This window comes from Myotis daubentonii, chromosome 5 (assembly GCF_963259705.1).
Source record: "Myotis daubentonii chromosome 5, mMyoDau2.1, whole genome shotgun sequence".
NCBI classification, from domain to species: Eukaryota; Metazoa; Chordata; class Mammalia; order Chiroptera; family Vespertilionidae; genus Myotis; species Myotis daubentonii.
The window spans coordinates 113,563-168,688 of NC_081844.1; the positions used below are offsets into that span (position 1 = coordinate 113,563).

At 50.5% G+C, this 55,126-nt stretch overlaps 2 pseudogenes; both read right to left on the reverse strand.

The window, feature by feature from the left end:
• Window positions 1-19,146: 19,146 nt before the first annotated feature.
• LOC132236182 (WD repeat-containing protein 70-like) lies at window positions 19,147-21,193 on the reverse strand (annotated as a pseudogene).
• On the reverse strand, window positions 20,883-24,753 carry LOC132234539 (UDP-N-acetylglucosamine--peptide N-acetylglucosaminyltransferase 110 kDa subunit-like; annotated as a pseudogene).
• Window positions 24,754-55,126: the final 30,373 nt, after the last annotated feature.

Here is a 55,126-nt window from a genome sequence, read left to right on the forward strand (position 1 = left end):
AGTGATCATGATACAGCCACTATAAAGGCCTCTGACCAACCTCACAAGCACTTTTCTGCTGACCTCGGAGGCTGAAACCAGCTGGCAGGCTGCAAACTAGAAAGCACTGGAATAGGGCTTCTCAGCGGCTTATACTTTTCTTGTCAGCCCCAAGAAACTAATCACATTGGTCCAACCTGCCACCCCCACATTCCTTCACACACACCCCGCCCCCCTTCCTAGGCAGGAGCGCAGCCAGGCCCCAGGGCCACCACCAGCCACACGCACACAGGTACCTCCAGAGGCGATGTAGAATCCGCTGGGCACGTACTTGGCCACCACCACCTGATGGGCATGCTCCGTATAGATGTCAGCAAGGGCTGGGTTCTGTAGGGAGGAGACCTGAGTGAACACAAGGCAAGTAGAAGCAGTCAAACTACTTTCTGCTCTCCCAATTAATGGATGTGGGGGGAAATGACACACCCACAAAACTTACTAGCAAGTCAAAAGCATCACAAAGAAAATCCCAGAAGTATACACACCTACTGCCTGCCTCTGGGTGATAGAATTCTAGGTCATTTTACCTCTTTCTGTTTTGTCTACGGTTATGGAAGTCAAGGTAATGTTCTCTCCTATGTATCTGTGAAATATGCACATGAAATTGGAGATTCATTTTTAAAAAATCGGATCCTAATTGTCCCCTATTTGTGCAGGCTGCAGCTGCATTCTTCAAGTCAAGTTGGTCTCACCTGCTCAGAGCCAGCCCTGCCCCGGCTGGCAGGCAGGGCAGGACCCAAAACAGAGCCTCTGGCTTTGAGGAAGGAGAACAGAGTGGGCACATGGCTGGAGGCTCTCCTTATCAAAGCCCTTGGGCAGGAAATGCGGATTCCTACCCCCACCCCTTGCATAGCACAGAGTGAAGGCTGGCTGGGCTCTGCAGCAAGAAGACAGCCAGCACCTGGGACTAGGAGCAGCTTTACTACTCACAGTGAGGTCTTATCATATGATTTACTCAAAGTAGATCCCCTCCCCTCCCCTCAACACTCACCCACATCCAGGAGGCCTCAGAAAACCTGGACCACGCTGAGATGCTCCCAGTTTTCCCTACAGCCGTCCTTGCTTTCAGGAGGAATAGAGACTCGGCCACTGAATCCCTGACACCTGCTGTCAGCTTTCTATGAACCACGTGCTCTTTGAAGAGGCAGCTTCCCTCAGACAAGGCTGTGGATGCAGGTTCTACCCAGAAGCAGCTGCTGCAGGTGCAATTAACTTGACCCCCAACTGTCCCCCCACCTGCTCCAACCACCTGGTAATCTCCCTTCCCTCATCTCCTTGCAGGATCAGAGGCCTGTAACCTGCTCAGCCTCCTGGCCACAGGATCCCTGCACACCCCACCCTATCCAACGAGAGGCCAGAGAAGAACACCCTCAATTCTAGCCCCATCAACCACTGGCCCCTTTCCACTAATCTTGTAAATGCTGTTCCCTCGACCAGCAACATTTCTTCCTGGCTGCTAACACTACTTATGCATCAGACCTAATTGAAGAGTCACCTCCTCCATGAAGCCTCCTGTGATGGCCTGCCCTCTCTCTTCTGTGCTTCCCAAGCATTCCACATGTCCCGGAGGCAGCTATGACATGCAACACGGTCCTCACATCCACAAGCCATCACATCTCGTTAGCCATCACAGCAGTCAGCAAATAGCTGGTCCTCAATAAATGCGTTCTGAGGGAAAGGAACTCTCAGCAGCCCTCACACGTATCCCATGTCTTCCCCTAAGACTTAATACTTATTATTATGTGATGAAGTAGGCACTTGATATATGTGGCTCATAAGTTAATGAGTCTTGGAATAAACATTTGCTAATGAAATTAGAAGATATCAGGTCTCCAATAAAGATATCATGAATGGCAGAAAAGCAAATGAAAAGGCGCTCAGCATCACACTAGTCCTTTGGGAAATGCAAATTAAAACCACCATGAGATACTCCTATGTACCCGTGAGAACCAATAAAATTAAAAGATGTTAGCAGGCATGCGGGGGCAGGGGAGGGGAGCACGGGAATTATTGCTGGTGGGGATCCTGTCTAATAATAGACAAACATGGTAATTAACCGTAACTTCGATACCCTTCCCATTGGCTAATCAGGGCGCTATGCAAATTAACTGCCAACTAAGATGGTGGCTAATTTGCATACTGCAGGCAGGGCGGGACAGCGCTATCCCGCCTGCTCCGCTGCCATCCGGGCCTGCTATTTGCGACCCGGTCTGCAGGCAGCCAGTATGAAAACAGACCCAGGGCTGGCAGCGGGACCACAGCGATCGGCCACTGGCCACACCCACAAATGGCCCTCCCGCAGGGATCCCCGGCTGACAGGTGCTAATGCACCCCATCTGCCACTGGCCATGCCCACAAACGGCCCTCCCAGGGCAATCCGGGCTGGCAGGTGCTAACACACTGATCTGCCACCAGCCACACCCGCAAACATCCATCCCGAGGGGATTCAAGGCTGGCGGGTGCTAATGCACCAATCTGCCACTGGCCATGCCCACAACGGCCCTCCAGCAGGGATCCCTAGCTGACCGGTGCTAATGCATCGATCCGCCACTGGCCATGCCCAAAATCAGCCGGGGGGTGGGGGGAATCCCCGCCTGACAGGTGCTAATGCACCAATCTGCCAAAACGCACACCCCACCGCCTTTGCCCTGCACGAACTATGCAGCCGGGAGAGGGGAGTGGGGCCGCTGGGAGCAGGGTGGAAACTTCCCGGGGTTTGCGTCAGGCAGCCAATAGCAGAGTGCGAACTATCCCCACTGGTAGCTGCTTGCTCATTCACTTACGTGCTCATTCATTCACTCATTCACTCACTCATTATTCACTCACTCAGCAAACCCTCTCAAGTCCCTGGCACCAGGCCAGGCACTGAAGTTCAAGCAGGATAAGACAGAGCTATGTCCTCAAGATGTTAGTAATTCAGGATACAACCAGGAGAGGGGCCCCAGGCTGTTGGGAACAGGGGGGAACTTTCCCAGGGTGGGCTTCAGGGAGCCGGGAGTGAGGCCGGAACTTCTGCATTGTTGCCATGGCAATGCGTTCCCGCCCCTTAGCTGCTTGCTCATTCACTTACTTGCTCATTCATTCACTCATTCACTCACTCATTCACTCACTCAGCAAACCCTCTCAGGTCCCTGGCACCAGGGCAGGCACTGAAGTTGAAGCAGGATAAGACGGAGCTATGTCCTCAAGATGTTAGAAATTCAGTATACGGCCAGAAGAGGGGCTCAGGGTCACTGGGAGCAGGGCAGGAACTTTCCTAGGGTGGGCTTCAGGCAGCCGGGAGTGGGACGGGAACTTCTGCTGTGTTGTCATGGCAACTCGGCAGAAGTTCCCGCCTGGTAGCTGTTTGCTCATTCACTTACTCACTCATTCATTCACTCACTCACTCACTCACTCACTCACTCACTCAGCAAACCCTCTCAGGTCCCAGGCACCAGGGCAGGCACTGAAGTTGAAGCAGGATAAGATGGAGCTATGTCCTCAAGATGTCCCACTCCTCACCCTCACCCCCGAGTGCACAAATTTTTGTGCACCAGGCTACTGGGTTTTTTTTTACCTAATAATAGACAAACATGTAAATTGACCGTACCTTCACTATGCTAACCAGCCAATCAGGAGTGTGCAAATTAACCCAACAAAGATCACGGTAAATTTGCATACGTAGGTGTGAAGCGGAGGAGCGAAGACTGAAGGAGGCTCTGGCTGGAGCGAAGGCCTGGGTCCCAGGTGCCAGAGGAAAACTGGTACCGGCAGCCATGGGAAGGGAAAGCCTGTTGCATGAACCTCTTCATGCAACAGGCCTCTAGTTTAAAATAAATAGCCTGGCTGGTAATTTATAATTAAACATAGACTCACCAAACAAAAACCCAGCAATCTACTTCCAAGAGAAAGAGACGCACACGTCCACAAAAACTCCTGTGCATGCAGTCAGAGGTGGAAACCAGAAACCACTCAAAGGTCTCCCAGAGAAACGAACTGATCGGCCATCAAGAGGAACTGCTACCTCTCCCAACTGCGAGGATGCACCCCAAATACAACCAGGGCTGCTTTCTGTGAAATTCTAGAAAAGGAAAACTAAAGTGTCAGGAAGCAGACCAATCCCTGCTAGGGGCTGGGGGCGGAGGGAGCCAAGTGACTGCCCGGGGCAGAAGGGGCTTTGTGGAACGACTGGAATGTTCCATGTTATGATTATGGATTCTGGGGGTGATCATAAGACTATGTATAGTTGACAAAAGTCAAGTTATACATACTTAAAATGGAGGGATGTCTCTCGCATCTAAATTGCCCCTCAACAAAACTAAGATGCCTGGTATCTATTAAATGTCTGACTATTCCAACCCACTCCTGCCTGAGCATCCCTCACTCATGCCTGTCAGCCCTCACTCACTCCTGGACACTGGCAGGCTCCCTCACAAAGAAGCCGCCACGCTGTGTGCACAGCCATCATCACCACCATCACCATACCATCACCAGCACAATCACTCCCCCCACTACTCCACCCCCACCCCCACCCCCACCGAGGGCCTGCTTCAGGTGTCTGCTGTTAGGATGACTGAGGTCTTACACCCACACAGTGGGCACTACCAGCCCACTTCACAGATGACAGAGCCACCTGAAGGACAACTACCCACTCACGCCGGCAGCCACAGCCTGGAGACCTGGTCACCACCCTGCACTGCCTTTAAAGGGTGGGCTCCTCAGAGGCCTCTGGGGAGGGAGGGACAACCCTAGGAGGAGGCTCTGTCCTAAGAATTCCTTCCCCTAAATGGGCAGGGCGTCTGCACTCCCAAGGTTGTCCCGGGCAGGCTCAGCACCGGAATCCTGGGCTGGACCAGCCACTGGACAAGACATCACTCTCCCAAATAACACGGGGGTGGGGAGGGGGACAGCAGGTGTCACCAGGCTGAATATGACTGCCTGAGTCAGCGGCTACTGCTCTGCAACAGGGAAGCTGACCACCGGAGGCAGAAATGACTGTCCTCAGCGTGTCCTGCCACAGGCCAGCCTCATTCCACATCAGCAGTGCCCACTCACACCTCCAGGGGCAGCCTCCCTCCCACGCCCCCTCATCCTCCTATTGTCTGGAGGAACAAAAGCAGGATTTGGGATGAGTAGTGATTTGAGGACAGCTCTGAACCACAGAAAATGAGTTGGGGAGAGGTAAGCCGAGTCTGGGAGCAGCTTGAGCACTCTGCTGGGGCAGTCTCCCTCCCCCATCCTCAGGAGGCCTCCAGAACAGGGCTCCAGTGTCCACCAAGGGGCGCAGAGGCTGGGCACCCTCCTCTGGGACTTCCTTCCTGTGCTCTCGCAGTCAGAAGCCCTGGCACTAGAGGCCCTGACACGTGGATGTGGGCAGAGGCTGACAGAGCCATTAGAATCTGTTGCCTTGCGTGCTACCCCAGCCCTGCCCCTCACTGCAGCCCTGCCCAGTCTTCTAACAGCTCTGAAGCCCACCTCCTCTTTGTATCTGACCCAGATTCTGTCTATTTCTTCCCATTCCCCATGGAACCATGAAAATATGTTTTAAACCGATCTTCCCTTCCATCAATCCACCGTGGTCTCTGGGTCCCAACTCTAATCACCTCATACTCTCCTTAGAATCCCTCCTTCAGGGGCTGCAGGACCTGAGCCCATAGCCTCCACTATTTTCAGATCCCCCGAGGCCCCTTCTTGCCCAGGCCCACCTCAGGGCGTCATGGCACAGGAGCCGCCCTGGCCCCACACCCCGTCCCACAACCCACAGGTTTCCCCCTGAACTCAGGGCCCAGCTCAGGGCCTGCCTGATGCTCAGCCACTTCCCGAAAACTCTGGACTGGAGCCACAATGCTGAAGCCTGCGAGAGCAGTCACAAACGTGATGAGACGCAGGACCACAGCCGCCTGTGGTCCACCCCATATCACCAACAAGGTGAGGGTGCTCCCACCAGGTGGTAGGAGGGCAGTTCAGGCTCTCACCTCAGAGCCTGTCCCTGCCTTGAACCTGAGCAGGGGGCCTTCCCAGAAGCAGCACACCATGCAAACTCTGCCCCACCCCGCCCCAGGAGAGTGGCTATGCTGCATCCTGAGCCACCCCTTTCAAATTCCGTCTTGGTGCTGAGCTAGGGAACAGAGGTCACCACAGCATTTTACAGGTAAGACTGAGTAACAGCCCAGTCCCAGAGCAGGGCAGCCTTTCCCTCAGCTCCTGGCTGGTGAACCAGACGAGCTGTCAGAGGTGGGGAAGGCCAATGGACCATTCACTGCTGAAGGAGTGTCAGAGCTTCTGCAGCAGAAGGTCCCCTGGAGCAGCTAGAGAAAGCCTGGGCGCCCTCCTCACTCTGGCCAGGCAAGGTGAGCATGAGTCCAGGAGGCTGAGTTCCCAGAGTCCTGGCTCTCTAAACACTCTCAGCTCCTGAGAGCAGTTTCCAATAGCTGGACCTGCAAGTTAATAATCTGCAGGGCCCTCTGTCCACGGGTGACTAAGGCCAAGTTCAAATTACTGCCCAATACCTAGCTCCAAAGCAGCTACACACAAACCTGTGCTTCCAGAACCATAGGCCTGAACCCAGAGGCTAAGCCCCTACCACGAGGCCTCAAAGGACAACAAGAGTGCATTCCTACCCTCCCGGATCAAGTCTGGGCTGGTGCAGGGACCTGGTGAGCACTGCCCTTCCACCCCTGAAAGCCTTCTCCTTCCTGCCTCCCAGCTCAGTCCCCTCCCAATGAAGCAAACCAAGCCTCAGGCATGACCCTGGGCATGGCAGCAGCCCACTGGACATAAGACTGCCACCTCCTTACCTGTCTTCCCATCCCTCTGCCTGCTCTGGGCCTTGTGAGTCAGGAGGAAAACTGGGAGTGGCTGCTCTGATTCAAATCTCAACACCTCCTGGGCCTCAGTGCACTGTCTCTAACACAGTAGAGTCACCCAATAGGGGGCTGTGAAGACCAAGGCAGACAGTGCACCATCACAGCCCAGGCAACCTTCCAGAGATGCTTGTGAACTAGCTCAGTTAAATCTCACACTAATGCTATAACAACACTAGAGGCCCAATGCACGAAATACGTGCAAGGGGCTCGGCTCTTGCAGCCCCAGCTTTGTCTGGAAGGTTGTCCAGCTGTCTGGTCTAATTAGTATATTATGCTTTTATTATTATAGACTAGTGGCCCAGTGCATGAAATTCATGCACAGGGGTGAGGTGAGGGGTTGGGGGTGTCCCTCAGCACAGCCTGCACCCTCTCCAATTTGGGACCCTTTGGGGGATGTCCGACTGCTGGTTTAGGCCCGATCCCTGTCGGGCCTAAACCGGCAGTTGGACATTCCTCTCGCAATTTGGGACTGCTGGTTCCTAACCACTCATCTGCCAGGCTGATTGCTCCAACTGCCCCCCACCCCCTCTTCTGGCCTGACCACCTGCAATTCCTCCCCCCACCCCCGCCGGCCTGATCATCTTAATTGTCTCTGCCTCGGTCCTGCCACCATGGCTTTGTCCGGAAGGATATCTGGAAGGTCTCCCAGTCTAATTAGCATATTACTCTTTTATTAGTATAGACTAGTGGCCCGGTGCCCAAAAATTTGTACACTTGGGGGGGAAGGGGGGTCCCTCAACCTGGCCTGTGCCCTCTCGCAGTCTGGGACCCCTCCGGAGATAATGACCTGCTGGCTTAGGCCTGCTCCCAGGGGGCAGAGAGCAGGCCCAATCCTTAGGTGTGGCCCCTGGTAGGGCTCAGAGCAGGGCCAATTGGGGAGTTGGGGCGCCGCCCCGTCATTCACAGAGCAGGGCGAATTAGGAGGTTGCAATTCCACCCTCAGTCACGATCAGGGTGGGGCTGATAGGGGGGGTTGGGGCACCGCACCCTGTCACACTCAAGGCAGGGTCGATGGGGAGGTTGCAGCGCCACCCCCTGTCACACACAGAGCAGCACCCATCATGGGGGTTGGGACTCCATACCCTGTCACGCACAGAGCAGGGCCGATCAGGGGGTTGGGGCACCGCGCCCTGTCACACACAGAGCTGCAGGGCGATCAGGGGGTTGGGGAGCTCCCCCCATCAGGCTGATCAGGGGGTTGGGGCGCCTTCCCCTGTCACAAACAAAGCAGGGAGGATAGGGAGGTTGTGGCCCCGCCCCCTGTCACACACAGAGCCACAGGGCGATCAGGGGGTTTGGGTGCTGCCCCTGGTCATGCTGATCCCAGTGCTGGGAGGCCTCTCGGCTCCGCTGATCCCAGTGCTGGGAGGCACATTACCCTTTTACTATATAGAATAGAGGCCTGGTGCATGGGTGGGGCTGGCTGGTTTGTCCTGAAGAGTGTCCTGGACGAGGGTGGGGGTCCCCACTGGGGTGCCTGGCCAGCCTGGGTGAGGGGATGATGGCTGTTTGCAGCTGGTCACACACCCTTCAGGGTGGGGGTCCCCACTGGGGAGCTTGACCAGCCTGAATGAGGGGATGATGGCTGTTTGCAGCTGGTCACACACCCTTCATGGTGGGGGTCCCCACTGGGGTGCCTGGCCAGTCTGGATGAGGGGCTGAGGGCTGAAGCTCCCAACCACTCCTTTTTTTCTTCTTTTTTTTTTATTTTTTATTCTGGGCCAGCTTTAGCTCTGAGGCTCCAGCTCTTCTTAGGCCTCCGCTGCTGAAAACAGGTACCTGGTTTGTTTCGGTTCTATAATCAGAACAATGTATAACTCCAGCTCTGAGATCCCAGCTAGTTGAAAGCAGGTTTCTGGGGTTTTCTTTAGCTACTATATTTATTACAATGTTTCAAACTGCAGGCTCAGAGGCCGGCAAGGCAGGCGGGGAACGTTGGTTTCCTCCGTCACTGAAGCAAGCAAGCCTCACGTTAGTTTCAAGCAGCCTGGCTGCCGGCCGCCATCTTGGCTGGCAGTTAATTTGCATATCGCCCTGATTAGCCAATGGGAAGAGTAGCAGTCATATGCTAATTACCATGTTTCTCTTTTATTAGATAGGACTAGAGGCCCGGTGCACAAAAATTTGTGCACTCGGGAGGGGGAGGGAGATGGGGTCCCTCAGCCCGGCCTATGCCCTCTCGCAGTCTGGGACCCCTCGGGAGATAACGACCTGCTGGCTTAGGCCTGCTCCCGGGTGGCAGAGGGCAGGCCCAATCCCTAGGTGCAGCCCCTGGTCGGGCTCAGAGCAGGGCCGATTGGGGAGTTGGGGCGCCATCCCCTGTCATGCACAGATCAGGGCGGATTGGGAGGTTGTGATGCCACCCTCAGTCACACTCAGGGTAGGGCTGATTGGGGAGTTGGGGCACCACCCCCTGTCATACTCAAGGCAGGGTCGATGGGGAGGTTGTGGTGCCACCCCCTGTCACGCACAGAGCAGGGCTGATCAGGGGGTTGAGGAGCTCCCCCCTGTCACTCACAGAGTAGGGCCGATAGGGGAGTTGGCGCACTGCCCCCTGTCACACACAGAGCAGGGCGGATCAGGGGGTTGGGGCGCTGCCCTCTATCACCCACAGAGCAGGGCCGATCAGGGGGTTGGGGCGCCGCCACTCTCACACTCAGGTCAGGGCTGATAGGAAGGTTATGGCTCTACCCCATCACACATACAGCAGGGCCTGTGGGGTGGGGGGGTTGGGGCGCCACACCCTGTCACACACAGAGACGCAGGGTGATCAGGGGGTTGGGGATCTCCCCCCTATCAGGCACAGAGCAGGGCCGATCAGGGGGTTGGGGCGCCTTCCCCTGTCAGGAACAGAGCAGGGCCAATAGGGAGGTTGTGCCCCACCCCCTGTCACACACAGAGCCACAGGGCGATCAGGGAGTTTGGGCGCTGCCCCCTGTCACTCTGATCCCAGTGCCAGGAGGCCTCTCAGCTCCGCTGATCCCAATGCTGGGAGGCTTATTACCCTTTTACTATATAGAATAGAGGCCTGGTGCATGAGTGGGTGCCGGCTGGTTTTCCCTGAAGGGTGTCCTGGATCAGGGTGGGGATCCCCACTGGGGTGCCTGGCCAGCCTGGATGAGGGGATGATGGCTGTTTGCAGCTGGTCACATACCCTTCAGGGTGGGGGTCCCCACTGGCCAGTCTAGGTGAGGGGCTGAGGGCTGTTTCCAGGCTGGAACTGAAGCTCCCAACTGCTCCTTTTATTCTTTTTTCGTTTTTTATTCTGGGCCAGCTTTAGCTCTGAGGCTTGGCTCCAGCTCTGAGGCCTCAGCTGCTGAACACAGGTATCTGGTTTGTTTCGGTTCTATAATCGAAACTCTGTATCAACTCCAGCTCTGAGATCCCAGCGCTCTGAAAGCTGGTTTCTGGGGTTTTGTTTAGCTTCTATATTTGTTACAATGTTTTTTAAACTGCAAGCTCAGAGGCCGGCAAGGCAGGCAGAGAACGTTGCAGTCTTCCGTCACTGAAGCAAGCAAGCCTCATGTTCAGTTTAAGCTGCCTGGCTGCCGGCCGCCATCTTGGCTGGCAGTTAATTTGCATATCGCCCTGATTAGCCAATGGGAAGGATAGAGGTAGTACACCAATTACCATGTTTCTCTTTTATTAGATAGGATGATTCTTACTGATATGGAAACTGCTATAAGTGTTTGGCCACTGCCAGGCACAAAATGTGCCCATCAAAATCCAGCTCGATGCCAGAGGTAGTGCTCGGGGCTGTGTGCTGGACTGGAATCAGCCAGTGCTCACGGAGAACTGGACAGGCCTAGAATGTGTGCGACATTCACATCCAGTCTATGGCAGAGGGATGCCCCTTTTCTGGGTGAGGCTCGGGAAAGTGGAAGTATGAAGCCACAATCCAGGTAACAAAAGCTTGAAATCCAGGTCTTTCTAATGGCTGCACCACTATGAAGCTGTGGAGACTCCAACACTGAGACTTTGCAAGTAAACAGGGGCCTTTGCACTTCATGCACGCCATCTGTAGTAAGGCCCTGCATGGGGAAGGGGGTGGGGGCAGCTGGGTGGCGGGGAAGGGCATTTTCCAAGGCTGGGACTGGATGGGCATTTGAGTGAGCATCTCCAACCATTCCCAGGAAGACTGAACTTCCACAACACAGCCAGAAATATGACCAGCTCTCCACTGGCCTCAAGTGTGAGGCTGCAACCTTTCTTTTTATCTCAAAGAAGGGCTTTGATGTATCTCTCCACACCTCCATCAGCAGAGTAAGAAATGTACAAAACCACTCTGCAGGAGTCCATAATAGTGCTAAGAGGATGCAGTCAAACTTCTTCCAACCTCAGTGTAAATGTAATCCCGTATAATTTCTCCCCATCTCTGCTGTCTCAATCTTCTTCCTGGAGAACTCTTACTCATCTCCAAAACCCAACTCAAATAGGCCCTTGCTCTAGAAGTCTTCCTTGCTGCTGGGGCACAGATGGTTCTTTCCTCTTGTTCCCAAATCAGTATGGACACTGTTCTTTCCAAGTGCTTAACCTAGTGTATTAGAATGTTCTCTACCAGGGTTCTTCAATGGCCACTGCTGACACTTTGGGCCAGATTAGTCTTTGTTGTAGGGCAGTCCTGTGCATTACAGGATGTTAGGCAACATCCCTTGACTCTACCCTCTAAATACCAGTAGCACAAAAATGCCTTCAGATATTGCCAAATATCCAGGAGGGGGGTGGGGGCAAAACTGCCTGAGAACCACTGATTGCAATCTTGGGCACTGTGGCCATGGGCAGGGCTCAGCAAGTATGTGGGAACCATCAGGAAGCAAAGGCTGGCTGTATCAGCTGAGGAGCACTTGCTGAGAGATGCCTTAATCTGTGACCAGCCTCCTCATTGGTCACCCTGCCTCAAATCTCAGACTCAGGATAATCGTCTACTACAGAACCTTCTGTACCCTCTGGACCACAGCCTGGCTTGGTAGGGCTGCTTGACATCCACCACCAGAGCCCTGCACACCTGTCCTGCACGCTCCCCTCATACCCAGTGCTCCAGCCAAACGGTCTATCCAGGCCCCGAAACTGTCGGACCCTCTCACCACCCACACTCCACCTGACTGGCACCACTGATCCTCCAGGCACTCGGAGCCTCCTGTGCTGAGTATCCCACAGCGCCTCTGCTACTTCCTTGTCAGTCGGAACTCAAATTCCTGAGAGTTGGTTCTCCCTGCAAGACTGTGAGCACTGAGAACAGGCTCATAGGGCCTTTGCCTGGAGCAGTGTGACGGCCTCATCATCTAGCCTCTCATCACACCTCTCAGCCACAGCGGGGAGAGCACAGGAGCAACTTTCTCTAAGGTCACCAGCCCAGTGCAGTGCTGAGAGCAGCCTGGAGAAGCCAGGGGCCAGCAGGGACCCAGGCCGGGCTGGCTGTTTCTGTACTCCAGGAGAGAAGATGCTGGCCTGCATGAGGGTGGCAGCTGAGGAAGTACTGAAACTTGTCAGATTCTGAAGTTCCTCTCAGAGTCCTCGGACTTGGCTGAGAAAGTAGCTTCCACTTCTTGCTTTTCTACCATCTGTTGGGCCTCAGTTGTTAACTTCTTCAGCTGACCCCATGTTGGCACCTGGTCCCTTGCATAGCCTTCCTTTTCTTCTTTTTTTCCGCTTTTCTGTCATAAGGGCAACTCTAAGTCCTTGGAACAATGGGACAAGGAGCTTCTCTGGGTCCATTGTGGTGATACACGTAATGCTCTGGTACCCAAATTGGCTGCACTGCTCCTTCTGGAAAAATACAAACACAACCTCTTCCCCACATCATTACTAGATCTGGTAAAACTCTTGTCTGGTTTGTGTATCCTTCTACCAGGCTGAGCCGGCAGAGGCTATTGTACAGGAGGCCCGATGCTTTTTGGCTGCTGTACTGAAAGGGCGAGGACTACGCCCTCCATCTTGCCCTGGGTCCTCCATTTTTGGGCAGAGCCATGTGCTCGGCAGAGGCTTCTTCCCGGAAGAAGCCTCTGCTAGCCACACCCAGGATTTCTCTGGACTAACCAATGATAATCAAGGGAAGTGCACGCCATCACTATGACCACATCCTGTGTAATGAGACACCGACTGGCGCCTGGCCAATCGGCGTGGCCCACAGACCTCTCTCCCGCCCTTACTATAAAACACCTTGTTCCATCAGGCTTCGCTCTCTCGGCCACTTGGCTTGCCATTGTGTCGGTGAGTGTGGTGGATGGGGAGCTCAAGCTAGCTTGAAATGACGGACTCTTTGGTTTTGCATTGGACTCGCTGGCTCCCTGGTGGGCCTTTGGGAATCTTGAAATCTGGGCACAACAGTACAACCCTCTGCATTGTATTTCCAAAAAACATAACATATAACATTATTCTCCCCCTTTTTTTCTTAAATCAGACCAATGAGTAACATATTTTGAATTCCTGATTATTTCAGAGAAAACACATTTTATTTTTTCAAAAACAAGTTATACATTAGATATTTAATTAATTTCTACCGATTCAATTTGCACTTTAAACTTTCAGAGCTTACAAGTCAAATATTAGCAGTTCTTTGATTAACTACACTTTTATATTTTTAAGAATAAATTTTAAAATCTAATAATTAACTTTAAACCATGTTTTTTCTGCCCGGGGAAACTGAGAAGCAAACTTGTAGGTATTAAAAAATGACTACTGGCAGAAAGCTGATTTCAAAGGAGCCACCTTCTGGCCGCTTGTCCTTTTCTGGGAAGGTCAGCTAGCAAAAGGTGTAGCCATTGAAATGCAAATTAACATTGCTAAAGATGGCTTCTGGTGGGAATTGGATTACCTGCCTGCTAGGGGAAGGGCGTGTCTACCCCTCTCTCCATTAAAAAAGGGTGTAGCTTTAAACTTTTTAATGGCAAGAAAAGAGACCTTAAACTTTCAGAGCTTTAAATCTTAGGAAGCAAATTAAATACTTAGCATTTTTCAAATCAATACTTTTACATTTAAGGATACATTTCAAATAAAATATAAGGCATTTTCAATTAATAGATTAACTTCTATCATCTAGACTTTATACTAAGCATACTCAGATCAACATTTCAGTATTATAAATCTCAATACTTTTAGATGATTTGAACTTAAAAGTTTTAAGTTTCCAGCCAATAAGCCTGGCATAGCTGCTAAATTTCAAAATGGTCACAATTTTCCTGCTGGGGAAGTCAAGAAGCAGACCCATAGCTATTCACATGTGCTATCAACTTCCTGGTGGTACTTGCCTCAGGGCGGGAAATTTTAAAAGAGCTACTTTAAATCGCCTTGGGAAACCAGCCTGTATTTCTTTCTCAGGTTCATCTGTGCCATTTTTAAGGCCAAAACAGTCTCGGGCTTTTATTCTGTACACAGCAAAAGGTCAAGTTCAGCTCAAAACTATGCGCACTCGTTTTTAAACTGTGCCTTTTCCTTTGACATGTGCACAGAAATCCCGGATGCATTTCTAAATTTTGTAAAACGTTTCAATTACAAGAAGGACTTTAAATTAGAATATTTGGGGAGGGGGCGTCCACACTGGATGGCCACATAAGCTTCTTTCTTCCCTTCCCCCACATCCTGCATTGGGGGAAGTTTCAGCAAATGACTCAGATAGCGTATTTTTCCCAAAGTCATGCTTACTAGAAAAAGACATTTTAAATTTTTTCCTATTTCACTTTCTAAAGTCATGGCTGGCACCCAAGGTAATCTTAGCCAAAGTTTGGTTGTCATAAGATGTTCTCCGGTAATTTTTAAATAAAACATTAAGTAATCTCATTGTAGGAGAGCTCACAGCTCTGCCCTCTCTTGCCACCTTTGAATCTCTCCACACCAGAGGTGGATTCTGCAGCAGATTTTCATTTCTTATTACAGATTTTAGATTCCAAACACAAATTAAGATATTAATTTGAACAAGAAACCACATTGAGGTGACCATGGCACTCTTTTTTTTCAGCCTGATTTAAAAGAGTACCTTTTAATATTCCAATTTATTTATAATTTGGCCTTTTTTACACAGGTGATTCTATTCAAGATTAGGACATGGAGGGGGCCATGAAGGCCATTCCTCCCATTTTTCCTTTTCTTTCTGCTCCTCTTAAGGCACCTTTCCTTCCTCAGAAAAGCATGGACACACTTCTTGTATAAAACATTCCGTCTGACTGGGCATAACCTTAACTCCTCTGCTAGCAAGCGTATGTGTTAAAAGATCAATACAGAGTCTTCTTTCTTCTAGACTCAGTATGTCACATCTTCTCAATCTAAGTTCTGTACTATCCACCCACTTACCCTACTTATCCTCTATAGGGGGGTCTTCAGCACCCTACGGTGGAGTCCTATCCGTCCCGAGTACAGGGGGCTTACCTAGGGGAATCCTGTTCCAGGGGTTCCCAAAGGTGTGGATGGAGTCGGAGGAGAAGGAATGACATGGAGTCAGTGTTTGGGTGATCATCATAGCCAGATTCTTCCTTTTTATTGTCCTCTTACTTTTGTATTTATACTATTTGGTCCTCACCTGGGGAAACAACCTTTCTTCTCCTAGCCAGGTTCCTCCCCCTATTGTCCTCTTACATCTGCATTTATCCTATTTGATCTTAACCCCATCCATTCCATTCCAAAGGCTAGGGCGTTTCTCATCTCCATTTCAAGGTCCCTTGAAACATCCCTGCAGAGACTGCCTCAAGCAGCCAGGGTAGATGGGCTTCCAACACTGCTCTCAGAAGCTTCGGGGAGGAACAGAGAGTAAGGAGGGATGGGACAAGAGTTCTGAACTTAAACCTACTTGCTCACTTGCAACCCTCACATTTTCATGTCCAGGCTTCCTGTTGGTTTGACTTCCTCCTTCCTGTTGGTTTGTGTGTCTGGCAAAGGGCTCTGCCAGGAGCAGCAGGAAGCATGGCAGGTGAGCTGCTCCCTCGAGCAGCTCCCGTCTGGACTACTCCATGTCCTGGAGGGACAGAGCCCTTCCTCCTCTAGGAGTCTTTGTCTCTCTCCTGGGTCCTTCCCTGGAGTTTGTAAACAAGCTTAGATAAGCCACACTCAAGGACTACCTGCAAAGTGTCCCTGGAATAGATCCCTTCCACCTCTACTTCCTTACACCCACCTCATACCCATCACCTCCAGCTTTCACCAGGAGTGTCCCCTCACTTCTGTTAACGTAAATTGAAACCTGTAAAGAATTTTTGTGAGTTTATTTGAGCCAAACTGTCAACATATGCCGGGAAGCAGAACCTCAACGAATTGAGATAGTGCTCCGGAGAATGGCAGTGTTACATCCATATTTATACATGAAATTCATTGGTGACAGATTTAAGGAGGTGGATTAAGCGAAGGGGGGGAAACCTCTGTAATAGGATAAAAAGTAAAATGATGGACACATACTTAGGTGGGTGTAGGATCAATTAACATGATAATGAAGGAATTTGTAGTATCTGTCCTGGCGCCCAGAACATTTGGTTGTGCCCCAGGGGCTCCAGAAAAAGGGAAGTTACAAGTTACCCAGACATTTCAAGGGAATGTTATCTTAGAGGCAAAAAGGCAAATGGGCTCAGTAAGGATCAAAGTTGATCTTGTCAGTGAAGATACTGGCTTAGGACATAACTGCCCACCATAACTGCTTTTAGTTAAAGTTTAATTTCAGACCACCCTTTGTGGTTATTTTAGATCTCTGAGTCTGCTAGGCTGCCACGCAGGCCTTCCCTGAGCATGTCAGGTCAGCGTGTGGCCCCTTTCGTCCACACTTCCTTTCCCAGAAACTGTCCCAGGTTGGATCAAGGTTCCACTCCTAGTCCACTCAGCTATGGGGGGGGGGGTGAAGTTGCATGGGGCTAACTTAGCTCCAAGGTACTGCCTGCTGATCCTGAAAAGCTGGGGTGGGGCTTTGGGCTTTCCTACTAGAAAGGAGACAGACTATTTAGGACTGGGCTATCACCCCAAGAGCTCTCTATTGCTTTTGTCCTCCATGCTTTTGTCAGAGGATTAATAAAACCCTGGCCTGACTATATAAACCTATACAAAGAGCCCAGCTGACCTGGCTCCATGGTTGAGCGTTGACCTATGAACCGGGAGGTCACCATTCAGATTCCCAGTCAAGGTGAAAGGGCGAGGACTATGCCGTCCACCTTGCCCCAGGGTAAGGGCTATGCATGCCCTCCATTTTACCTTGGCCATGTGCTCAGCAAGGCTTCTTCCTGGAAGCCAAGCCTCTTCTAGCCACACCCAGGACTTCTTTAAACTAACCAATGACAATCAAGGGAAGTCGCCATAGATATGACCACATCCTGTGTAACAAGACACCGACTTGCGCCTGGCCAATCGGCAGGGCCCACAGTCCTTTCTCCTCCCCTTACCCCAACCCCCTATAAAACCTCTCTCCACACAGAGTTTTCCCTCTCGGCCACTGGGCTTACCATTGTATCGGTGAGTGTGGTCGGGGAGCCCAACTAGTTCGAAATGAAGGACTCTTTGCTATTGCATCGCACTCGCTGGCTCCCTGTGGGTTCTTGGGAATCTTGAAATCTGGGCACAACAAAGGCATATGCCTAGGTTGGGGGCTTGATCCCCAGTTTGGGGCATGCAGGAAGCAAGCAATCAATGATTCTCTCATTGATGTTTTTATCTCTCCCTCCCTTTCAAATCAATAAACGTATAAAAAAATAAACCTATACAAAAGCATTAACCTCTGATGTGTAAATTCTTCCAATGTGAGAACAACAAGTGAGCTATCTCCAACCCTGGACTCCTTGGGCTGCTCAATTGGAAACACATGGTATTTAACAAGGTCCCACGAGGGGCGCTGTGCTTTGTAAAGAGGTGACTGCATGGCAGGTGTAATCAGTGCTGTGAGGGTCTTCAGCTCCCTGCAAGCTGTAGACCTTGTGCCTGAGTTCCGTTCCCACTCGAGGTTGTCTTCAGGGACAGGACCTCCAGGAGGAGAACGCTACCACTGCATAGCCTCGGGCTAGTTTGAACAGTTCCAGGGAATCACATCCTTAAGTTTCTGACCTGTTGGTTTAAACCATCAAGTCATCATCAGCTAAGTCTGTGCTACCTGATCCCCCTCAGGTCCGGGTAAGGGTTAACTGCTGTCACCTGCAAACTTGGCCTCAGAGACTTGGCCCTCTGCCTGTGTTCTGTGCTGCCCCCCTCCCCGCCTTTCCCCACCGAGCAGCAAGGGTCTGGCCCAGTCACTGCCACCCTCTGCCCCTCTTTTCATTTTGCACAAAGAGCTCCAGTGAGTGAAATTGGGCGGTTTTTGTCCTTTTCCACCTGATTTATTCCGTTTAGCATAACAGCTCTGGACCCACCCATGTTGTTGCAAATAACAAATGAACAAAACAGATTCCTAAATACAGACGACAAAATTGTGGGTACCAGAGGGGAAGGGAGTAGAAGGGAGAGGGTGGTTGGGTAAAGGGGGTCAAATGTATGGTAATAGATGTAAACTAGACTTTATTGTTAGCCAGTTACCTCACTGAATTTAAAAAATTAAAACTTACATTGTTAAAAAAACAACACACCTCCCATGAACTGTGAAATGGACACATACGCCTGCCTTTCCCTGCTGCCTGAGACCCTGAATGTCTAAGCCAGCCGTGGGCAAACTATGGCACATGGTCTGGATCCAGCCCATTTGAAATGAATAAAACTAAAAAAAAAAAAAAAGACCGTATCCTTTATGTAATGACGTTTACTTTGAATTTATATTAGTTCACACAAACACTCCATCCATGCTTTTGTTCCGGCCCTCCGGTCCAGTTGAAGAACCTATTGTGGCCCTCGAGTGAAAAAGTTTTCCCACCCCTGCTCTAAACCAAACCCCCTTGTTATAAAGACACAACTGTATCGGGTTAAGGCCACCTTCCTCCAGTCCGAGCTCATCTTCACTAAACGCAGGTGGTGGCTGAGGACAGGTGATGGGGCTTCTTGTTCTTTGGCTTTCGTTTTTTTTTTTTAATGTATTTTTTAAAAATATATTTTATTGACTTTTACAGAGAGGAAGGGAGAGGGATATAGAGTCAGAAACACCGATGAGAGAGAAACATCGATCAGCTGCCTCCTGCACACTCCCCACTGGGGATGTGCCCGCAACCAAGGTACATGCCCTTGACCGGGATCGAACCTGGGACCCTTGAGTCTGCAGGCCAACACTCTATCCACTGAGCCAAACCGGTCAGGGCTTTTAAATGTATTTTTCATTGCATTAAAAAAATAACAAAACCTGTTCAATATGCTCCCCCTCATGCAAACAGCTCTCACATGAGATTCTTCAGATTTTATGTGTTTTCCATTCTGGCTCATTCTTTGCTTCCTCATCAGATTCAACTTGTGCAAACATGGCTTTGGGCTGAGTCTTGGAATAGGCCGGAGAAACCCAGTACGGTTGTCCCCCGTGGTCTTGGCATGGCGCAGGACGGCCTCCCAGGGATTGCCGTCGTAGGTCTTATCCAAAGCAGTGTTCTTCAGGATGTATGAGGACAGGGTGCCGCCACGACCTGGGCCTGCCACCGGAGGCTCAGGCTTGTGCGACTTCAGGGGGTCCAGTCTGTCCTTCTCCAGCTGCTTCCTGGCGCTCCGCTGGCGGGGCTCACGGAACAGCAGCAAGGTGTGAGGGGTGATGATGTAGTCCTGGGTCAGAGTCTCGGCTTGCTTCGCCTTCCGCTGGGTTTTGACCACACATAATTTTGCTCCCCTCTGACTCTTGTTGGGATCATAATACTTTCGCCAGCCCGTTGCCAGTTCCCACCATGATCTGGTTCAGCTTTGGATGCCACAGGCAGCGGACCACACTCGCACCCGTGATGTCTATTTCATACACCCTCTGGAAAGATCTGCGCTCAAAGAAAACGAGTTTGCCACTGCCACATCCCCTTTGAACAGATGTGCTGGTTATTATGAGTTTATCATCTGGACTGAAACGGCAGTCAGTCATTGGAAACATGGTGGGAAGACCCGAGGCTGAAAAAAGTGCCTTATTAAACTTTCTGATGTCCCATAATTTTAATGTATCATCACCTCCACGAGAGGCAAGGACAGTACCATCATAGGAAAAAGCCATGCAAGAAGTGTCTGTACCCAGGTCATGAGCCTGTTTGTAGTGGAATTTAGGACAAACCGCCAGGTTCCGGTCCCAGATCTGTATGCTTCCGTTCTGGCAGGCAGCTGCTATGGGGCTTCCATCTCTACTGTATGTGCACGTGGTGGGAATCACTTTTTTACCCTGCATTGTCCGTGGTTTAAACACACTTTTTTGTTTCTTTGGATTTTCAACTTCCCATGTCCTCACAGTCGCATCATTTGAGCAAGTTATAAATTCTCCCTTTATTTTGGGATGCCATGAGCAGTATGAAGCATTGCTGTGTGACCCTTGGTGTTGGTCATGTCCACAATATACTGGTCTCCTTTTATACATTCCATTACTTCAAAACCACCTCTGTCAATCACTTTGGCTTGAGAGCTTCCGGAAACAAGAGTCATGTCTCCTGTGTTACCATAGCGCAATGACTTGATCTGATGCATTCACAGGGTTGAAGGGATCGAAATGCCTTAAAAGAAGCGTCCATTCCAGCAGAATCTCCAAACTTAACATCATAGTCGTGTCCTCTTAAAGAAAAAAGCAAACCTTAGAAAAGGAAGGTAAAAATCTTATCACACACTATTACTTCGGGAAGCAGCATAGAGGGGCAGTCAAAGGTAAAACACTGATGAAATAGATGAAAACTAGGCCAAAAATCAATATTATCATCAATGATAGTATCACAACTGTGCCCTTCATAATTAATAATCATTCCTAAGAAGTTTCATTGGGCGCTAGATGATGTGTTTTAGAGAAACACTCTGGGATGCTTTGAAACAGACTTGGTTTTGTTAGTTGATTTACAGGAGAAATTTTAAAGTAGGGGGAGGGGAAGGAAATGGACCAGAAAAAAAAATTCTGAACCATGATCTAAATCAAAACAGCACTGATAGCTCCATTCATTAGGTCAAACACTCAAACGACTGATATAGGCTTAAGTGGTTTATAAAACCTATAAAAAGACTACACCAGCAAAGTTCCTATTAATCTGTAGAGTTGAGAAACTAAAATAAGGAGCAACATTTTAGTTTAAAACCTTATCTCAAGAGAATCATATACACTTCACATGAATAAAATCACCTGAAACCAAACATTTTTAAAAGCTCCAATACCCAAAATATAAAGAAAAAATTAATTCAGAAGACTCAATCAAGCAATGGAATCACAAAACGGCTGGACAATCTAGATGTCTCCTCTACTAACCATCCCATGGAAGACCAAGGGAGAGCAGACCTTCCATCCAGATCTATGCACCACCTAATTGCTGCAAAATTCTATGGAGATTCCTTGGAGAACAGCAGTTTCCCATCTCTTATGTCTCTTCCTATCATGCACAAAGCAACCTTGGCTGTGCTATTCTATTATCATTATTTGTCACCCATCTGTAATATGACACTATACAGATAAGTAAAAAGGACATTATCTAGTTCCCTTTCCCCTGAAGGTTGAGGCTCAGGTAGAGGGGTATTCCTCCTGTGGAGAGTCTTTATTTAGGCTGACTCAGTGACTTTGACAGGCTTAATCATGTGATCAGGTTTGTTGCCAGCTGCATAATGCTCCCACATCTGTAGATAGAGCTGCTCTAGTTCCATTGTGTATTGTTTGGTGTTGAACAGAGGGCTAGATATTCTCTGCTTCCAGACTTTGCCACGAATTTTCTTCAGGTATTCTAGATCAGTTCCCAGTTTCACAGCTATGTCTTCATATCCCTGTCTATTTTTAGCAATAAGCTCAAGACAACCTAAACAAGTGAGCTGGGAAGCCGCAACTCGAGAAGCAAGAGTCTCTCCTGGCATAGTCACCATCGGTGTCCCAGCCCACAGGACATCCATTCCTGTGGTGTGCCCATTACAGAGTGGAGTGTCCAGGCAGACATCAGCCAGCTGGCCTCTCCTGACATGTTCTTCTTTAGGAGCAACAGGTGAAAAAATTATACGGTTCTGGGGAAGACCCATGTTTTGTGCATACTGTTGAATATTAGGTTCTCCTACTGCTGGAAAACGCAACAGCCACAGCACACTATTGGGAACACGCTTCAGAATATTTGCCCACATTTGCAAAGTAGAAGGGTCAATTTTATATAACTGATTGAAGTTACAATAGACAATGGCATCTTCTGGCAAACCATATTGAGAACGTGTAGTTACAATAATGGTACGGGGAACCTCCTCTCCAGTGGCAGCCTTATTGTTGATCTGGGTAGTTGCCAGTCCATTGCTAATACTGAATCCATTAATTGTTATCTGAACTTGTCCTCTGTTAATCATTTCAATAACTGCTTCTGCAATAGTATTCATAGGAATAACTGGCATATTAAGAGCTGTATGACTGCTGTCTGCATTATCTCCTGCATCAGGACATTTCATCTTGACAATTTTCACATCCGGTAAACTATCAAGAAATGCTTTCAGGTCGATGCCATTCAGAACAATCCGATTGTCATAAATGTGCCCATTGGACTTAAAATCGATGACTGCCTTTTTCTTCAGATGAGGAAACATATTAGCATGATCACCAATAAAGAAAGTATGTGGCATATAAGCCAGTTTTTCAGAATACTGTTCAGCAACTTCAGCTGGTGAAGTTTCCTGATCAGTGATGATATAATCCATGAAAAGCACCCCACTAGTGCCAGGGTATCCAAGCCACATTGCCTGAATAGGAGCTGGCCGGAGAGCAAAGAGTTCATTTCGAGCACCCTTGGTATAACCATTCATATTTACAAGGATGTGTATACCATCCTGATGGATGCGATCAGCTGCTTTTCCATTGCATGGAATCTGAGAAAGGTCAATGAAGTGATTGGCTTCTGCCATCACCTTCACTCGGAAGTTTGTGCCATCATCAGGGCTCAGGGCATAACAGAACACCTCAAATTTATCAGGATTGTGCATGCCTGGAATCGACTGCATAAGGTGAGAAGTAGGATGATTCCCAAAGTCAGAACTCACATATCCTACACGCAGTCGACCATCACTGAGCTTCAAATCCTTTGGATGTTCATATGGTGGTTTATGAAGGACATTAATATTATCCAAGCAGAGGTTCCCATGCCTCTCAGCAATGGCCTTCCTAAAGCCATAAGAAAGAGGATATAACATACTATGATGAGGATGTACAGAAGGCAACCTATTCTTCTCTAACTGGTCAGCCACAATGCTGACCAACTTCTTCATTCGTTCATCATAGTCTGTCCAATCACAGACAATCTGCAGGCAATGAACCAAGTTGCAATAAGCATCAGGAAAATCAGGTTTAAGTTTCAGAGCAGTGCAGTAAGAAGCTATAGCTTCTGGAATATTTCCCAAATCCTTGTGAATGGAAGCCAGATTGCTGTGGGCATCTGCAAATGCAGGGTTCATCTGAATGGCACGGGTGTAACACTGCAAGGCTCCCTGGACATCCTGCATCTCCATTAGGGTGTTTCCCTTGTTAGAGTAGGCATTGGCAAAGGTAGGACTGATTTGAATAGCCTCCTTATAATGCATCAGAGCTTCCTGCAGTTTTCCCTGCTGCTGCAGTACACTTGCTAAATTTGAATGGGCAGCAGCAAACTCTGGGAAGACTTTTAATGCTTTACGATACAAGCGAACTGCCTCTTCGATATTTCCCTGTTCTCGTTTGATATTGGCTAAGTTATTCAGTGAGTCTGCATGGGTGGGACATTGCCAGAGAGCTGTATTATAACAATCTTCTGCTTCAGCAACACTGCCCTTCTCTTTGAGAGCATTGGCTAGGTTGCAGTAAGCATCAGGGAAATGTGGTTGCAGTTCAATAGCTCGCCTGTAGGTGTCTATTGCCAGCTCTATTAGGCCTTGCTCATAGTATACACAAGCCAGGTTGCATGATTTGGACTCAAGCTTAGAGCACGAAGGTAAGCTGCCACAGCTCTGTCAAAAATCCGTGCCTCTTTCAAGACACTTCCTAAATTGATATAAGCATCCAGAAAATTGGGATCGAGGGTGACAGCCTTTTCAAAGTGATGAATTGCAAGCCAAATTTCCCCTTGTGCATTGAAAACACAGCCAAGATTACTCCAAGCTACTGCAAAGTTCGGTTGCGTCTCAATTGCTTTCAAATAACATGCCTTGGCTTCTTCCAAGCGATCCAGGGCTTTGAGCAGGTTCCCCAGGTCACTGCGAACACAGTACAAATCAGGATTGTACTGAAGAGCAGATACGTAAGCTTGTACTGCCCCTTCCATGTCACCTGCTGCTACCAACGCGGCTGCCAGATTAATATAACCATTGATGAAATCGGGCTTGAGGCGCGATGCATGCTGGTAATACTCAATTGCTTCCTGCAACTGTCCTCTTTCCTTGTACACATTTCCCAAATTCGAATAGGCTTCTGCCAAAAGGGGGTTCTGTTTAATTGCCAGAGTGCTAAAGTGAGCAGATCTGTCCAGTCTTCGACACTGGAAGTGTATAGACGAAAGTAATAAAAGCACACCAGTATTGTCTGGCTCTTGTCTCCAGAGCTGCATGCAGTGTCTCTCAGCTGCCTCAAAATCTCCTGCCTGATATTCTCGATGTGCCAACTCAGCTAACCCTTGGAAGGAAAGCATGCCTTTCGTTGGTTCTGTGCTGTCGGCCACGTTGCCCAGGGAAGACGCCATCTGGAGCTTCTTGAGAGCAAGAAGGGTGTATTGAGTCCTGCAATGCCACCACTACTTGCAATGTTTCTAGAGGTAGGAATGAGAGAGCAGCTCCCGCACCAGTGCTTTGGGAGGCTTGAGCGGAGGCAGCCCTTAGTCTCCTAACCTTAGGAACTCTGGTTAGCCATCTACTCTCACGGTCTTGAAATTGAGCATGAGACTCTTAATCTCAGGGTCGTGGGTTCGTGCCCCACATTGGGCACCAATTGTTGGGGTCCAACCCCAGCAGGTCCAGGGGTTCCCAAAGGTGTGGACAGAGTCGGTGAAGAAGGAATGACACGGAGACAGTGTTCAGTTGATCAGCAGTCTAGCCAGGTTCTCTAGCCAGGTTCTAGCCAGGATCTCCAGCCAGGTTCTGTGTTTATTTCTCCTGCTACAACTGTATTTATACCAGTTGATCTTAATCCTATCCATTCTTTTTCAAAGGTTAGGGCGTTTGTTATCTCCATTCCAGGGAGTAAAGATTATGTAGCTTAAGCGTGATTGTTTGTAGTTAAAGTGATTAACTACCAGCTTGGCACTTAAGGGGTTTTACTGATAAAAATCCCCACCCTGGGAAACAACCTTTCTCTTGGAGAGGTGACCTTGGTTAAAACACACAGTGCTAAGAAGGGGAGCAAACATACTAAGAACAGTATGCCATAGACGCCAGGTCCCTTGAATCCTAAGCTGTGCAAATGTTTCTTCCCCGCAGCGACTGTCAAGCAGCAAGGGTGGTGTGGCTTCCGGCAGGGGATCTTTTCTTTTCAGTCAGTAACTTAAAGCTGTCATTTTTTTTCCCCTGCTGAAATAAAAATTATAAAGTCAGTATGTGCAGGGATAAAGGATAAAGTTTAAACACAACAGCTCCATTTTGTATGCATTTTGCATGCTTGTACTAAGTAGAGAAGGAAACTGTCGGATATTTTTCACAAAGTTATCCTATTGATTGTACTGCAGGCACTGTATTTCTTTGCTTTGATTCACTGAAAAGACCTACCCAGCTAATATCAGTAATGGAAAGGAAGTGTTAATAATGAACAATAATGAAAATTAAACTACTTCTGTCTGTGAATCATTTAAGCAATATCTATCTTTAGAGTCTCACATTTCTGCAGTTGTGAATAAAGACTAAGGTGATACATCAAAAACGAAAAAGAAAAAAAGAAATGACTTTAAAAAAGGTGAACAAGGGCCAGTGCCGCAAGAGCAGAAGATGCCAGGCGAGGTCTTTTGGCCTAAGAGGGCTCTGGCCTGTTGCCTCCATGGAGGCAGGACAGTGATTATCTGGACATACTCTTTCTCCTTCGCTCAGTGGGGGGAGGTGATCTGACTGGTAGATCAGCCCAGGGAACCAGCCAGGCCTAGAGTCTGCCCACTCCAGGGGGTCGCATGTTTCCCTGCAAGTGGAGCCTGTTGTTGCCCAGACCTGCGCGTGGCTGGAAAGATGTCTTTGCTGGAGCTGCGGTATCTGAGTACCACAGCTGAGGGGCCAGAACGACAGACCATCTCCGGTGGAGGCTGGCCATCGGGTCAAGGCCTCAGCCATGTTGGCACCTTCTGCAGGCTGCGAGGAAGAGTGGGCTCCGTGTCCCCAGCTCCTTGGGCATCACCCCGATCTCGGTCCATGTTCACACGATGTTCTCCCTGAGTGGGCCTGTGAACCAATCCCCGCACCCCCCCTTTTATAACAACACCAGCCATGTTGGAATAAGCCCACCATACTCCAGCATGACCTCTTTTTAACTAATTACACCAGCAGTAGCCCTGTTTCTGCATAAGGCCCCACTCTGAGGTCTCCCCACTCTGAGGTCTTGTGTATTGGGACTTGACTGTGCCATTGTGGGGGACACAAGCCATAAGTCGAAGAGAGGGGCTTGCCTGTCTTACCTTCGTCACCTTCCCATCCGGAGCCCCAGTCTTGGCCCCGAGCCCCACGGAGGGAAGGAGACCTACATACATTGCAGTTGGCGGACATCCGCTGTGGCAGAGGCACTTGTCCTGTAGGTCTGCCACGCCTTCTGGGCACCTGCTCTTGGGAAAACCCCAACCAGGGCACAAAGCGAGAGTACAGGCAGGTGTCCCACCAAAGACTCCCCAAAGGGGAGACACATTCTTACGCTCCCTTATGCTCTGCTTGGGACTCTCGGCCCTCCCTGCGATTGTCCTGTTTTTCTCTTTGTAGGTGGCATGATTAACCACCTCACCATTTCCAGGGGGCCGCCTACACCTGGCCCCACCTGCACCTGGTCCAACTGGTTTCTCTGACCCTTACAATGGACATAAATATCCCGCTCCCCCTCCTCGGCCCCGCTGATGCCATCTTGGTCTCGGCCCTTCTGCTGGCAGATGTAATCATAAACTTCTAATTCCTTACCCCTTTGGACCTTGTGTGTTCCTCCTTCAGCGACCCTGACACTCCCCACCCCACCTCCAGATCTGGCTTCAAATGCCTTTAGCCACTGGAACATTTTTGTTGTGTTTGGGGGCTGCTTGGCTCTGGTGGTGCCCTTGGGGCTGTGGGCACAATTCCTCAGCCCGGCTGGAGTGAAATACTCCCCCGACCAGGCGCAGTCACAGAGGCCAGGACCGGTTCTGCCTCGGTGCCCCCAGCTGGCGTCTGGCCCGGAGGAGCCCCAGGCCCCTTGTCCCTGACGGGCTGGGCTCCAGGCCTTACCAGGGCATGCTGGGACTGCACAGGAAGGGCCTCTGTCTGCAGGCACCTGGAGCTGTGTGATGTTCATTCTCAAGTCGATAGTCCGAAGGGAGATGGCAGAGATGGGGGGTGGGGGTGGGGGTGGGTGATCCCAGCCGCTGCTGCCAACATGAATGGATCAGGCAGCACTACTGACATGCCTTTGGGAACAGCTGGCATCTGGGTTTAGTTTTCAGCAAGGTTTGGAGTCTCATTCTGGGCATGTCTGTCCCATTGAAACCCTAAATACCTTGGCTGTAGCTTAGTTCTCAGGAAGCTGGTATGTCTGTGACCTATCGAGGGATTCCCCAAACTGGGGGATGGTGCAGCGCCAGCTACAGCAGGGTTACAGCCGTGGGAGTGTGGGTCTTCGAGGGAGGCTGCCCTGCAGGGTAGAGATGACGAAGGCTGGGCAGCATGATTTCTGCACGTAAGCCACGCTCCCAGTTTCTGCCTGGCATGTGCTGATGGTTGAACAAAATGACTCTTAGCCACTGCACCACAGTAATCAATGGGAGGAGGCTAATTCCAAGGGTGGTGGAGTGCAGACTCGCTTTCTCAGTGGTGTTCTGGCAACATCTAAAGCTCAGAAGCCGCAAAGGTTTAATCCTGGGCAGAGCTGACACGGACTCGGCTGTCCAATGGATGTCAGCTTATTGTTTACCACAATACTTCAGGATTGGCCCAGCCAGCATGGCTCAGTGGTTGAAGGTGGACCTGAATCGCCCACAAGAGGGGCCAGCCCATGAACTTCCCTTCCTCGCCGCAGCATGCAATGCGTAGTTCCTCAAATGTACGAGGCCATCTGACGTTTTCAGGGTCTCCCCATACTCACGCGGCAGCCCTCTGGCTCCAGCACCCGGGCCCACCCCTCCCCACATAAATGCAGGTGGCCAACCCTGGATTCCCCCTGCAGATGCCTCTCTTCGAAGATCCATTGCTTCTGTCTCCTGGCTGGCTTGCAATAGGTTCATATTCACAGACCCGGGGGAAGGTCCCAGGGATGAAATCCTACCTCTGTAGGTGGAGGGCAGAGAAAGACCCGAGGGAGCGGCGGGCCCTCCAGTCTGGTCATGGGCAGTTCATGACAGGAAACCTGCAAGGTGCTTCCTGTGACTGCAAGATGAGAGGGATCCCCACACACTTCCAGACACCAAAGAATGCCACAGGGTGGAGGGGGGAGATTCCTGGGACGAGTCCCTGAAGGCCACCCTATGGGGAATCATACGTGCTGAGCAGATGGGGAACTGGCGCTTAGTGGGAGGCTGGGAGGCGGTACTGACTGGTCAGGATGAAAGTTGCTGAAGATCGGTCCCTGTGAGGGCTCATGGGAAGTGATCTCTGCACTGGCCCGGGCCCAGCTGCCGTCACGTTATGGAGCAGTCTCTCAGTACCCTGTGTGTTGCGTTGTCCCCACTCGATGCAAACATCTGCTTTTAGAATGCACCGCTGGCCCTAACCCTCCCAACTGGGCAGGAAGAACTGCCTTGAATCCTAGTTAAAGCTGAAGAGGACTTGGAGTTCCCAGGTTACTTCCCTACAGCTCGGGAATCAACCAGATCCCTCTGTGACTAGCTGGTTATCTCGTTAATGAGCTGTGTTAGGCTTAGTGTAATGGGAGTTGGCTGAGCAAACAGTGCCAGGATAGTACCTGAACTTCCATGCTGGGAAGTCAGCTCGAGACTACGGGGATATCGGTGCTGTGAAAACATAGACATGGTCCATGAAATCACTACCGAGACCCAAGTTACTTTGACGGCTACATGGTAGCCATCCGAGTGAAGCAGCAGTTCTCGATAGCCACACGTGCACACATGACTCATCGGACTGAGGTCGGCTGGGTCTGATCAGTCGTTGTCTGTTATTTGCTCAGTTCCGGATTAGCCCAGCGCGGCCTGGTGACCCAGTCCTTGTTCATAGCTCCCAGGCGGTGTGAGGACCGCTAGGGGCATAGTGCTGGAGACTGACTGCCCAGGCAGTGGTTTTATCGTTCGAGGAAAGTTGGGTCACTTGGAGGGGTGGGGAGGTAAAGGACGGGGACCTATAACAGAAGAGCTGGGGTGAGCACGGGCCCATCTCCATGCATGAAGCCACTTGTTTGCACCCTCAGTCTGAGCAGACGTCAGGGTCCGACAGGCTTCTTTCCCCGGCTCTGAAGAGGCTTGGGGTGAGGCAGGGAAGCCGAGACACCACACCGGCGGTGCGTGTGGCCCAGAGGGGAGCCCAGCTGCTCACTGCCCTGGCCCAAGTCTCCTGGTGCCTTTGGCCGGCCTCCTCTTGCTGGGGCCATGCTCAGCCGGAAAACTCAGAGGCGCTAATATGCCCGAGGGCACGGGAGGGGAGCAGAGAGCTGCTGGCCATGTGACCCAGTGAGCAGAGCCTCCAGAGGTTGACCCCACTGAGACTCGGGGACCTCTGAGCATGGAATTTACGCAGAGACACCTGGCAAAAACACTGTAGCAGCGCCCCATACTCCAAAGACAGCTTCGGTGTGTCTGCGTCTCCGGTCACCCCTATCCCGCCCCCCGCCCCTTCCCTTCCAGGAATGAATAGCAGGCATAGCCACGTTCAGGAGAACCTTTCCTTGAGGTCCTTTTGGTGAATGCCACCTGAAGGGGCGTGCCGTGCGCGGGCCTAGCCTGGGGCATGAGCGCCCCCACCCTAAACTTGATGCTTAACCGGTGACGCTTCAGTCCTGGGGGCCGCGATTGGTGGAGCGAGCGGCTGATTTGGCTCCTCCCACCACGCTCTGGGGCTATAAAAAAAGGGGACCTTCCTTCTGTGCAAACCTTCTCAGCACTGGGACCGTCTTCGACGTCTTCTGAGTCGTCGTCGTCGTCGTCGTCGTCGTCGTGGTCGTGGTGTCCTCCTCCTCCTCCTCGTCATAGTTCTCCAAGGGAGCTTTCAGGGGATAGATCTCAAGAAGACCCTGGGGGGGGGGGCGTGGCTGGACTCTAGGGCGGACCCAGCCAGCTATAAAACCCTGCGGAGGGATGGCGGCACACTCTGTGGTGGCTGTTAAGCGTGGAGGCATGGAGGAGACGGAGGAGTGCGCTTGCCTCTGTGCCGGGGGCTCTACGCGGGGATGGGAGTGTCCTCAGAAGCGCCAGCGCCCAGCAGAGATGGCAGCGGCCAATGGCAAGCGCTGTCTTCAGGAGTGCCAGGGCACAGCTGAGATGGCAGCCGCCAAACGGAGGCGGTGTCTTCAGGAGTTCCAGGACCCAGCTGAGAAGGCAGAGACCAATGGCAAGCCGGCCCCGGCCCAGGCAGAGAAGCACCTCGAGGCGGCCGCGGCCACGCCCTTCTGTGCAGGGAGTGGAGGAATGGCGAGCCCCATGCCGCCCCCGCACTGCTCGCTGCAGGACCTGCCGGTGGAGTTGCTGGTGGAGATCTTCGCCTCGCTCCCCGGCACCGACCTGGCCAGCCTGGCCCAGGCCTGCACCAAATTCCGCCACATCCTGCGCACCGACAGCATCTGGAGACAGCGCTGCCGGGAGGAGTATGGCGTTCGTGAAAACTTGCAGAACCCGGAGATGATCGGTATGTCTTATCGAGAGGTCTACGCCAAGATCTTCCCATACAGACACATTTTGGGACTGTGGCAGCTAGATCATTGCTATAGAAGACTGCTGACTGTCGTGGTGGATGGCTTAGGCATTACTGCTTGGGCGTGCAGGCCTTCCTTTAACACCCATGTGGATGACCCAGTGGAGTTCCAGCCCTGCTTTAGAATTCCCCTGACGGGGAGCAAATCAGCCTCGGTGGAGCCCTACATGGACAACCCCTACAGCTTTTTCCACAAACGCCACCTGCAGATTCAGAAGGACAGGTTCAGCATCCAGGGGATCAAGAGACACCACCAAAAGGATTCCCCATCGAGGCTTAGGGGAGAACGGGGGCGGGTGCTGTTAGTGGAGGACTTTCTGCTTGATAACCGCCAGACCTACTGCCGAGTCTACCTCCCGCCGAGCCACCCGGACGACCTCATCAGGCCAGGCCTCTTCCAATGCGTATACCATCACGACAGCCTAAAGTTTGTCATGCTCAGCTTCCATGGGAAGTATGCCAGGGTCACCAACATCACGGGACTGGACATGGACACTAAGTTAGAGATCCACCTCATGCGCCGCATCCACCAGCCAGATGGCGAGATCTTCTGCAACTTCAACGAGCTCTCCCGCCTGGTCCAGGAGATGGACGAGCAGGTGATCCGGGAGCAGCAGCAGCAGCAGCAGCAGCAGCAGCAAGAAGACGGGATGGAGGAAAGCCAGGGCCATGGCTGGCAGAGCCCTGCCCAGCCTAGCGTCCGGGATTCCAGGGCTGCAGCTTCGGAGGAGCAGCCTGTTCCCTTTGTTCTGCCTGTGGGCGTGGGCTCAAGAGACCGAGACCAGAATTACCCCCGAACCTGCAGGATGTGTTTCTATGGCGTGGAAGCTATGGATGTTACCTCACCTACGTTCCTCTGCGCCACGCGCCACCCTGGAGTCTTCATCTTGTTCGATGAGAACCACTTCGGGTTCATCTGGCTGGCGGCAAAATACTTCATCCTGTTCGGCAGAGTCCAGAACGACTTCCAGAATGTGGATGCATCATCCCAGCGGCGCTTCCTGGAGTAGCTCTTGCTCATTAAGTCCATAATCCCTGGGAGGAACAGCTTGCATGCACTTTGAAGATTTGACCTTCGGACCTGGTTAACAAAAACACCAAAAACCCTCCTTTTAAAATAAAATTTTAAAAAAATCCTCAAAAATAAAAAAGTCCTTTAATAAAAAACTTCCCTTAAAAAAGAAACTCCTTTAAAAAAAATTCAAAAACTCCTTCAAAAAAACCCTCTCTCCTTAAAAATAAACAAACAAACAAACAGACAGACAGACAAAAAAATCACTGCCTTACAAATGACATTGGTCCAGCCTTTCAAGGTGCAGATGATTCGGCAAGCCCATGTAACCCGGCCCGGACTTGGTCTCTGGGCAGGGGCCTGACCATCCATCCAGAGAGGGAGGCTGGTGGGGTTTCGACCACATGGCCCAGCCCAAGCGGGACCGAAGAGCCCGGCCCGCCCTTTGCTGGTCGAGAAGCGCCACTGCTAGCCATTCTCCTGCAGCCACCTCTGGGGGAGGCAGAGCCAGGTGCCTGCACTTGACCCGAGGGGGGGAAGGACAAGCAGGGGGCGGGCCGTCTACGAGAAGGGAGGGGCTGAAGGGTGCTCATGGGTGCCCACGGGCCATTCAAATCTAGAAGTGTCCCCGCGTGACTGCGGATGTACACGCACAGACTCGCACACCCACACCCACACCCACTCACCTAACCCCACTCGCCCCCCCCAAAAAGAACACACCTCCCCCCCCACCCGGTGTTGGTGACCAAGGGACACACAGACTGAGGGACACAGAGACCGAGGGACCGACAGATAATCGAGGCCGCAGTGGCCTGGAGAGGTGACATCCGGGAACCTGTGGCCACTGTGTTGGTTCCTTTTTTCCTCCTGGAGGTACCTTCTCAGAGGTTTTTGACTCCAGAGCCCTGGATTCCATTTCCACAGACAGCACCTACTTCATGTTGACTCTGCCCAAGACCCCAGACCTCTCTGGACATCCATTCACACACCAGTTGTTTGGAAAGTGATCTCAAACTTATTCTATATAGTTATTGTATGCATGAAAAATAAATTAGAGCCAAGCAGTCATCTGTTTGATGTATTATACATTTGTATTATACATACATTTTATTTTAGAAAATGACATTTCTCATACAAAGTTGCCTTCCGAGGTGTAATTAAATGAGCATGTTAAAAACTTTGTAAGAGTGAATGTTTTACTTGGCAAATGTTTAGAAACTTGGTAAGTATTACTGTGTATCGCTGCCCAAGGAACTGTTGGGGGTCATGTGTTGTCACCAAAGCAGAATGTTTGCTAAATGACTGGTCCCCTTGTTGAGACAGCCTTCATGGTTTTCCCTTCATTCTGTTATGAACCTATAGGCAGATGCTAGAAGTAGGCTTGTACTGATGCCACAGCTCCCACCTGCTGTGATGATGGAAACAGGCCTGATGCTCGAAGCAGCATGACAACACCAGCAAGGTAAAGGTTCTCATCCCCCTGGCATGTAATCTACCCAGCCAGGGCCACATTGTATTTGTAGAAACGGGTCATCCAAATAGCAACACACAGCCCAGCAAGTGAGGCACAATGATTGAGTGTTGACCTATGAACCAAGAAGTCCCCTTGATTCCTGGTAAGGGCATGCATATCACCTGATTGTTTCTCTTTGTGTCCCTGTCCCTGTGTGTCTCAGATCAGGAAGAACAGATTTAAAATAAAACTGGAAACTGTCAAATCTGCTCCTATCCTCCCCCCAAAACATACCAGATTTTACTGAAAACACCCAGCACTTGTCTTTCTTAGTCATCGTGAGAATTCCAGTCCATGGATGTTCACAGTATCTCAGTTTAAAACCTGTGTGTACACCCAAACAGCGGAGCATAGCATCCTGGAGAATTTTCCATTTCCTTCCAAAGGAAGTGAGATGTCTCACACTGGAAATGGAAACAAATGGTAGAAAAAGCTGGGCATGAAGAGAAAGGCTAATCATTGCAACCTGGGAAAGATATATTCAAGAAATCAAGGTGTGACTAGTCAAACCAGATCCTTCCTGTATGTGGAGGTTTGGGCACGGGGACACCAACATTTTTAATATGAATGAGGACTTGCTTGTGCAAACCTTTCATTCAACCCCTGAGAGATACTCACCAGAGGTGCTGAGCCACTTGAAACTGTGCGGTCTTCCAGTGCGAGGCTGGGGGTGGGGGTGGCCCCTCCTGACCTGAGCGAGAGAGCCCACTTCCCAATGTGCACAGGGCCCCTGCTTGGGCATCATCATCTCCATGACTGTGGGCTGGCTCCTCACGAGTCCAGTGAGACCCACAGAAAACAATATCCCAACTGGCAAATTTCTCCTGGTCCTGAGGTGTGTCAGGATTGGGTTGATGTGGAAAAGGCAAGTGTGAAGGTGTGGCTCAATGGTTGCTTCTGAGAGTTTCAGGTCACCCACCCATGCCCTCAGTCATTGTAGGGTATGAGGTTCCCATTATTCACATAGAAATGCCATCATTTTTTAAAATATATTTTTTATTGATTTCAGGTAGAAATGGAGAGGAAGGGGGTTGGAGAGAGAGAGAGTGAGAGAGAGAAACATCCATGATGACAGAGAACCATGGATCTGCTGCCTCTTGCAGGCCCCACACTGGGGATCAAGCCCACAACCCGGGCATGTGCCCTGACCAGGAATTGAACCCTGACCTCCTGGTTCATAGGTCGATGATCAAGCACTGAGCCATCCCTGATGTGCGGGAGAGGGAAGGTCATGGTCCCAGGACGTGGGTTTATGTGCCCCCTTCAGGAGCCCTCCTCAAGGAACAGGTGCTGAGCTAGGTCCCTCAGGCTGAGGGGTGACGGGCCCAAACTGCATGTGCCTGCTCCCTGCATTGACGTCCGCTCTGTTGTAAGAAAAGCGGGGCCTCTGGTTGCTGGGGCCCAGTCGCCTCCCCAGGCAGACGTTTACCTGCTCCCTGGAGCCTCCCTTAACTCCCACCCATGGGCCCACGAGGGTCGGTGCTCCTGGCCTCGGTGGACGTTGCCTGTGAACCGGTGGCCAGGAATGACCAACACGGCCTGCCGGCTCTGCTCACGCGGGTCCATGGCACATCAGGCTCCCCGTAAGAAACGTGCAGTTAAGGATTTCAGATGGGTCAGGGGAGGGTTAGACCCGCGGACCCAGGTACAAGGCCAGCACCAGGAGCTGCTGCGAGGTGGGCGTCGCACACACTGTGAGGTGAGGTGCACCCAGCAGCTCTCAGCAGGGTGGCGAGGGCCTGTGTCCTGGTCACTCTCAGTGCCGCCTGCCCAGGCTCAGTGGGAGGGTGTGGCCGGGGGGAGGCGCATGCCTGACCCCATGCCTCCTGCTCAGGCAGCCGAGTCCACGCAGAGCAGTGGGGCTGCTCGAATTCTGAACTGGCTCCTGGGCCCACGCCCTCTGCCTCCCTTGTCACCTCAAGGCCTGGCAGACACTGTTCACCGAGAGACGCGCTTTCTATCCACCCTGAGCCACAGGCACCGGTGCTGACCTAATTGTGAATGACACTCCAAAGGCTGGGTCACCCTCCCCCTTCATAGATTGGAAAGAGGCACAGAGACGTTGGGGGTCTTGCCTTAGGTCACACTGTTGTGAGGGCAGAGCTGAGACTCAAACCTTTTTGGACAAACCTGGCGCCCGCATGCTGTGCCCCAGGCAAGATGCCAACGCTACAGAGGCAGCAAGAAGAGGGCGACCAGTGCCCAGACCGAGGCAGCACAGGTGTGTACACCGGCACACGGGCACACGCTCGCACACATACATACACACACACACACACACGTGCACACACATGAGCCCGCACATGCACACACCTGCACATGCCCTCCCTGGCTTTCACCCCTGAGGCTACAGAGGTCGGAGGAATCAGGGGAGGAGCCAGGAGAAGCCAAGGGACTGGTGGGGGCTATTCCCATTCCTGGTGAGTCTGTCTCAATCCCTCTCCCTGGCAGGAACCTCACTGGACTGACGCCAGACTCCGCCTTCCCGGGTTCAGGTCTGTGGCTGAGGGTTCTCTGAGGACCTCCTGGAACTCTGCTTTCAGTGATAAGAGGGATGAGGCATGTAGGCTTCAGGTTTGTCTGGACACAAACTTTATTAAAACGAGGCCAAAAACACCATGAGGGACGTTGGAGTTGACATCCCCATAGCACTTAAGGAACGGTTTGTCTATTGCCTCTCCTCATAAATGTGGAGGATGTTTGACCAGTTACTTCTGTACTAATTACAATCTTGGGGAGGGAAAGGGGCCAGCAGGCTTCCTCTGAAGCCCCTCAGAGCTGGGATATGAGGTATGTTGTGCCTACACTTGACCTACAGCTGCTGAGGTGCAATTGAGAGCTAACGAGTCCCTCACCCTCCCTGCAAACACCGGACTTCTCCCCTGGGTGTGTCCTCTGGTGGCTGATGAGATGTGACTTCTGTGTAAAGCCTCGCCCACACTCCCTGCACACATAGGGCTTCTCCCCTGAATGTGTATATATAATTCACTAAGATATCTAATTATCTAAATGCTGAAAATTTAATGGTTTTCACATAAAAATGATACAATTATTTTATTTTGCTTATATACATGAGAGAACAATATGGAAATAGCCAGGAATATACAGGGGGAAAGGATTTAATTTAATTTCACATTAAATAGATTTTCAAATATATCTGCAAACCAGATAATCAAAGCAACATGGTCCTGCCACAGTAATCCACAGGCAGAGCAGGAGAACAGAGCAGTGTGTATTTACACGTCCATATCTTTCTCTGTATCTATGTATGTGGCTACCCACATACCTTGTTGTTTTTGTTCATCCTCACCTGAGGATATTTTTTCCATTGCTTTTAAGAGAGAGAGAAACCTATTTGAGAAACAAATTAGTTGGTTGCCTCCCAAACACACCCCAACTGGGGGCAGAAATCAAACCTTCTACCCAGGTAGGTGCTTGTGATCAGGAATTGAACTCAAGACCTTTTGGAGGGTAGGCCAATGGTCTAAACACTGAGGACCGCAGCCAGGGCTATCCAGGTATCTTTATATTCCTTTCTTTCTATCTATCATCTATCTATCTATATCTATCTATCTATCTTTCTATCTATCTATCTCTTCATTCATACATCCACTCATCCATCCACCAACCCTGAAAGCTAAATAGGAGATTCACTTGAACCTGGAGCAAAAGGAAGGAATTTAGGAATTTCCAAGAACAAATGGAGACACTACTTGGAGCAGCAGTGCTCCAAATTATAAAACATTTATTCCATGCAGGCCCTCGTTCAAATGAAACAGCTAAATTAGAAAATATAATTTTATTTGAAATTAGTAAGAAAGTCTCCTAGAGATGTCAGAGTTAAATATACATGTATAAATATTGCCTGGTACATGATGCTGCCCACTGTCACGTAAAGAATGGCAACTCCTTTCTCACACCAGATGTAGTGTAAGAGTCCAGAGGTAGAGTTCTTGCAGAGAATGTAGGACTCACTGGCTCATGGTGGCCCCCGACCACCTGTGGCAGACAGAAATTGAGGAAAGCAAAACTTATTTCTTCACAAATACGCAGTCCAGTGCAGTGTGCTCCTCACAGCTGCCCAGTCATCTGTTTGTTTCAAGATCCTTCATTGCTTGGGGCTCCTAGAGGGAGTGGTACTGATGGTGTAGAGCAGTGATGGCGAACCTATGACACACGTGTCAGATGTGACAGGTGAACTCATTCTTTTGGTTGATTTTTCTTTGTTAAATGGCATTTAAATATACAAAATAAATATCAAAAATATGTCTTTGTTTGACTACGGTTGCAAATATCAAAGAATTTCTATACGCGACACAGCACCAGAGTTAAGTTAGGGTTTTTCAAACTGCTGGCACACCGAGCTCAAATGGCTCACCATCACTGGTGGAGGGGAACCCAATACAGGCTCAGATATATTTCTTCTCCCAGGAGGAACTTCTCTTCCCTGGTGTGTGGACCTGATATTGAGAATTTTGTCCCAATTCCCCGCTTGCCAACCCGTCCTACTCTGTATTGAGAAGGAGGAGGAGAAAGGAAGGAAGTAAAGCAATAAACAGGGACAGGGAGAAGAGCCCTGCACTATACATAGATGCCCAAGACTTCCGTTGGGAAGTTCTCTGTCCCGCCACCTAGGAAGGAACAAAGCTCAGTTGGAGTCTGAGTGAGAGGTGTCCCCCGAGGAAGAGGAGCTGGAGCTGCTGGCATCTTGATCGCTACTGCTGGAGCCTGAGGAGCTGCTGCTTTCTGCCTTTCCCCCATGTTCCTTCTTTTCTTCAGCTCCCCGTGAGGAATGAGAACAGTCCCCATTTGTCTCTGAAGACGCCATCCCAGGAGCCGGTGGCCCCTGCTGTTTAAAATAGCCTGCAACCTTAGTGCCAAAGCACTAGCTATGCTTTATGGAGAGAATGTGTCTGTTAGAGAAGCTTTCATAAGGAATGAGCTCTATTGCTATTGGCCATGAGTTCAATGTTAATAAAGAAACAATAGATATTAACTAAGATGTCTTTATTTATTTTTGTGTGATGAATCACTATGCTTTAATTATGTTCAATTTGTAACAATGAAATTGGGGGTCAGCACAACATGAAGGACTGTATTAAAGAGTCGCAGCATTAGGAAGGTTGAGACCACTGGTCTAAGGTTTATTTGTACCACAATTGCTGGCCCCTACCCAGCCTGGCCCTGTTCCGGGCTTGGGCAGGAGGCAACCAACTGATGTGTTTCTCTCACATCGATTCTTTCTTTCTTTCCCTCTCTCCCCCACTGTCTCTAAACATCACATATCCTGGGGCGAGGATTCAAAAAACAAACCATGGTGGGAAACCTGCTGAATGTTGTTGCGCATCTCCAGGAAGGCCTGCGGGGATGGTGCCTCCACATTCTGGAAGGTGTTCTGGACTCTGCCATACAGGATGAAGGATTTATTGTCCAGATCTATGAACCCCAAGTGGTTCTCATCGAACAGGATGAAGACTCCAGGAAAGTGCCAGACTGAGCCATCTAGGGTACCAGTTTCCACGCCATAGAAACACATCCTGCAGGTTACGGGGTAGTTGTGGTCCCTTGAGCGCACGCCCACAGGCAGAACAAACGGGACAGGCTGCTCCTCTGCAGCTGCAGCCCCGGACTGCACGGCGCTGGGCTGGGCGTGGCTCTGCCAGCCATGGCCCTCGCTTTCCTCGGTCCCGTCTTCTTGCTGCTGCTGCTGCTGCTCCCGGAGCACCTGGTCGTCAAGCTCCTGGACCACGCGGCAGAGCTCGTGGAAGTCGCGGAAGATCTCGCCATCTCGCAGCTGGATGCGGCGCCTGAGGTGAATCTCTAACGTCTGCAGTAAGGCTCCCTGGATCCCTGTGAGCCTGGCACACTTCCCGTGGAAGCTGAGCATGAAAATCATGAGGCCGCAGCGACGGTATTTGCCTTGGAAGAGGCCTGGCCTGATGAGGTGGTCCGGGTGGCTGGGCTGGAGGTAGAGGCGGTGGTAGGCCAGGCGGTCATACTGCAAAAACAGCATCGTCCCGAATTCCTGCCAAAGCCGTGCTGGTGAATCCCCTCGGTGGTCGGTCTTCTTGCACTGGCTGGTGAGCCTGTCCTTCCGAATGTGCAGGCGGCGGCTGTGGGGCCTGCGGTGGCGGCCTTCCATGCACTCCACCGTGGCTGATTTCCGCTCCGTCAGGCGGATTCGGAACGCGGGCTTGAATTGCATCGGGCCGTCCACATGGGTGTTAAGACAAGGCACGTATGTCCAACCAGTAATGCCTAAGCCGTCCACCGCGACATACAGCAGTGTTTTAAAGCCCTCAGTATCTAGCTGCCACAATCCCAAGATGTGTCTGTGCGGGTGGAGCAGCTTCGCATAGACTTCTCGGTAAGACGTACCGACCATCTCCAGGTCCTGCAAGTTTTCACAAACGCCAAACTCCTCCCGGCAGCGCCGTCTCCAGATGGTGTCGATGTGCAGGATGCGGCGGAATTTGGTGCAGACCTGGGCCAGGCTTGCCAGGTCGGTGCCCGGGAGCGAGGCGAAGATCTCCACCAGCATCTCCGCTGGCAGGTCCTGCAGCGAGCAGTTCGGGGGCGGCCTGGGGCTCGCCATTCCTCCACTCCCCGCCCAGCACCAAGCGGCGGCGTCTGCCTCGAGGTGCTTTTCTGCGGGGTCCGGCTTGCCCTCGGCCGCTGCCTTCTCAGTTGGGCGCTGGCGCTTCTGAGGACACCGCTTGCCCTCGGCCGCTGCCATCTCAGCTGTGCGCTGGCGCTTCTGAGGACACCGCTTGCCCTCGGCCGCTGCCGTCTCAGCTGGGTCCTGGGGCTCCTGAGGACACGAACATCCCTGTGAAGAGCCCAAGCCGCAGAGGCTAGCGCACTCCTCCATCCTCCTAGCTGCAGCACAGAGAATGTGGCTGCTGCTCCTCCTCTGCAGGCTTTTAAGCTGGCTGGGTCCACCCTAAAGTCCAGCCACGCCCCCAGGGCCTAGCCACGCCCCCTCAGAGAGGAGCAAATTGTAGGACTTTAAACCCATACCCATTAACAGTCACCTCCCTTTCCCAGTGCCCCCTCCCTGTCCTCCCGCCCTAGCCCCAGGCAGTCACTAATCCGCTTTCTTTAGGGATATGCCTCCAGGGATATGCCTGGGGGGGCGGGTAAATGGACATTTCACATTTCAGAGGAGCAGCCTGATCCCTTTGTTCTGCCTGTGGGCGTGCGCTCAGGACACCAGAACTACCCCCGAACCTGCAGGATGTGTTTCTATGGCATGCACATGCTTACCTCACATGGCTTCGCTGACCCCAGGCGCTGCCCTGGAGTCTTCATCCTGTTTGATGAGAACCACTTCGGTTTCATGTGGCTGGAGGCAAACTACTTCATCCTGTTAGGCAGGGTCCAGAACACCTTCCGGAATATGGAGGCACCATCACCGCAGGCCTTCCTGGACATGCTCTCCAACATTCAGTAGGGACCCCCTGGGAGGAGCAGCTTGCATGCACTTTGAAGATTTCACCATCTGACCCAGTTATCCACTTTTGTTTGTTTGTTGCTTTTTAATCCTCACCTGAGGATATATTCCCATGCACAGAGAGTGGAGCACAAGACAGTCCAAAATTTAAATGAAATAGTTCACAAAAGTGACATACTACCAAAGTTCAGTTAAAGAGAAAGAGATGGCTAGAATAGCTCCATATGTATTAAATAAATCAAATGCATAGTTAAAAGTCTTTCTATAAATAATATTCCAGAATCAAATGGGTTTACTGTTCAATTATTTCAAACATGTAAACAAAAAGTCACAAAGATATTACAAACCAGAAAGGAAAGGAAACTGCAAAGTAATATACCTAAAACATATAGACACAGAAACTCTTAAATTTATTTATATCTATCTATCTATCTATATCTATCTATCTATCTCTTATCTATCTATCTATCTATCTATCTATCTATCTTATATTCAAGTGAGGTTTAACCCAGAAATGAAAGAATGGTTTAACATCTGAAAATCAATTTAGTTCACCATACTAAGGTTCTAAATGAAAAAAAAAAATCACATGATTGACTCAGTAGATAGAAACAAAGGCATTTAATAAAATTCAACATTGCTTATATAAACATTTCTCAGCAGATTGAATATTGAAGAGAACTTCCATAATTAAATAAAGAATTTGTACAAAAATCCCATGAAGGGCATCAACTTTAATGATGAAATACTGAATTCCTTATCCCACGATCAGAAAAAAATAAAAGTAAAGATGACCTTTAGCACCACACCTATTTGACATTCTAGTGGAAGTGTTATAGCCAGTTCAGTACGGCATAAGAATTAAAAAAAAAAAAAACACCCAACACTTTGTATTTTCAGAGAACATAATCACCTGTGTACTATAGCACTACTACATAAAGTTAGCACAAAAAGCCTTTTCCCAGAGACATTTTCACAAAACAATCAGTGGCCGTTCTTAAATATCACAAAACAACCAGAAGCAACTATTAAATACTGAAGAGATCAATAACAATTGGGGTAAATAATAAACTAGCCAAAAGCTTAAAAGGAAAAGCTATAGAATGATGTATCTTTAAGGGATACTGAATGGCTACAACATGTTTTTGGGAATGGAGAATGCTATACACATGTGTACAGCTGTGGGCCATGTGCATGCTCTGGGAAAAACTAAGAATGCCCTACAGTCTCACTTACAATTAATCTGGAGACTGTGTAAAAGGAAGTGAAGGCTAACATGTAGTTGGGTGAATTTTGAAGGCATGTCCCCAAAAACATACAGAGCTCCTTGGCAAAGCCTGGCAGGCATCTCAGGACATCTCTGTCCAGTCACTGGCTGACAGCCAGACAGTTATTTCAGTGACCACACATGATAAAATGACTTTACAGAATTAACTCAGAGACGTCTCTAAACAAACAAACAACCACATCAACAACCCTGATGAGGGGAAAATATCTGATTTCCAAAGTAGCCAACTTATATTAGTTAAAATGTTCAGTTTTTGACAAAAACTGTGAGATATGCAAAGAAATAATAAATTATGACTCATATACGCTTAATGTCTCTGGGAGGTGATAATGAATATATATGTGTAATCTCAGTTTCTTAGAAAATGTACCTAAGAAAACCCAGATTTTGGATTCACTAAACAAAGGCCTTAAATCACTTATTTTATATATGTCCAAAGAGCTAAAGGACTATATCTAAGAAGAAAAATATTACGACAATATCTCATAAAAATGAACATAAATCAAAGGATAGAAACTATAAAATCTGTATGGATTTGTATATTAGCTCTGAGCTCAGGACGCACAGAGGCCACCTGCCTTCTCACAGACAGCGCCCCCGGCTGGACATTCCCCCACCCCTCTGGCCTACCCACACCTGGGAGGTCCAGACACCTGGCTTTGCCTTCCCCAGATGAGTTTGCGGAAGGGGGTGCGCGTGCGGTTTGGGGAGGAGGCTTGCATTTGCGCTTTAGGACCAGTAGAGGGGCCACTGGCCCTCTGAAGCGATTCCCGAGCTTTTTTGGGGGGTGGGGGTGGTGACTGGGGAGATGGGGCAAGTGCCCAAGGAGGCCCACAGGGCTCCGTCTCCACACTTTGCAGGGCGGCATCACCATTTTCTGGGTGGAAAAGGGGACAGTACATATTTAGACAGGCTCAGGTGGGCCCGGGACAAGCCACAAGGAAAAAAGCCACAGCAAATCTCCTAGACGTGGGTCACTCATTAGAAATATTGATAGCAGAACGTGTGCTCCCTTGTGTGTATGGGGGGAGGGTGGGGGTAGGTGAATGTGTGTGTGTGTGTGTGTGCGTGTGCGTGTCTGTGTGTGTACATCCGCAGTCACGCACGGACAGTTCTTGATTTGAATGGTCCGTCAGCATGTATGAGCACCCTTCAGCCCTGGCTTTCTGGCAGACAGCGTGCCCCCTGCTTGTCCTTCCCCTCTCGGGTCAAGTCCAGGCACCTGGCTCTGCCTTCCCCAGAGATGGCTGCAGGAAGGTCGCTTGCATTGGCGCTTCTCCACCAGCAAAGTGCGGGACAGGCTCTTTGGCACCGCATGGGCTGGGCCATCTGGTCGACCTCTCTCCCCCCATGCTCTCTCTTTGGATGGATGGTCAGGCCCACGCCCAGAGACCAATTCCAGGCCGGGCCACATGGGCTTGCCAAAACTTCTGCTCTTTGAAAGGCTGGATCAATATCATTTCTAAGGGTTGTTTTTTTTTAAAGGATTTTCTTTTAAAGGAGGGTTGTTTTTTTTCAGGATTTTTTTAGGAGTTTTTTTTTTTTTAAGGAGTTTATTCGAATAAAATGTGTATGGTTTTGTGTATGCCGCATTAGGACGGTTGAGGCCACTGGTCTAAGGTTTATTTCTACCTCAGTTGCTGGCCCCTACCCAGCCTTGCCTTGGTCCGGGCTTGGGCAGGAGGCAAATGACTGATGTGTTTCTCTCACATCGATGATTTCTGTCTTTCCCTCTCTCCTCCACTCTCTCTAAACATCCATGGGAATATATCCTCAGGTGAGGGTTAAAAAGCAACAAACAAACCAAGGTGGATAACTGGGTCAGATGGTGAAATCTTCAAAGTGCATGCAAGCTGCTCCTCCCAGGGGGTCCCTACTGAATGTTGGAGAGCATGTCCAGGAAGGCCTGCGGTGATGGTGCCTCCACATTCCGGAAGGTGTTTTGGACCCTGCCTAACAGGATGAAGTAGTTTGCCTCCAGCCACATGAAACCGAAGTGGTTCTCATCAAACAGGATGAAGACTCCAGGGCAGCGCCTGGGGTCAGCGAAGCCATGTGAGGTAAGCATGTGCATGCCATAGAAACACATCCTGCAGGTTCGGGGGTAGTTCTGGTGTCCTGAGCGCACGCCCACAGGCAGAACAAACGGAACAGGCTGCTCCTCTGAAGATGCAGCCCAGGACTCCCTGACGCTGGGCTGGGCAGGGCTCTGCCAGCCATGGCCCTCGCTTTCCTCAGTCCCGTTTGCTTGCTGCTGCTGCTGCTGCTGCTGCTGCTGCTGCTGCTGCTCCCGGATCACCTGCTCCTCAATCTCCAGGACCACACGGGAGAGCTCGTTGAAGTTGCGGAAGATCTCGCCGTCTGGCAGATGGATGCGGCGCATGAGGTGGATCTCTAACGTCCAGATTAGGTCTCCTGTGATCTTCGTGACCCTGGCATACTTCCCATGGAAGCTGAGCATGGCAATCATGAAGCCGAAGCCATCGTATCTGCCTTGGAAGAGGCCTGGCCTGATGAGGTCGTCCGGGTGGCTCGGCGGGAGGTAGAGGCGACGGTAGGTCAGGGAGTCATACAGCTGTCTGTCCTCCCGCGACAGCACCAGCCCCCGTTCCCCCCTAAGCCGTGTCTGTGGATCCTTTCGGTGGTCTCTCTTGATCCACCGGATGCTGAACCTATCCTTCTGAATCTGCATGTGGCGGCTGTGGGAAAAGCTGTAGAAGTCGTCCATGTACTCCACCGTGGCTGATTTCCTCTCCGTCAGGCGAATTCTAAAGGAGGGCTCCAATTGCATTGGGCCGTCCACATGGGCGTTAAGGGAAGGCCCGTACATCCAACCAGTAATGCCTAAGCCATCCACCACTACATTCAGCAGTCTTCTGTAGGCATAATCTAGCTGCCACAAACCCAGAATGTTTCTGTATGGGAACATCTTCGCATAGACTTCTCGATAAGACATACCCATCATCTCCGATGTCTGCAAGTTTTCCGGAACGCCATACTCCTCCTGGCAGCGCTGTCTCCAAATGCTGTCCGTGCGTAGGATGTGGCGGAATTTGGTGCAGGCCTGGGCCAGGCTGGCCAGGTCGGTGCCGGGGAGCGAGGCGAAGATCTCCACCAGCATCTCCACAGGCAGGTCCTGCAGCGAGCAGTGCGGGAGAGGCATGGGGCTCGAGATTCCTCCACTCCCCGCACAGCACGGCGCTGTGGCGTCCGCCTCAAGGTGCTTTTCTGCTGGGGCCGGCTTGCCCTCGGGCGCTGCCTTCTCAGCTGGGCCCTGGCGCTCCTGAAGACACTGCTTGCCTTCTGCCACTGACATCTCAGCTGGGCGCTGGCGCTTCTGAGGACACCGCTTGCCTTTGGCCGCTGCTGTCTCAGCTGGGCACTGGCGCTTCTGAGGACACCCCTTGCCTTCAGCCGCTGCTGTCTCAGCTGGGCGCTGGCGCTTCTGAGGACACCCCTTGCCTTTGGCCGCTGCTGTCTCAGCTGGGCGCTGGCGCTTCTGAGGACTCTGCTTGCCTTTGGCCGCTGCTGTCTCAGCTGGGCGCTGGCGCTTCTGAGGACACCGACATCCCCGCGAAGAGCCCAAGCCGCAGAGGCAAGTGCACTCCTCCATGCCTCCACGTGTAACAGCCAGCACAGTCCACCTATATCGTTTTTAAAAAAGTCTCTCTCACCCCTCCCACTGTGGAGTCGGCTGTCTTACCAACAAAGCCCTGGGCTGCAGTGAGGGAGACTTATATATACCGAGGCGGGAGGTCTGAGCCAATCAGAAGCCACGCTAGAGCCGCTCGCCCATTGCGGCGGTGTGATTGGTGGATTCCCGGTGGAAGAGCCTGTCCGTGGCTCCGCCCCCGCCTGCCAGAGCAGAACAATCCTCGCCAAGGAGCAAAACCGCTCCCAAGTTGCTCTTCTCTTCTTTTCTTTCGCCCATCCGAGGGGCGGCTGCGGGGGGGGGGGGGGGGGGGGCGGAGGGCGGGGAGCGGCGGTGAGGACTTGGCAGCCCAGGGATAGCGGAACTTGGTTTCGTGAGTGAGTGTGTGTGTGTGTGTGTGTGTGTGTGTGTGTGTGTACATCCGCAGTCAGGCACAGACACGTCTTCATTTGAATGGTCCGTCGGCATCCATGAGCAGCCTTCAGCCTCTGTGTTCTCGCGGACAGTGTCCCCTGCTTGTCCTACCCAGAACTGGGGAAGTCCAATCACCTGGCTCTGCCTTCCTCAGAGGGAGGAATGCATTGGCGCTTCTAGACCAGCAGAGGGCTGGACGGGCTCTTTGACTCCAGGTCAGCCCCCTCTACCCCCCTCCCTCTCTGGATGGATGTCCAGGCCCCGGCCCAGTGACCAAGTCTAGGCCTGGCTATCTGGGCTTGCCAAAGCATCAGCGCGTTGAAAGGCTGGATAACCGTGTTTTCTAATGATTTTTTTTTAAGGAGGTTTTTTTGTTTTGTTTTGTTAGTTTTTTTGTTTTGTTTCTTATTCTTTTTTTCCCCTTTTTTCTTCTTTTTCTTCTTTTTTTTTGCATGTTAAGCAAAGCTAAGCTATTTGACCTTTGCCCTGTCAAAGTGTTCCTCCAGTGTGCTTTGAGACGTTTTCGCCCGTTTTCATAGCGTTCGTTCTCAACCTTCATCACAGGGAGAATTTGTAGGACCTTTAGCAACCAACGTATAAACATGAGGATAAAATTTGATGTCTGGCAGCTGGAGGGCTTCATACATGGTGGATGGAAGCTCTATATCTTTTCCTCTGGGTTTCCACTTGATTCTCCAACAATGCAGCTCAGCTGAGAGTGCATCGGGATTGGGTAAGTCGCTGCCGTACATGTCAGTCTGGTGCTCCTCCGGCGTATTGAATTTCATCCGTCCCGTGACAGAAGGGACCAGAGATCAGCATCGAAGAGCTTTGGGGTGCTGTTCTGAGACTACCTCTTTCAGTTCCTGAACAATGCGGTCCACTGTTGGAACAGTCAGAGGCTCTTTATTGCATCTCTCAGAGGTCGGTCGCCTGAGACTCCAGGTTCCCTCGCTGAGCTCTGTGGAACTTCCCCGGGAGCTTCATCTGAAATAGCAAATGTGGTTGCCAGATTGGTGGCTTCCTCAAACCGAAATTCACGATAACCTTCAGTATCTTCCATCACTTCATGTAGCAAACACAGCGCCCGGGTCAAGCTACTGGCGGGCTGCAAAGAAGACATCAGAGGTCTGAACCGGGAGATTTTTCCCAGAGGCTCTTGTCAAAGGTAGAACGTTTTTTAAGAACGACAATGGTAGCCATGGCTGGTTTGGCTCAGTGGATAGAGCGTCGGCCTGAGGACTGAAGGGTCCCAGGTTTGATTCCAGGCAAAGGCATGTGCCTTGGTTGCGGGCACATCCCCAGTAGGATGTATGCAGGAGGCAGTTGTTGGATGTTTCTCTCTCATCAATGTTTCTGGCTCTCTATCTCTCTCCCTTCCTCTCTGTAAAAAATCAATAAAATATATATCAAAAAAAAAAGAACGACAATGGTAACAACGAAATCAAAATCTGTTGCTGCACTGCAGAGTGGGAATGCTTGGCCCGCTATACAGTTTTCCCATCTACTATGTGTGTCCTCTTGTGCACCGCCTACACAGAAAACAAGTGCTTGCAGGAGCTCCACTGCAATTTCAAAAGCATCGTGTGCGCCTGCCTGTCCACTGAGAATGGCAAATTTCCTTCAGTTCTTGACCGCTTTCTTCATTGTTCTGAAAGAGGACAGAAATGACACTGTTAAGCTCTAAAAGCAGTTGTGGTGACGGGTGGAAAAAAGATCAAACTCCCTCAATTGTTCCAAATGCAACAGACGCTCCCGTGACAGGCACTGATTTTGCCGACCGCGTACTTCAGGCACAGGGAAGAGCAGTGTAGACAACTTGGGGAGGGATGGTTCTCCAAAAGTCTAGAAGCAACAACTTTAGTTTCGGAAGGAAATCCACTGGACACAATGTAAGCCTGGCCACGACGATATTCCATGCGTAATCCCCACTTCTCGGGTCTCGTAGTGTGAAACGTCATAGCCAAAATTTCGGCAGCAGCTTCAGAAGGCAGGAAACCCACAGATTCCTCTCTCAGGTCACGAGCTTCCTCAGCAAACCTCACCAACGTGGGCAGGTGCTCTTCCCCTGCTGTGTCCACTACGTGCGTGCGTGCATGCGTGCGTCCGTCTGTCAGTGGCCATGGAAAAGAAGAGGGAGTCTCTCACTCCCCTGAGCGTTCCTTCCCCGAATGCGGCTCTCACGGATCTCTAGCATCTGCTTCTGCTTGTACTTTTGAACAGAATGGTGCGTTGACTGCTGTGGTCTCAAAGGGCTTTCTCAGAGTGAACCTCTTCACCAGAATTTATCCGGCACTCCGACAGTGCCTGACTGCCTGCCTGCCTGCCTGCCTGCCTGAAAGTCATCTGGAGTGAAGAGGCCTTCTGGGATTTCATCAGCTTCATGTCCATCTAGGCCAGTGGTTTTCAACCTTCCTAATGCCGAGAACTCTGAATACAGTTCCTCATGTTGTGGTGACCCCAATTTCATTGTTACAGATTGAACATAAGGAAAGCATAGTGATTAATCACAAAAACAATATGTAATCATAGATGTGTTTTCCGATGGTCTTAGGCGACACCTCTGAGAGGGTCCTACGACCCCCAAAGGGGTCGCGACCCACAGGTTGAGAACCGCTGATCTAGATTTATGTTTTGTTTTCCCATAAGAATCAAAACTTCAAATAAAGATTTTAAAGTATTCTTTTGTTTACTTTCTCTTCAAGGGTTAAAGGTAAAATGTCTTCATTCTGTTCTTCAACCCCTTCTGTATTGGAGTTCTGATCACTCTATGTTTGTTTTTGTTCCCTTTCAGAAGTTTCGTCAATTTTTTCCTGTTTCCGTGTCCTGATTTCATCTTCGCTCAATTCTTTTATTCGTTTTCTGTGTCTATATGTGGATTGTTCAAATGACTGGTAAGATCACCTATTGTTGGTATTGCATTATCTCGAAGAACTGTCCTATAAGGACTAGTTCTACAGATCACAGAGGTCTCAGAGTGTTTGGCACATCATCCATAATGTTTATTTAGTTGTTCAGGTGTTTTATCTTCTAAGTCTGCTCTCCTACGATTTCCCACCCACTTCTGGCATCTGGCAGGATCCCTCCGGAACCTGAAGGAGGCCAAATCTGACTACATGCTCTTCCTGGTGCAGTCTGGCTCCCCCCCGCCACCCCCCCCCCCGCGCCCCTCCCACAGAAGTTTAGCATCTTCGCTGCGCCCACCCTCCCCGCCTCCCCCCGACGCCCCGGGGCCGGCCCAGCACTCCCCTTCCCCCCATGCCCATCACTGTTTTAATAACACAAAATGCAAGTATAAAACATTGTACAAGTATGCTTTTTACTACATGGAAGTGCAATAATACATTTGTGTGGCTTTTAAAAATATGTCTTCATTGATTTCAGAGAGGAAGGGAGAGGAAGAGAGAGTCATAGAAGCATGAGAATCACCCATCGGCTGCCTCCTGCACACACCCTACTGAGTATCAAGCCTGTGACCCGGGCCTGCGCCCTTGACTGGAATGGAACCCTGGACGCTTCGGGTCCCCAGCCCGATGTTATACCCACTGACCAAAACAGGCCGGGGCGGCACATTGTTTTAAACATGACAATCCAAGGAGGAGATGTAAGCGGGTTACAGACAATCCATTGGTGACATATGAGGGAGGGAAGGATGGAGGAAGGGAGCGAGGTTGGAGAAAGCATAGGGGGTGGGGAGTTGGGGGAACCTCTGGGATTGGATAAAAAGTAAAATGATAGACACATACTTCTTTTTTGTAAAATATATTTTTATTGATTTCAGAGAGGATGGGAGAGAGATAGAAACCTCATCCATGAGAGAGAATCTTGGATTGGCAGCCTCCTGCACGCCCCCTAGTGGGGCTGGAGCCCATGACCTGGGCAGGCATGCACCTCCCTGGACCCGAATGGAACCCGGGACCCTAAGGTCCGCTGCAGGCTGACTTCGGCTCCACCCACTGAACCAAACCGGCCAGGGCCACACCTACTTCTTTTCCTTAGGTGGGTGCAGGATAGATAGTTCACAGGCAACAGTACACGTGATAACAGTAGCCATGAAGGATTTTATGGTCTCTGTCCTGCAGAGCCCCCAGGCGCATTTGCTTGTGTGGGGTGGGGTGGGGGGAGGGGAAGGGGGTGGAGGCGGGGCGGGTTGGGGACAGTGGGATGTTACAAGTTCCTCTGACATTTCAGAGGTATGTTGACTTAGATGCAAAAGGACCATAGGTTCAGTTAAGGTAAACACTGACCTTGTCAGGGAAGACTCCAGCCTCGGACGCGACCAGCCCCCACAACTGCTCTTAGTAACAGCCTCCCTTCAGACAATCCTTGCGGTCGCTTTAGGCCTTTTGCTTTGAAACACCACCACGCAGGCCTTCCCTGAGCTCGTGGGGTTAGCATGTGGCCCCTTTTGTCGTCCAGAGTTGTGTGGGAATAAAGGAGTCATCCTTTCTGTCAAAGTCGGCAGTTGAGCCTTAGCTGGTTTTGGCTCAGCGGATAGAGAGTCGTCCTGCGGATGGAAGGGTCCCGGGTTAGAGGCCAGTGAAGGTCACCTGCCTGGGGTGTGGGCTCCATCCCCAGTGTTGGGGGGGCGTGGAGGGGGCGGGTAACGAGGCAGCCGCCATTTTGGCTCCAGTGACTTGGCAACGGCCATTTTTTAAAAAAATATATTTTATTGATTTTTTTTTACAGAGTGGAAGGAAGAAGGATAGAGAATGAGAAACATCAAAGAGAGAGAAACCTCAATCAGCTGCCTCCTGCACCCCCCCCCCTTCCTGGGGATATGCCCACAACCAAGGTATATGCCCTTGACCAGAATAGAACCTGGGACCCTTCAGTCCGCAGGCCGATGCTCTATCCACTGAGCCAAACCAGTTAGGGCGGCAGCTGCCCTTTTGAAACAGCAAAGGTCAATCCCTCTCTTTTATCCTCTCACCGCTACTCCAAATCCCCCGTTTTAACTTCTGTGTTTTAATTGCATGAAATACAAGTACAAAACATTGTACAAGTATACTTTTTGCCATAACCGGTTTGGCTCAGTGGATAGAGCATCTGCCTGCGGACTGAAAGGTCCCAGGTTCCATTCTGGTCAAGGGCATGTACCATGGTTGCGGGCACATCCCCAGTAGGAGGTGTGTAGGAGGCGGCTGGTCGATGTTTCTCTCTCATCGATGTTTCTAACTCTCTATCCCTCTCCCTTCCTCTCTGTAAAAAATCAATAAAATATATATATTTTTAAAAAAGTATACTTTTTACTCCACGGAGGTGGAATAAATAATACCTTTGTGTTGTTTTTGTCTCTGTGTGTGTGTGTGTGTGTGTGTGTGTGTGTTAATATGTCTTCATAGATTTCAGAGAGAAAGAGAGAGGGAGGCAGGTAGAGAGAGAGAGAGAAACACCCACAATGAGAGAGAGAATCGCCAGGTCAGCTGCCCCCTGCACACCTCCTACTGAGGATCGAGCCCCCAACCCGGGCCTGCTCCCTTGACTGTAATCGAACCTAGGACTTCTTCGGTCCTCAGGCCGATGCTCTACCCACTGACCAAAACAGGCCAGGGTGGCACTTTGTTTTATACACGAAAATCCAAGGAGGAGATGTAAGCGGGTTACAGACAATTCACTGCTAATAAATAAAGGAGGGAGGGGGGGAGGGAGGGAGGCAGGCAAAGGTGGGTGGAGTGGAGTGGGGATTGGGGGGGGTACCTGTGGGATTGGATAAACAGTGAAATGATAGCCCTAGCTTGTAGGCTCAGTGGATAGAGCATCAGCCTGGGGACTGAAGCTTCCCAGGTTTGATTCTGGTCAAGGGCATGTGCATGGGTGGAGGGCTCGATCCCCAGTGAGGGATATGCCGAAGGCAGCCAATCCACGATTCACTCTCATCATTGATGTTTCTATCTCTCTTTCTCTCTCCCTTCCTCTCTGAAATCAATAATATTTTTTTTTAAGTAAAATGATAGACACATACTTCTTTTTTTTTAAAGATGTATTTTTATTGATTTCATAGAGGAAGGGAGAGGGAGGTAGAGAGATAGAAACATCATCCATGAGAGAGAATTATGGATTGGCCAGCTCCCGCATGCCTCCTAGTGGGGCTCGAGCTCATCACCTGGGCAGGCATGAGCCCTTGACCTGAATCGAAGTCTCCCTGCTCGCCTTGCCTTTTTAATGACAGCACCCACCCCCTACCCACACCCTTACTGTCATGGATGCTTTTCATGATCCCTGAGAGGAAGAAAATATCCCCTGTTCCTGAACCCTGGCTTTTCACACTGCAGATGACCCTCTTGGACCGATGCAGGAGCTCTCTCACTCCCAGTCCAAGAGAGGGTGTTTTGACCCTTGATCTCTTTCTTGGTTTGTTTTCTTTCAGTGGTGGTAAACAGAGACCTCCTTTGAACCTTTGATAAGCCTACAGTTTACATTCACACTCCTTTAGCTTGATTTTTAATACAACACCCGGGGTCAGGATCACGACTTTAGAGTCACGGGTGGTTCACCCAATGAGCGAACTCAGTGTGTGTGTGTGGTGGTGGTGGTGGTGGGGGGGTGGTGCTGGTGGTGGTGAAAAGGGACCACATACTGTACTAAACCTGACAAGCTCCGGGGAGGCCATGCACGGTGGCCTCACAAGGCTAACAGCAGTTGGGGGAGGGTGATCCTGTCCTAGGCCGGCATCCTCCTTGACAGAGGTCCATCTCGACCTGGACTGAGCCTGTCTGTCGCTTTCTTTCTCACATCCACAATCACACATCTTTGAAATGTCAAGGGGATTTTCCATCTTTCCTGGAGCCCTGGAATCACAGGCACGGCTCTGTGAATATCACAAACCTTGTCACGACGACCGAGTTCATGATTGAGTATATGAGCTATCCTACACCCACCCACCCAGGTAAAAGAAGTCTGTGTCCATCATTTTACTTTGCATCCAATCCCAGAGGTTTGCCCACTTTGCTTTCTCCCACCTCCCTCAAATGTCACCAGTGGATTTCATGTAACCCACATACGGTCTCCTCTTTGGATTGGAGTGCATAAAATAAGGGGGGGGGCGACATTGCCATTCTTGGGAACATCCTCTCCAACTGTTTGTTGAGATAGTGCTTCCCGGTGTGCGTGCGTGCGACGTTTGTCTCCAGTTTGGCTCAAAGACATTCACAGAAATTCTTCACAGGTTGGAGGATTTCTTACATTGTTGACAAATGCCACACACGCACACCTGTGCGTGCACTTGGTTCACAGTTGTCGCCTCTGGGGCTCTTTCAGGTTTTTCCATTTTCCTTCCTCTTTCTCACGGGGAGCAAGGAGGCAGCGAGTGAAATCACCAGTGAGTGTGTGATATGAGACTGAGGATTTCCCGTGGAAAGCAGGTGAGCGGGCGGGTGGGCGGAGGGGGGCAGGGAGGGAAGGAGGGAGGGAGGGAGGACACATCCATCCACCCATGGACGGAAATTAAAAGTTTAACAAACGAAAGTGATGGTGAGTAGTCACGTCCTAGGCCGCTACCTTCCCTGACAAAGGTCAACCTTTCATTCTCTTTTCTTTCTTTCTTTTCTTTTCTTCTTCTTCTTCTTTTTTTAGTGCTTTGATTGATTTCAAAAGGAAGAGAGAGAGAGAGAGAGAGAGACGGAGAGAGAGAGATCAATGATGACAGAGAATCATGGATCAACTGCCTCCTGCACACCCCCTACTGGGGGGGGGGGTGGCTCTGGGGATCCAGCCCGAAACCCGGGCATGTGCCCTTGGCCCGAATCAAACCTGGGACCCTTTAGTACACAGGCCGACACTCTATCTCCGTTGAGCCAAACTGGCTAGGGTGTAATTTTCCTTTTTAAATCCCCTTATTGTTATTGAGTACATTGCTGGCCATTAACTATCCTACGCCAACCTAAGTAAGAGAAGCATGAAGAAGTATGTGTCTTTTATTTTACTTTAATTTTTATCCAATCCCAGAGGTTTCCCTCCCCTCCCCACCCCGCTTTGCTTTCTCTCCCCTCCCTCATCTATCACCAGCGGAGTTCATGTAACCCACTTACATCTCCTCTTTTGCTTGTCATGTATACAACAAGGTTAAAACACACACACACACACACACACACACACACACACACACACACACACACCCTCCATTCTACGGAGCGTTATCCCAATATGTTGAGAATCTGCTTCCTGGCGGCGGACTGAAGGGTCCGGGTTGTGGGCTCGATCCCCAGTAGGGGGCGTGCAAGAGACAGCCGATCCATGATTCTCTCTCATCGTGGATGTTTCTAGATCTCTCTCTCTCCTCTCCCTTCCTCTCTGAAATCAATAAAAATCTATATTTTTTTAAAAAGGGAGTTTAGGCAGCCACCATTTTAGCTCCAGTGACTTGGCAACCACCATTTTGAATCGGCTAAGGTCAACCCCTCCCTTTTATCCTCCTCCCCATCCCCCCCCCCCTTTAAGTTCACTGTTTTAATAACAGGAAATACAGAACATCGTACAAGCACACATTTTACTACATAAAGGTGGAGTAATACATTTGTGGTTGTTGTTGTTTTTTTTTTTTTTTTTAATGTATCTTTACTGATTTCAGAGAGGAAGGGAGAGGGAGAGAGCACTAGAACATCAACGATGAGAGAGAGAGAGAGAATCACCAGTCAGCTTTCTCCTCCTGCACAACCCACACTGGGGATCGAGCCCGAAACCCAGGCATGTGTCCTTGACCAGAATCGAACCCGGAACGCTTCACGGACCACAGGCTAATGCTCTATCCACTGAGCCAAACCGGCTAGGGCTGTGTTTTTTTTGTTTGTTGGTTGGTTTGTTGTTGTTGTTGTTGTTTAAAGAGAGAGTGGAATGGAGAGGGAGGGGGCAGGGATGGGGGGAGGGAGGGAGAGAGAGAGAGAGAGAGAGAGAGAGAGAGAGAGA